The 72,089-nt window shown below is 37.1% G+C and overlaps 3 protein-coding genes across 4 annotated transcripts; 2 read left to right on the top strand and 1 right to left on the bottom strand.

The window, feature by feature from the left end:
• The first annotated feature begins 22,364 nt into the window (after positions 1-22,364).
• On the top strand, positions 22,365-48,878 carry LOC131536681 (interferon-induced very large GTPase 1-like). The gene is given in 5 exon segments (XM_058769717.1): positions 22,365-24,923; positions 25,043-26,136; positions 29,671-29,854; positions 43,484-45,215; positions 45,217-48,878. Coding segments are annotated over 5 exon segments (6,003 nt in total). The 5' UTR covers positions 22,365-24,811; the 3' UTR covers positions 48,098-48,878.
• Positions 48,879-58,398: 9,520 nt separating this feature from the next.
• Positions 58,399-64,565, top strand: LOC131536702 (gastrula zinc finger protein XlCGF8.2DB-like). 2 transcript variants are annotated; one of them, XM_058769759.1, is made up of 4 exons: positions 58,399-58,464; positions 59,151-59,864; positions 61,466-61,701; positions 63,665-64,565. In XM_058769759.1, exons 3-4 carry the CDS (start codon positions 61,644-61,646, stop codon positions 64,558-64,560), a joined length of 954 nt encoding a protein of 317 aa, XP_058625742.1. In that variant the 5' UTR covers positions 58,399-58,464; positions 59,151-59,864; positions 61,466-61,643; the 3' UTR covers positions 64,561-64,565. The 2 variants fall into 2 exon arrangements, with proteins under 2 accessions (XP_058625742.1, XP_058625741.1); XM_058769758.1 differs by lacking the exons at positions 58,399-58,464; positions 59,151-59,864 and having other exon boundaries at positions 60,530-61,701.
• A 3,459-nt stretch (positions 64,566-68,024) lies between these two features.
• On the bottom strand, positions 68,025-69,022 carry LOC131536708 (uncharacterized). Its single transcript, XM_058769767.1, has 3 exons — positions 68,713-69,022; positions 68,317-68,462; positions 68,025-68,204 (listed from the first exon to the last, which is right to left on the bottom strand). The coding sequence occupies exons 1-3, from the start codon at positions 69,020-69,022 to the stop codon at positions 68,025-68,027; spliced, it is 636 nt and encodes a 211-aa protein (XP_058625750.1).
• Positions 69,023-72,089: the final 3,067 nt, after the last annotated feature.

Raw genomic sequence — 72,089 nt, 5'->3', positions numbered from 1 at the left:
AAGGTGCATCCTTGCGCGTATTTTTCCTCACCGTTTGTCTTCCGCTGAACGTAACTATGATATTGGTAATAGAGAGCTGCTGGCGGTCAAGCTTGCCTTGGAGGAATGGCGTCATTGGTTAGAAGGTTCGGGGGTTCCTTTTATCGTCTGGACTGATCATAAGAATCTTGAGTACATCAAGTCCGCCAAAAGATTGAACTCTAGGCAGGCCCGGTGGGCTTTATTTTTCGGTCGTTTCGATTTCTCTATTTCTTATCGGCCAGGCTCCAAAAACATCAAGCCCGATGCATTGTCCCGTATTTTTGACTATTCGGAGCACCCGTCTTCTGAGCCCATTGTGCCGCAGAAGATTGTTGTTTCTGTTGTCACATGGGACATCGAATCGAGGGTCCGCACGGTTTCTCAAGGGGTAACGCCTCCGCCCGGATGCCCACCAGGTTGTTTGTTTGTGCCAGAGACGTTACGGTCCGATGTCATTCGATGGGGTCATTGTTCCAAGGTGGCTTGCCATCCTGGGGTGAGTCGTACTATGTTTCTTGTTAAACAGCGGTTCTGGTGGCCGTCTATGGCTCGCGACATACGGTGTTTTGTTTTGGCTTGCTCTGTTTGTGCCATTTCTAAGACTTCCAATCGACCCCCGCTGGACTCCTTCAGCCGCTGTCAGTTCCTTCGAGACCCTGGTCCCACATTTCATTAGATTTCGTTACAGGTCTCCCGCCCTCTGATGAAAACACGGTAGTTTTGACTGTGGTGGACCGGTTTTCAAGACTACTCATTTTATTGCTCTGCCTAAATTACCTTCTGCCAGAGAGACGGCGGTTGCTGTCATTGACCACGTTTTCGCATTCATGGCCTCCCGACAGGCGTGGTCTCTGACAGGGGCCTCAGTTTGTCTCTAAATTTTGGAGAGTTTTGTCATTTGTTGGGGCGACTGTTAGTCTTTCTTCTGGGTTTCATCCCCAGAGTAATGGTCAGACAGAGAGAGCCAACCAAGATCTAGAACGTATGTTGCGATGTTTGGTCTCCCAGAATCCGTCCTCTTGGAGCCAGCAGCTCTCATGGGTTGAGTACGCACATAACTCATTACCAGTGTCTGCCACGGGCCTATCTCCGTTTGAGTGTAGTTTAGGGTACCAGCCACCTATTTTTCCCAGTCTGGAATCCGAAGTTGCGGTTCCCTCTGCCCACGCATTTGTCCAGAGGTGTCGTCGCACCTGGAGCAGGGCCAGACAGACCCTCCTCCAGGTGGGGGCACGCACCAAGGCCAAGGCTGATCGCCACCGGTTAAGGCCTCCTGTCTATGTCGTCGGTCAAAAAGTGTGGCTTTCATCTAAGAACATTCCTCTCCGTACCGTTTGTAATAAACTTGCTCCTAAATTCATTGGCCCGTTTACTGTCACCAAGATCATTAGTCCGGTGGCAGTCCGTCTTAAACTTCCTCCGGCGTACAGGAGGATTCATCCCGTTTTTCATGTTTCCAAATTAAAGCCCGTTTTTCATGCTACCATTAATCCGCAAACCCCGGTTCCTCCACCGCCGCGACTCGTAGATGGGGAACCTGTTTATTCGGTAAATCGTATTCTGGACTCTAGGCGGAGGGGACGTGGATTCCAGTACTTGGTGGACTGGGAGGGTTACGGTCCTGAGGAGAGGAGTTGGGTGCCTGCTAGAGACATATTGGATCATTCCCTTATCGATGATTACAATCGTCAGGTAAGTTCCTCTGGGAGCGCCAGGAGGCGCTCTTAGAGGAAGGGGTACTGTCATGGTTCATGGGTCTGTGTGCTCATTCTGTGTGTGTGTGTGGCTCTGCTCGTTGTGCTTGTCAGCGTTGCCTTGTTACCGTGCACCTGACGAGGTAATCAGAGCAGTACAGGTGTTGCTCGTCTGCACTGCCTATATCTGGCTGGCGTGTTTGTGGGGTATTGTTGGATCGTTGTTGTTCATGTCCTGTCTCGCTCTCTGTCAGTCCTTCTAGTTCCCGAGTTTTCTTCGCCTGGTTGCTGTTCCTTTCCCCCTGGAAAGTGTGGGCTATTGGAGCGTTTGCGCTGCCTGAGCTGGAGATTCTGCTTCACCGGATTATCAGCACTTCCTCTGTGGCTGTATTATTGGAGTTGTCTAATAAAGACTTATTATTGACTCGCAATTGGATCTTGAGTTTCTGTACCGTGACAGGATCGGCAGGCCACGGATCAGCACTAAATTGGGATTTTATATGCAAATGACTATAATTTACTGTATTTTAGAGATGGACAAACAAGAACATAAGCGGCTGATTTTACGTTTTGACGCACAACCGTTTTTTGTTGTTGTTTAAAGAGATGAGTTATAGCCTACTTTGCTCAATCGTCACAAACTTGTAGGTTATAAAGTGCTAATAAAATGTTTTTATGGCAAGCTCAATGTTAACTTGTTTATATCTTAAACAGATAATAAAATATTTGAGCCTACATTGATTCTCTTACAGTTTTTAAAGGTTCCTATCTTATAGTAAATAAGTGAATAATAAGTAAATAAGTACACTTACTCTCCCTTTGTCATTTGCTTTACAGTTTACACACAATATCTGAAACTATGGCTCCTTTTCTCTAAATTCTACACCCAAAACCACAAAACACCCACAACATGCAAAAGATTACTCTTCTCTTGCAAAAGCAAACACTTCTTTCAAAACTATTTTAACTCTTATAAAAAAAGGTGTTTTGTATAGCAACTCTATACACACATCAGGGGCCGGTTGCACCAGTTGAACGTGAGTTAAAACTTAGCCTAGTTTTGACGTAAATGGGCACTAAGTTACAACTTACGCATGTAATGTAAGGTTTTATCCTTCATTTATAAATTTTAGCTTTAGGGAACCAAATCGTAGAAATTCGGTTTTGATCTGATTAATTGATATTAATCAGAATGGTATAATTTATACCTTATTAACGACTCGACCAGCGAGTATTAATACAGTATATTTTAGCAATTCGGCTTATTGTTGATAATAATAATACAGAATTGATTGGGAAATTTTGCTTGAGCAACAGGTAACACGATCTATGGCAAATAATTTAAGATTTGAAAATCACGGCACCACACTCTTCATTAAAAATGAATCGAGAGTTTATTTACTATTCTAGGGTACAAAACACAACAAAACACATACATGCACAAGTTATGGCAAGATAAAAGCAGTTTGAAGAAAGTTAAGCTATTCTCTTTTCCTGAGAATAAAGACGACCTTGGGACGTCACAAACAGAAGACTCGACTTATCGTTATCTTTTAAGATTCTTTCAATTCAACTCAGCGAATTAAAGATTTGTTTGTTTTACTTGCTTTGAGTTGTTGAAGGCTGTTCTTCTTGAGGTTGGTTGTTGCTGGAGGGAAGTCCTGGACTTTCTCGCTGATGTGTTGTTGCGTGACGTCACTCGGGATTCCTCCTTTGGATTTGATGGCTTCTTGAGCAGCGCGAATGGCAAGTTTGAAGTTCTTAGGCGGCAGCTTTGCGAGTTACTTTGGTCAGACGTGGACAGAGTGTTGAAGTCTTTTGAGATGATCAGCCAGATGTTTCGCAGCGCGATCAGGGGGGCAACGCCTAAACTCTCAGCCAAGTTTCCTTGCAGTTTTCACCAGTTGTTCAACCCACTTTGCAAAGTTGGGTGTCTGTTTTTATCGGACAGAATTAAGTCCATCCTATTCACTGTCTGATCCAATCACATTGTCTCTGTAGGGCGGAGCCCCGCCCAGCACGACTTCTTTTTCATGCATACATTATCTGCTAATAAATATGTCACATGGAGGAAATATCCTAGCAGATTTCTATGAAGTGTTATAACCTTATGATGCTAAAAGTCAACATTAATCCTTTTCACCATATTGCAATTAAAATAACGTTTAAATCAATATCAAACATGAGGTACTTGTCATATTGAACACCTATAATTTTACCTACTAAACGGGTTAAGTCATAGATTAAAATATCCTAAATTCTAATAACCACAGCAAGCTAAACAAAACATAAAATACCACATTCATATATATATTGTCTCTTGAGTATATTGCTTTAATAGCAGCAGTCTTTTCTTAATTGTCCTTTTGAACGAAACTGTGTAAATAGAGTTTCTTTTGTTGTACGAGCAAAAGAGGCGGCATCCTCTTGGAAGGCAGTGAAGAAAAGGGGTTTGTTATGAGGTCACCAGGATGTCTGTGCTGTAGGTTTGTTGAAGTCTGGTCAACATATATCTGTCTTTCCTTGTTGATACCATCATTGAAATATGGTCAAAAGCAGTCAGGGGACTCAGGGAGGGTCTGTGCTGGAGCATGTCCAGATCCCACGTGCTTTGTACTGTCTGTTTATTCGACTTTATTTATGGTAACCTGGTCAGGAACAACATTGAAGATTCTGTTCTTCAAAGGATGGCCAGATGTTCTCCTCCCAGCTTCATGAGATGATAAGGAGAACAGGCAGGAAGCTTAGTCAGATACTTTGGCGTTGTGTCAGTCATTTGTAACTTTTACAACACAGTATGGAGGAAGGATTCAGGAATGTTCTTGAGTTAAGATTATGCATGTGCGTTCTTTTCGACCAGGTTCTACACGCACTACTAAATATTTTTTCGTTGCACCATTACACTTAGTTGAAGTGTAACTCTACGTATAAACTAAATATTTACGGACGGGTCTGGTCAGGAGTAACGGTTGGAATAAAATAGCAGACTGAGTGAACTGCATCAATATGCTCTTCTTTTACCTGACAACCTTCAATCCTTTAGGCATATATGATGCTGCTGACATTTACACTCACGTACATATTAAGAGAGAGAACAATATGTGAATAAACAAACTTTGTTTCTTTTTTAGCGCGTTCCATCTACACCCCATCTACAGCATCAGGGATGTGCAGAGAGTTCCTCATGGGGCAGGGGCTCAAATGTAAAAGAGGGGCAATATGAGAGAAAAAAAAAAAAAAAAAAAAAAATATATATATATATATATATATATATATATATATATATATATATATATATATATAGGTCAAAAGATTGGATACATTACTATTATATATTTTTGCAAGAAGTCACTTAGTCATCAAGCCTGCATTTATTTGATCAAAATTTTAATATACTTTATTAATTTACTTGATTTATTAGCAATGTTTTTCAGGATTCTTCGATGATTTAAAAGTTAAATAAGAAAAGCATTTATTTATAATAAAATTTTTGTAACAATATACACTACCGTTCAAAAGCTTGAGGTCAGTATTTTTTATTTTTTTAAAGAAATGAGTTTTTATTCAGCAAGGATTTGTTAAATTGATAGAAACAGTGATAGTAAAGATTGATATTGTTAGAAAACATCTCTATTTTGTTCTCTATCTCTATCATCTCTATTCTAACTTTTTATTTAATTTTATTTCTTTATTTGTTTTATTTACATGTGGTTTTATTTATCAAAAGTATCACAGGTTCCAATAAATAAATAAATAAAATAATAATAAAAAAAAAAAATTAAGCAGCACAACTGTTTCCAACATTGATAATAAATCGGCATATTAGAATGATTTCTGAAGGACCATGCATTGAAGAATGAAGTAACGATGCTGAAAATTCAGCTTTGAATCACATAAATAAATTAGATTTTATTAAAATAGTATAAATGTATATTAAAATAGAAAAAAATTATTTTAAATTGTAATAATATTTCACAATATTAGGCTATGTTTTTTTTTCTGTATTTTTAATCAAATAAATGCAGGAAGACTCTTTCATAATGCTGCATAATTATCAAAAATGGTAATATAATAAAATCCTTTCACGTCACCATTTCGGCAGCCTACACTTCAGATAATAGGCCTGTAGGTGGCACTTGGGCTTCATTAACTATGATAGTTTCATGAAATACTTATACTTTTGAAAGTAGTGTTTGCTTTTGCAAGAGATGTGTAATGTTTTGCATGTTGTGGGTGTTTTGTGGTTTTGGGGGTAGAGTTCAGAGAAAAGGAGCCATATTTTCAGAAATTGTAAGTAATTTAAAAAAAAAGAACTGTAAAAAGTATTTATTTCTCAAAACTGAGTTTTGAGTTTTTATATGATTTATAAAAAGAAATGTTAATAATTTATTTAAACGACTGCCAAAATGCACACCGCTCACCTGGGTACTACGAGTCATCTGGACCTTTACTGCTTAAATGTAGCTTAAATATAAATGAACCATAAAGACCCGAAAGATCCATGTATAACAAAACAAGGATTTATTGAATGAAAGAACAGTGTGGTACTTTAAAGAGCTGATGGGACATAACTACCTTGGCATCATGATGTCTGCAATTAGTAATGCTTAATAATACTTAAGTGATACTTTGTGTTCTGATTCCTGCAAATCACATGACTGAGAGGATAACTGACATGACAGGAAACTGAAACTATGAAAAAAAAATCTAATATAAAAATAATTTTATGGAGAAAGCCATTAATGCATTTTTATTATTCACCTTAATAATAGGATTCTACCTGATATTATCAAACCTCATTTTTTTGTAACTAAAATCATATAATCATCCTCCCCTCTATTATTTGGTACGGTCTGCTGAGATAAAAGACACGGGCAGGTCTTCACACACTTCTGACAACGGAAAAACATTTCAAGTTCAGAGTAAGTATTTTGTCATTTATTTTCATGTATATATAGATAGATATATATGAATAGAATGTGCTGCTTCATATTGTTTTTGAACCTGTGATATATATATATATTGTTTCAGGATTCTTTTTGATAAATAAAAAAGGTAAAAATAACAGCATTTATTCGAGATATAAATATTTTCTAATAATATGTCTTTACTATCACTTTTGATCAATTTGACACATTTTTGGTGAATAAAAGTATTAATTTCTTTCCAAAAAAAAAAAAAGAAAAGAAAGAAAACAGTGGTAATTTTCTGTAAATCTACGTGAGTGACGGAAGCTTCCGGGTAAGCGGATTCTCCGCAGCTTTGGCGCCTCCGCTCTGTGGCTGTGACTCTCAGGATTGTAGCGCGTTCTCAGTGTTTAGCTGGTATGTATGGAATTAGATTTGTGCCAAATAAAATGAATGTAATTTTTCAAGAAACGTATGAAAATATAAATTGAAACTGAATAAAATGTCTTTGAAACAAAAAAATAAATAAATTACAGGCAAAATCTTTGACCTCGTTTTTAATATACTGCATGTTTTACAACTGTTTTCTCATCTTTCATTCGCTGATCTGTACTCACAAATGCACTTCCAGAGTTTTCATTTACGCTTCTGAAGTTTTCGTTCGCCATTCTTGCACAAATCTCTCATGGGGGCAGGGCTAACAGTGGTGTGTTCTCATTGGCTACTGAGTTTTTGATTGACAGCTTCTTGACCTGGAAGCGTCTGTTAGCGGCTTCCTATTGCATTTTAATGATATAAAGTTAGGAGTTTTGTTTTTGAATTAACCCTTTCACACGTGAGTTTAAAATATTCTATCTGAGCCCCAGGCGTGAGTTTTTTTTAGGCGACCGTTATTTTAGAACTTATAGCCTTATTGTTTCCATGGCGACGCGTCATGCTTGTCATGTGACACACCGCAGCCGTAATAGCGCTGTATGACACATGGATTGCTTTTATTTCGTTTTTCCTTTTTTTATTATTAATATTCACAAACATACTCGCTATATTATTAAATATCTGATATTCCGATTCTGAAATATGTGCAAGTAAATGTGTTTGGTTGTTTAAACACGTTTATAATGATCGTGTTAGTTGATCTATACCGGGTGATGGGCGCCGCCATGTTTGCTCGCTGAATCCAGCTGTGGGATTTACAACACGTAAATTCATCCTCTCCTCCCGAAACACGTTAAAATAAGTCTCCAGTAAACTGGGAGAAGAGCAGAGTAAACTTTATTGTTACCTACACTATGTGTATATGATATCAATAAAACATGTCGTCAGATTATATTTGTAAGGATCATTATGCTGCTTCCATAGACATCAGCGCATATTTTACAAACTATAAATGTATGGCTTTGCTAGTACTTATGTGTATTTAAATGTCTGAAATCTTAAATAAGCATTATATGGTTGAAAACACTGAATAAGTGATAATATTACAAGCGCTCGTGCGTTTGATCTGGCTCCGCGCCAGAAAGCAGATTTGAATTTCAGCAGTTGATGACGTGACTCACTGAAAGTTCTAATCACACCGGTGTGATCGTACGCTCCAGGGACCAGCCAAGACTGATCACACCGGTGTGATCGTACGCGTTAAAGGGTTAAATCTGTATTTATCTGTTGCTACTACTCTGTCAACATAAGCTTTTAGGAGCACGAGAAAACGCCATATTGGTCATATTGAGGTTTAATTATTAAAGTACTGTAATACTGGAAATATTGTATAATGTCCAGTGTTCTCTTATGATATTTGTTTATTGCTCTTGATTCTTTTGCATTGTAGGGTCTAATTAGGTTGAGCTGTTACATTTGAAATATAATACTATCCTGTTATATATTTAGACGTCAATAAAGTCTCACTCCAACCAGGCAATCAAGCTTATTTTATTACATATTCCACACAAAGAATGTTCTTGCTGCCAATTGTTTTTATCATGCTGATCATTTTGTTTAGTTATTTTATTTAGTTAACATCATCATCTAACATTTAAAATTGGAAATACATTTTTAACAATCATCAACTCTTTCAAGTGTGACTTTTATAAACCAGTTGAATGAATGTAAATGAAAATATGAATTAATTCAAATAAATTGACATTCTTTATTGTCACTATAGCATATACACAAGTATCAAAGTGAAAGTCTTGGATGCAATTATGTTGTGAGCGGGAAGACCAGAATCCACAAAACACTAACTGCATAGTATACATAATGCACAGTATTATTATAATTTACATTACCACACAAAATGCACAAGAACATAACATACAGAATGTTTAAAATTCATATGTTTTAAACACTGCAATGATCCTTTCAACAGTTCCTGTTACAGTATAAGTTACAAAACAGTGAATGAGTATGTAATGTACTGGAGTGCAATATCAGTCTTTACAGGGATAGTCCACCCCAAAAAAAGAAAATTCTTTCATTTACTCACCTTCATGCTATTCCAGATGTATATAACTTTCTTTCTTGACACAAAGATTTAAAAAAAATAATCCATCTTTGAGAATCCACATCACACAAGTGAACTGTAACCCATGCACATTTGACAGTTGAGTGGAAGCGATTATTAATAGTCAAAAGTTTATATTATTAGTGTTTTTCTTATCTGTTGTTTCACTTCAAAAGATACTGATTTAACCACTAAGGTCAGATGGATTACTGTCACGGTCACTAGGCCCTTTCGCACCGCAGGAACCTTTTCATAGTACCCAAACTAGCTGTGGAACTACCCACTTTTTGGCGTGTTCGCACCACGGGAACTAGGAACTGTTTTAGTTCCCGGAACTCTGTTTGGAGGAACTAATTAGCTCCTACTTCAGAGTAGGGTCTAAAACAGTTCCATTGGAACTATCGCGACGTAAGTGTACGCTGATTGGCTAAACGCGTAAAACGCCCTCACCTGCCATGATTTACTGTGTAAACATCGCATCAACTTATATTTCGCAAGAATGGAGAACAGCGATAGATGGATGGACGCTGAAGTGCAGGAACTTTTGTACATTTTGAACTCCTTTCCGATCTTTCAATCGCTTGTTGTATAAGTTACGTCGACATTCCATGTCCATTATTGTGAACCCCGCAAGACACAACAAAAACACAGCTCCGATCACAGTGTCCTCCATCCTCCTGTTGTTAACGTTGTTCTTCTTTGTTTTCGTTGTTGAACACAGCGCACAAATGACGTCGCTGTTGACTGGCTTACGTCACTTCTTAGTACCCACTGTCGGTGCGAATGCAACCCTTTAAATGGTACTGGGAAATAGTTTGCGCAAAATCGTCCCAGTACTTTAGTACTGTACTTTTAGTTCTGGAACTAAAGCGGTGCGAAAGGGGCTACTGTGTGTGGTTTTTAAAGCATCTTTAGGACTCACAGAGATTAATTATTTGCCCCCCACGAGAGATTTGTGCCAGAATGGCGAACGAAAACTTCAGAAGCGTAAATGAAAACTCTGGAAGTGCATTTGTAAGTACAGATCAACGAATGAAAGATGAGAAAACAGTTGCAAAACATGCAGTATATTAAAAACGAGGTCAAAGATTTTGCCTGTAATTTATTTATTTTTTAGTTTCAAAGACATTTTATTCAGTTTCAATTTATATTTTCATACGTTTCTTGAAAAAATACATTCATTACACAAATCTAATTCCATAGTATGCGGCTGATTTCATGCGCGAGGTAAGCTGTCCACAAAGAGCTCGCCCAAGCAGAAAAATGCGCTGTTGCTGCCAGATCTTGATTGCCGAAAATTACATTGTGTTTGATGCAAAACTAACACGATGAAATCATATGAAAAAAACATTATAACTATATTTTCATGCTTTCTCAAGCAAAGCCAATTTTGAAAGTCCACTAAAAATATATCTGGTCATAGACAATGTTGAAGACGTTATTGTCAACATGCCTAAGCAGTAAATTAAAAAAATAAAGTTTGTAAAAATGTATATAAAATTTGAAATAATAACAAACATCAGGAAAAAAATAGGAAACAATACCTTTGTTTTCCGTATACTTGTGTCGCTTACAGCTAAAGTCCTTCTGTGATTTTATTGTTGTTTGCAACGTTACTTTGCAATATTTTAAAGATATTATTATTTTTTTATTTATTTATTTTATTTTTGGTATTTTGCATGGTCTATTATTGTCATCCGGGTGGGAGTTTTAACTCCTATTCACTGGGAATAAAAAATAAATAAATAAATAAATTCATTCAGTTGATGCAGAGAGCCAGAGACCTATAGATATATTACACATCATAGCATAACCACGTAAATGTTATTTGGCGAGTTTACTTGGAAAATCAGCTGTTGGGGGGGGTCTTAATCTTAGCACTCAGCATACCCGGTTAAAAAAAGTCACCGCTCGCCACTGAATATATATATATATATATATACACACACATATATACACTTTGATGTCATACACTGATCATTTTGCGCAGTGCCGCTTCAAGTCGAACACTATTGACTTGAAATGGGCATGTCAGACAAAGGAGACATGTGAAATGTACAGTGTTGGGGGTCCTCCAGGAATGTGGTTGAGAACCACTGTACTAAGCTACTGAGCTATGCTTTGATACAACCTCCCAGCTTTCTCTTTTTTAACAAAAGGTGCTTTTTTACCTTGGACTGTGTAATATAATTTCAGCTTTATCTTTAACAGCATTCATGATGTTTTTAACATTTCAAAACACATTCTCTTGTTAGCAAACAGATTACACTTTCACATGAGACCAACAATTCCACAACAAATATAAAATCTAATCAAATATTATCAAAATATTCAACTGACTTTGACACATCTGACGGTGGTGACGAAAACCTGAATTTGTAGTCTTTTTAACAATCAAATACATTGGATCAATCAATTACTGTATTAAAACAAACACAATTTTATTGTTTATAAAGCTTTTATTCAAGAATCACATATTTTGATATATCATTGAAACACAAAATCTTTTGGTGGTGACATCTGACAGTGTTAACAAATTTGGCATTTCTTTCACAAAACAAATAGAGTTCATGTAGTAGCCATTTAGTTTTTTCTGTTGATGCTAGGTGCTAATGGAACCTGCTTCAGGAGGATAAAATGATCTGAATATTTCAAATAATTTCCTCAGAAATTGTAAGATGGTATTGACATATCATGGTTGTGAGACAGGAAATATTAACATTGGGATTTAAAATATTCTAAAATAAATGAATATTGTAGGGGTAAACCCAGTTAATTTTTAGCTCAAAAGGAATTATTTGAATTTAAAGGGGAATTTTGAAAGAATCGGCTCTTTATGCCTGAACAAATGAATCGTCCAGCGCTCAATTGAACAGGCCGTAACTGTGGACTCTGCAGTGGATATTAATATCCAAAATATAGTGAAAACACTCAATATTAAGCAAAGTAACAAGATCTAGTTTAAGGCAGTAAATAGATAAATATACACAGGCCACTTTTCTTTAAATACAAACAAGACTTTATTCACTATTCTAATACCGAAACTAACGCCTAACACAAACCTTCACACGAGTTGCAGAAAGGAAAAATGTGAGGAAATGAATTTAAGAGAGTGAAATGATGAAAATCCCAAGTTTTGTAAGATCTCACTGAGTGAATCATCAATCATTAATTTAACCCTTCTATCATTTCTTGGACAGGGTCATTAAATTTCATATCAATGCACCAGTTCAGCATGAATCTGGAGGCGTTTACTTGCGTTTGTTGCGTCTTTGAGTGGAGATTCCTCCGGTGGCATCTTTTGTTGCACGGGGTTCCCACGTGGGTTCGTTGGTGGTCTGTTCGTTGCTGGAGTGACGTCTTGGGAATCCAGTCACGTTGAGGTGTTGTCCGATGTAGCGGAGTCTCTTGGCCTTAAGTACGCTGCACGATTTTCGGCTGTCCCAGACAAAGGATTGGCATCGTGAAGCAATCGTGGCAATTTCTGTGATCGTGGCTCGTAATCAGTGCTCTTATGTCGTACAGTGAGAGAGGTTCAAAGACGGCCATTTTCACGATCTTGCGACCAAATATAGCCTACGATCATCATCGCACAGTGTGTTTGCTGCTACGATCCACATTTACTGATCAACCAATAAAAATGCAACATGAAATCAATGTTGCCACCTTCAGTGAAGCAAAATAAGGGACACCCATTCACCCATTTAACTAAATAGTTTTGCACTTTTTAAACATTTTAAAATGCCAAATTATATATGATATATATGATTATTTACTATGTATATTTATGATTAATATGATAAATTAATAAATAGGGTTTAACAATAATTATAATCTATTAATTAATCTGTCTAATCAAGTCTAAAAATATAATAATTATATTTACCAAGCTCTGATAATGTGTGGAATATTATATTAACAGACTATCCAAATTTTAATAAAACAACAGGCCTATACCTTTAGAAGCACAGATGTGTCTGCCACTTTAAAGGCATTGCTCATCCAAAAATGAAAATTCTGTCATAATTGACCAGGTTGTTCTAAACCTGCATAAAGTTCTTTTCTTTGGAATGTTTTGTTATATGTTTTATCTGGAGTTTATTATGACTCTGTGTTGAGCCTTCCATTCCAAATTCCTTTTGTATACTAATTAATGCCAGTTTGTTGTATTAAGATTTTGTATTTAATAAAAAAAAAAAAAAAAAAAAAAAAAAGGATTTGATAAAACAGTAAAAAAAAAATCATAGCGTACGAGTCAATAGGTGTCTTCATCGTGTCAGGGATCGGTCGAGAGATGAGGCGAGGACTCAAGTGCAGGAGAAAAGTGGGTCTTTTATTAAAAAGAAACAAAAGATGAACAAAACCACCCGAGGGGAAAACAGGCAGGCAGGCAGAGAGCTACAGCACACATAGACAAACCCACACACGATACCAAACATCCAACATTAACAACGAAACAGCACAGGACTGCAGACACCAGGAGACTATATGGGGAGCCAAACGAGGAGGACACAGGTGAAGTAACTGAAACAATAATGAGATAACAAGGAGGGTGGGGTCAGACAATAGACAGGAAAGCACATGGCACAAACAACAAACAATAAGCCATGTGCTAACACACACAGTGACATCTGGTGGCCAACCAGGGCACACCAGCAGGGCCGTGACACATCGTACAGTCTACACACATCGTAGCCAAGTTTATTAGATCCAATACTCAGTGTGTGACAATCTCGACATGGAAGAGTCTGTTCGGGTCTCAGTCTGTCTGTGTGTCTCCTGGAGAGTTTGTGTGTTGGGGGTTTTAAACTCAGGTGATTGTTTCAGCCCCTAGTAGAGTTTGGACCAATTAGGCATTAGCTGCGTTTCCACTGTCGGCCAAAAGCAGGCGTGCTAGTGCGTGCCAGGGCCAGTCGCATTTCCACTGCCACTTCCAGGGCTTGATTGTGCCTTGCCGGTGCTTCCTCAGGGCCAACGGCCCGGGTTTTTTGGCCCGACAAAAACCTTGGGCCAAAAGCGGGCCAACTGAGGCTAGAGGAGTGGTTATGAACAAAGGTGGAGTTTCTCCACATCTGGATAGAATTAAAGACTTCTAAAATTATTTTAGTTTAAAAACTCACTTTCAGACAGCAGCAAGTGTTTGAAATAACTAATGTTTGAGATCCAATGTGGATTATGATCACCATACAAAGCAGAAATATTTATAAGCGATGCAAAAGACTATGCACGCTAGCCATTAACGTTACCATAGTAAACATGGTAAATACGACCGCTTGAAGAAATCAGACGTCAGCTTCTCATTCTCTTAACACAATCGTGTAACGTTATTTATTTAGTAACATATTTTATCTGTCGTAAGTCTCGCCTCGCTCACGATCCATGTATGTCACAAAAATGTGTTTTTGTTCGGGAGCTCATATTTTTGATGGACCAAATATAGCCTACGATCATCATCGCACAGTGTGTTTGCTGCCACGATCCACATTTACTGATCAACCAATAAAATGCAACATGAAATCAATGTTGCCACCTTCAGTGAAGCAAAATAAGGGACACCCATTCACCCATTTAACTAAATAGTTTTGCACTTTTTAAACATTTTAAAATGCCAAATTATATATGATATATATGATTATTTACTATGTATATTTATGATTAATATGATAAATTAATAAATAGGGTTTAACAATAATTATAATCTATTAATTAATCTGTCTAATCAAGTCTAAAAATATAATAATTATATTTACCAAGCTCTGATAATGTGTGGAATATTATATTAACAGACTATCCAAATTTTAATAAAACAACAGGCCTATACCTTTAGAAGCACAGATGTGTCTGCCACTTTAAAGGCATTGCTCATCCAAAAATGAAAATTCTGTCATAATTGACCAGGTTGTTCTAAACCTGCATAAAGTTCTTTTCTTTGGAATGTTTTGTTATATGTTTTATCTGGAGTTTATTATGACTCTGTGTTGAGCCTTCCATTCCAAATTCCTTTTGTATACTAATTAATGCCAGTTTGTTGTATTAAGATTTTGTATTTAATAAAAAAAAAAAAAAAAAAAAAAAAAAAAAAAGGATTTGATAAAACAGTAAAAAAAAAATCATAGCGTACGAGTCAATAGGTGTCTTCATCGTGTCAGGGATCGGTCGAGAGATGAGGCGAGGACTCAAGTGCAGGAGAAAAGTGGGTCTTTTATTAAAAAAAGAAACAAAAGATGAACAAAAACCACCCCGAGGGGGAAAACAGGCAGGCAGGCAGAGAGCTACAGCACACATAGACAAACCCACACACGATACCAAACATCCAACATTAACAACGAAACAGCACAGGACTGCAGACACCAGGAGACTATATGGGGAGCCAAACGAGGAGGACACAGGTGAAGTAACTGAAACAATAATGAGATAACAAGGAGGGTGGGGTCAGACAATAGACAGGAAAGCACATGGCACAAACAACAAACAATAAGCCATGTGCTAACACACACAGTGACATCTGGTGGCCAACCAGGGCACACCAGCAGGGCCGTGACACATCGTACAGTCTACACACATCGTAGCCAAGTTTATTAGATCCAATACTCAGTGTGTGACAATCTCGACATGGAAGAGTCTGTTCGGGTCTCAGTCTGTCTGTGTGTCTCCTGGAGAGTTTGTGTGTTGGGGGTTTTAAACTCAGGTGATTGTTTCAGCCCCTAGTAGAGTTTGGACCAATTAGGCATTAGCTGCGTTTCCACTGTCGGCCAAAAGCAGGCGTGCTAGTGCGTGCCAGGGCCAGTCGCATTTCCACTGCCACTTCCAGGGCTTGATTGTGCCTTGCCGGTGCTTCCTCAGGGCCAACGGCCCGGGTTTTTGGCCCGACAAAACCTTGGGCCAAAAGCGGCCAACTGAGGCTAGAGGAGTGGTTATGAACAAAGGTGGAGTTTCTCCACATCTGGATAGAATTAAAGACTTCTAAAATTATTTTAGTTTAAAAACTCACTTTCAGACAGCAGCAAGTGTTTGAAATAACTAATGTTTGAGATCCAATGTGGATTATGATCACCATACAAAGCAGAAATATTTATAAGCGATGCAAAAGACTATGCACGCTAGCCATTAACGTTACCATAGTAAACATGGTAAATACGACCGCTTGAAGAAATCAGACGTCAGCTTCTCATTCTCTTAACACAATCGTGTAACGTTATTTATTTAGTAACATATTTTATCTGTCGTAAGTCTCGTCTCGTCTACGATCCATGTATGTCACAAAAATGTGTTTTTTGTTCGGGAGCTCATATTTTTGATGGAAAAAAATATAGAAATTATCATTCTTTCTAAATGTGATATATACTGTGACTACAACAGACTCAACTGAATAAGTAGGGTATGTGTCCTCTTTCTTTGTGAAATAATGGTTCATACCACTTTATTTCTGTGTGACCAAATTATCAAGCCCGATAAATTAACAATGTATCACTTATTATTGTAAAACATTGATGCTTTTGGATTTAAATCTTTAACAAAACATGCAAACAAATGTCTGCTCTTATCATGTTCGTTTTCTAATCGTGCTAGTTTACATTTACATTTACATTTATGCATTTAGCAGACGCTTTTATCCAAAGCGACTTACATTGCATTCAAGTTACAGTTTTTACATTTTATCAGCTCTTGCTTTCCCTGGGAATCGAACCCATGATCTCGGCGTTGCTAGCGCCATGCTCTACTATTTGAGCTACAGGAAAGCCAGTGTTCCAGTTCCAGTGACTTATTTCTTATTAGTTTTCTGATAACTTCTCTTTGTTTGTGAAATGATGAGGGTGTAATTTGCCCACTTTTGGTTGTAAACCAGAGTCTGGAAGCATCAAATTTTTCCTTACAAAAAATAAAAAATAGGGTGAATAGAAGTATTTAAAATATGAGAGCAAAATACATCCCAACAACACAAATTTCTAATAAAAAGCAGTGTATATGACTTACATCAGTCTGAAGAATGAGTGCTTCAGGATTCTCTTTGAACTGTGACAGAAGCAGAAGGACCACACATCAGATGAAACCGGTTTATTAGTATGTCACTCACTTAGCAATAAAATACGTCTTGAGAGTCCAAAATCATTTACTACATGATGAAGTCTACTGAAATGCAGTGAAAATGCTTAAATAATTCAAGTTATGAAAGCAAAAAATATCACTGTATAGGGTTTTTGCTTTTTTGTAATATCACACAAGCAAGAGTGTCGTTTTCATAAATATCAGCGTGTAATTTTCAGTTCAACAGATTTTAGAGACAATATTGTCTGGTTCTCTTTTCTATTTCGCAAATGAAAATAGTTCCAAACAAAGATGGAGCAGAACATTTATGTGTCTCTGAGCAACAGAGCAGTGTTTCTTTCCTGAATTAATCTGTTTTTGAATGAGTCAGTGATTCAATAATTCATTCATAAAGACAGCCACATGTTATATTACTAAATCAATCAGCCATTTTAAACAAATAATTTGAATAAACAATTCAATGAATTGAGGGACTTGCAAGCAACCTGCTGTCAGTTTTAGAGTCATATTTATTTATCAAGGATAAATCAGCAAGGTACCAGCATAAAAACACACTAAAATACACACTAAAACACAAGCAAAATACTATAAAAAATATTGAGCTATAATTTTTTTTCAGTATTGCAGTAAATCTTTTCAAAAGATACATCCCTATATAATTTTTTGCAGCAAATTGGTTTACATTCAATTTAGTTACAATGCAGGCCTTTGTTACAAAATCCATACTGGTTAAATAAATGACATAAATAACAAAAACAGCTGTACAGTGAGATGTTTACAAATCCCAATAATCTATAGACCCTTTTTGTGCTGATGTCATGATTACGTCACTGCGCTAGCTGGAGGCAAAACAAAGGCGGCCCATTCAAAGCAGCACAGATTCAGCTACATAAGGAGCTTAAAATATCATCTTGTTGTGATGTTGGGTGCCAGAATCGTCATAGTACAGGCTCCAATTTGAAATTTTATCGCATAAGTTACCTGCTGCCACTCCCAGACAAAAAAAAACGACGACAGTTGTGGTTAAACATGATAAAACGAGCGGACTGGACAGAAACAATCGCCAAAAATGCTCTTGTTTGCAGCGCACACTTCTTATCAGAAAAGGTTAAATAAAGTATTGTCTTTTGTTGTTATGGATTATGGTTTGTGTCTAAAGATTTCTTATGCATCTCACGACTATGTCGAGGAACGTGAGCGGAAACCGCCGCTGAAGTTTTGTGAGCGACACCGCCGCTGAGTTTTGTGAGCGACACCGCCGCTGAGTTTTGTGAGCGACACCGCCGCTGGGAGCCTTTTGTGAGCGGACACCGCCGCTGAGGAACGTGTGCGAAACCGCCGCTGAAGCCTTGTGAGCGGACACCACCGCTGGAGTTTTGTGAGCGACACCGCCGCTGGAGTTTTGTGAGCGGACACCACCGCTGGAGTTTTGTGAGCGGACACCACCGCTGGAGTTTTGTGAGCGGACACCACCGCTGGAGTTTTGTGAGCGACACCGCCGCTGGGAGCCTTTTGTGAGCGGACACCGCCGCTGAGTTTTGTGAGCGACACCGCCGCTGAGTTTTGTGAGCGGACACCGCCGCTGAGTTTTGTGAGCGACACCGCCGCTGGAGTTTTGTGAGCGACACCGCCGCTGGAGTTTTGTGAGCGGACACCGCCGCTGAGGAACGTGAGCGGGTACCGCAGCCTCGAGGAACGTGAGCGGAAACCGCCGCTGAAGTTTTGTGAGCGACACCGCCGCTGAGGAACGTGAGCGGAAACCGCCGCTGAAGTTTTGTGAGCGACACCGCCGCTGGAGTTTTGTGAGCGGACACCGCCGCTGAGTTTTGTGAGCGACACCGCCGCTGGAGTTTTGTGAGCGGACACCGCCGCTGAGTTTTGTGAGCGACACCGCCGCTGAGTTTTGTGAGCGACACCGCCGCTGGGAGCCTTTGTGAGCGGACACCACCGCTGGAGTTTTGTGAGCGACACCGCCGCTGAGGAACGTGAGCGGAAACCGCCGCTGAAGCCTTGTGAGCGGACACCGCCGCTGAGGAACGTGTGCGAAACCGCCGCTGAAGTTTTGTGAGCGACACCGCCGCTGGGAGCCTTTTGTGAGCGGACACCGCCGCTGAGTTTTGTGAGCGACACCGCCGCTGGAGGAACGTGTGCGAAACCGCCGCTGAAGTTTTGTGAGCGGCACCGCCGCTGAGTTTTGTGAGCGACACCGCCGCTGAGGAACGTGAGCGGAAACCGCCGCTGGAGTTTTGTGAGCGGGCACCGCCGCTGAGGAACGTGAGCGGGTACCGCAGCCTCGGGAGGAACGTGTGCGAAACCGCCGCTGAAGTTTTGTGAGCGACACCGCCGCTGAGGAACGTGTGCAGACACCGCCGCTGAGGAACGTGCGGAAACCGCCGCTGGAGTTTTGTGAGCGGACACCGCCGCTGAGGAACGTGAGCGGAAACCGCCGCTGGAGGAACGTGTGCGAAACCGCCGCTGAAGCCTTGTGAGCGGACACCGCCGCTGAGGAACGTGTGCGAAACCGCCGCTGAAGTTTTGTGAGCGACACCGCCGCTGGAGTTTTGTGAGCGGACACCACCGCTGGAGTTTTGTGAGCGACACCGCCGCTGGAGTTTTGTGAGCGGACACCGCCGCCTGAGGAACGTGTGCGAAACCGCCGCTGGAGTTTTGTGAGCGACACCGCCGCTGAGGAACGTGTGCGAAACCGCCGCTGGAGGAACGTGTGCGAAACCGCCGCTGAAGTTTTGTGAGCGGACACCACCGCTGGAGTTTTGTGAGCGACACCGCCGCTGAGTTTTGTGAGCGACACCGCCGCTGGAGCGCGAGCAGACCACGCCGCATTGACATCAGTGGGGGTTCCTGCACGCCTGTATCAGCCCGGGACGCCTGGAAGCGGGCTGGAGGTATTGGGTGCGGCAGACGAGGCCTCTGACACCCTTTTGATTGCCGCTGGGGCCCTGCAGCTTCTGCAGCTTTGTCGGCCACCACTGGAGGTGCTGCAGCTCGGGCGAGCACTGCCTGAGGCACTCCAGCTACCCTAGCTGGGGAACGTGCCAGGAACTCCACAAATTCCCCAAACGCCAGGTGGTCCAGCCCCTCATCCTCCACCATTTGAGGGGCTCCTCAAGGGCACTATTGAAAGGTCCTTGAGGGCCGCATCATTGTACCCCAAACCCTCTGCTGCACCACAGAACCTCAGGGCAAACTTCCTCACCTCAGTGCCCTGCTGACGGAGGGAGCTCAGGGCCTGGAACTGGAGGATGCGTTGGTAGAGGGGGCTGCTGACGTTAGAGGCTGGTGGATGGTGTGAGCCCATTCTCCGCTGAGTCCTCATTTGGCTGTTTCGTTCTGTCAGGGATCGGTCGAGAGATGAGGCGAGGACTCAAGTGCAGGAGAAAAGTGGGTCTTTTATTAAAAAAAGAAACAAAAGATGAACAAAAACCACCCCGAGGGGGAAAACAGGCAGGCAGGCAGAGAGCTACAGCACACATAGACAAACCCACACACGATACCAAACATCCAACATTAACAACGAAACAGCACAGGACTGCAGACACCAGGAGACTATATGGGGAGCCAAACGAGGAGGACACAGGTGAAGTAACTGAAACAATAATGAGATAACAAGGAGGGTGGGGTCAGACAATAGACAGGAAAGCACATGGCACAAACAACAAACAATAAGCCATGTGCTAACACACACAGTGACATCTGGTGGCCAACCAGGGCACACCAGCAGGGCCGTGACACATCGTACAGTCTACACACATCGTAGCCAAGTTTATTAGATCCAATACTCAGTGTGTGACAATCTCGACATGGAAGAGTCTGTTCGGTCTCAGTCTGTCTGTGTGTCTCCTGGAGAGTTTGTGTGTTGGGGTTTTAAACTCAGGTGATTGTTTCAGCCCCTAGTAGAGTTTGGACCAATTAGGCATTAGCTGCGTTTCCACTGTCGGCCAAAAGCAGGCGTGCTAGTGCGTGCCAGGGCCAGTCGCATTTCCACTGCCACTTCCAGGGCTTGATTGTGCCTTGCCGGTGCTTCCTCAGGGCCAACGGCCCGGGTTTTTGGCCCGACAAAACCTTGGGCCAAAAGCGGCCAACTGAGGCTAGAGGAGTGGTTATGAACAAAGGTGGAGTTTCTCCACATCTGGATAGAATTAAAGACTTCTAAAATTATTTTAGTTTAAAACTCACTTTCAGACAGCAGCAAGTGTTTGAAATAACTAATGTTTGAGATCCAATGTGGATTATGATCACCATACAAAGCAGAAATATTTATAAGCGATGCAAAAGACTATGCACGCTAGCCATTAACGTTACCATAGTAAACATGGTAAATACGACCGCTTGAAGAAATCAGACGTCAGCTTCTCATTCTCTTAACACAATCGTAACGTTATTTATTTAGTAACATATTTTATCTGTCGTAAGTCTCGCCTCGCTCACGATCCATGTATGTCACAAAAATGTGTTTTTGTTCGGGAGCTCATATTTTTGATGGAAAAAAATATAGAAATTATCATTCTTTCTAAATGTGATATATACTGTGACTACAACAGACTCAACTGAATAAGTAGGGTATGTGTCCTCTTTCTTTGTGAAATAATGGTTCATACCACTTTATTTCTGTGTGACCAAATTATCAAGCCCGATAAATTAACAATGTATCACTTATTATTGTAAAACATTGATGCTTTTGGATTTAAATCTTTAACAAAACATGCAAACAAATGTCTGCTCTTATCATGTTCGTTTTCTAATCGTGCTAGTTTACATTTACATTTATGCATTTAGCAGACGCTTTTATCCAAAGCGACTTACATTGCATTCAAGTTACAGTTTTTACATTTTATCAGCTCTTGCTTTCCCTGGGAATCGAACCCATGATCTCGGCGTTGCTAGCGCCATGCTCTACTATTTGAGCTACAGGAAAGCCAGTGTTCCAGTAATTTGCCCACTTTTGGTTGTAAACCAGAGTCTGGAAGCATCAAATTTTTCCTTACAAAAAATAAAAAATAGGGTGAATAGAAGTATTTAAAATATGAGAGCAAAATACATCCCAACAACACAAATTTCTAATAAAAAGCAGACTTACATCAGTCTGAAGAATGAGTGCTTCAGGATTCTCTTTGAACTGTGACAGAAGCAGAAGGACCACACATCAGATGAAACCGGTTTATTAGTATGTCACTCACTTAGCAATAAAATACGTCTTGAGAGTCCAAAATCATTTACTACATGATGAAGTCTACTGAAATGCAGTGAAAATGCTTAAATAATTCAAGTTATGAAAGCAAAAAATATCACTGTATAGGGTTTTTGCTTTTTTGTAATATCACACAAGCAAGAGTGTCGTTTTCATAAATATCAGCGTGTAATTTTCAGTTCAACAGATTTTAGAGACAATATTGTCTGGTTCTCTTTTCTATTTCGCAAATGAAAATAGTTCCAAACAAAGATGGAGCAGAACATTTATGTGTCTCTGAGCAACAGAGCAGTGTTTCTTTCCTGAATTAATCTGTTTTTGAATGAGTCAGTGATTCAATAATTCATTCATAAAGACAGCCACATGTTATATTACTAAATCAATCAGCCATTTTAAACAAATAATTTGAATAAACAATTCAATGAATTGAGGGACTTGCAAGCAACCTGCTGTCAGTTTTAGAGTCATATTTATTTATCAAGGATAAATCAGCAAGGTACCAGCATAAAAACACACTAAAATACACACTAAAACACAAGCAAAATACTATAAAAAATATTGAGCTATAATTTTTTTTCAGTATTGCAGTAAATCTTTTCAAAAGATACATCCCTATATAATTTTTTGCAGCAAATTGGTTTACATTCAATTTAGTTACAATGCAGGCCTTTGTTACAAAATCCATACTGGTTAAATAAATGACATAAATAACAAAAACAGCTGTACAGTGAGATGTTTACAAATCCCAATAATCTATAGACCCTTTTTGTGCTGATGTCATGATTACGTCACTGCGCTAGCTGGAGGCAAAACAAAGGCGGCCCATTCAAAGCAGCACAGATTCAGCTACATAAGGAGCTTAAAATATCATCTTGTTGTGATGTTGGGTGCCAGAATCGTCATAGTACAGGCTCCAATTTGAAATTTTATCGCATAAGTTACCTGCTGCCACTCCCAGACAAAAAAAAACGACGACAGTTGTGGTTAAACATGATAAAACGAGCGGACTGGACAGAAACAATCGCCAAAAATGCTCTTGTTTGCAGCGCACACTTCTTATCAGAAAAGGTTAAATAAAGTATTGTCTTTTGTTGTTATGGATTATGGTTTGTGTCTAAAGATTTCTTATGCATCTCACGACTATGTCGTGTATGAAATGTCTGTGTGCATGTGTGTAAAACAACAAACTGACGATTTATATGCTTAATCATCTGTAATATACATTGTTGTGATAGACAGTGGCTGGAATTTCTAAGAACTTGGTAAGAAAGAATAATCAAACACAGAAAGTTCAAAATCAGTTTCTATGTCTACAAAATATTCACATTTTACTTTACAGTACCTTTCCAATACTTTACATGCAGTACACTTAAGGTTACCATAAACTTAACTTACATCATTTACAGGATATATACTTTAAAATAACTATTTGGCCATACATACATCTTCAAATAATATATCCATCACATTGAATGTTTAACTTACTTTTTGTATTTTGGCCCAGTTCACTCTCATGTAGCTGTAAAAATAGTTGCCTGCTGAAATTGAAATATATATATATATACACACACACACATGTTCGTGACTAGATAGACACAGGTGAGTTTCTCTTTACTACACGTTAGGTTTCTCTATAGATGTGAGTCACTCAACCTGAGGTAATCCTGTCAGATCGTCCATTGAGTGAGTACAGGTCGGACAATTTGGTTTCGTCCGTTAAAGTTAACTTATTTAAATAAAAGTCACGGTCCTGATCTTACATTTGCAGGTAAAATCGGATTTTCTCAAGCTAAGTTTTTTCTTAAAAAAAAAACAAGCTAACAAACTTCATAGCTAGTGAAGCAGTCAGTGGAATCTTTCTGCCTCCACCTAAGCTCCACCCACAAAAAAACGTCACATTGTTTACTAACAGAAAAAGGGTCTATACAACTACTAATGCTGCCTTCTCGTGCTATCGGAATTATCGTAAATACGAGTTTCCTAATCGGAAATTGGACGTGAACAGCCTCTCAAGTCGTATTTACTACTGGGAAATTCGGAAATAATTTTGATAACCGAGTTTCCGAGTTGGGCGGGTCATAAACTTTAAACATGGTGGAGGGGACAACCATTGCTGCTGTCAATGCTGTTCTCACAACAACTACATCCCTTTGTCTTGTCGCTAAAGTAGTGTATTTATAGGCTAGATATGAACGATCATGCAAAGCATATTGTATGTTTTATAATCAGTGAAATAAGCATGTATTTGACCGAAATTCCAGAATTGTCAGCAAACTGCATGTATAGCGCGGTGAATGTTTATATGATTGTCAACCAATGGGATGCTACATTTTATTCTTTCCGACATTAAAGCACTTGAATACGACAAGCTCGTAATCACGACTTCATAAGTGGGAAATAGGAAATTTCCGATAGCACGTGAAGGCAACAGGATGTTGTAATGTTGTCTCTCTGCAGGAAGTTAAATTGCACAGGAGCTGTGACCCTGACCAGGCTGATTATGAGAAGAACTGAGCCATCATACTCTTGTGATTTAAAATCAAGCAACATGGGTAATTACGACCAGAAAATGATTATTGGATAACATGAATATTCTATATATACTAATAAATATGTGTTAATATGTTTGTGATGACAATAGCTCATGATAAATTTCTTATTCTTCTAATAGTTGCAGTGGAAGGAGATAAAAGACGAAAAAGTCTAACATCAGCACTGCAATCAAAAACATGGAAACAGACATCACTAACAGCAACAATAACACTGACAGTAGTGGCGGTTGCTGTAGTAGTACATATGGCAGGAATGGCAGAAGTAGAGGATGCCATAGCAAGAGCAGTTGCAGCAGCAATTGTAGGAGCAGCAGCAGGATCGGTAGTAGCCATTTTACGATCATCATGGAAAGCAGAACCAAGAGCAGTAGTAGCAGTAGCAGGTGCAGTTGTGGGTTCAGTACCGGGGGGCATTGCAGGAATAGCAGCAACAATTTTGGGATCATTGGTAGGAGCACAGTCACAAACCGGATTAGCAGTAGCTGGAGCAATGTCAGGAGCCACAACAGTAATTTCAGCAAGAGCACAATTACAATGGGCAATAAACAAAACATGGTGGGCAACAGATAAACTACAATGGGTAAGAAATTGGGTAAAAGATAAATTACAATGGGTAAGAGATAAACTACAATGGGTAAAAGATAAATTACAATGGGTAAGAGATAAACTACAATGGGTAAAAGATAAACTACAATGGGTAAAAGATAAATTACAATGGGTAAGAGATAAACTACAATGGGTAAAAGATAAATTACAATGGGTAAAAGACAAACTACAATGGGTAAAAGATAAATTACAATGGGTAAAAGACAAACTACAATGGGTAAGAGATAAATTACAATGGGTAAAAGATAAATTACAATGGGTAAAAGATAAACTACAATGGGTAAAAGATAAACTACAATGGGTAAAAGATAAACTACAATGGGTAAAAGATAAACTACAATGGGTAAGAGATAAATTACAATGGGTAAAAGATAAACTACCATGGATAGCAGAGAGGCTTATAGATGTAATAGAACAAGCATCATTTATGCAATTAGGATCAGCAGCAATAGCAGCAGCATTATCAGGATTGGTTGCAGCTGGAGCAGGAGGAGCAGCATTAATCGTTGGTTTACCGCTATTATTTGGAGGGTTATTAGGAGGAGTAGTAGGGCTTGCGGCAGGAGCAACATCACAATGGAGAGGACAGAAACAAGCAGCAAGAACGGTAAGAGTGCAGATTTTACCAGAATAACTGACATTTATAATAATCTTTAGAATGATTACTAAAGTAGATCCTGAGGTTTAAAAACATTTTTGATAGACATTTCAAATAGAAAACATCTCACATGAACACCTTCCTAATACAGTTTCCTTACCATAGCCTTCATTAGTGATTTATCAAAGAGTGTCTCAGTAGCCAATGATGGTATCAGAGCCAGGTGGTTGGAATACTACTAATATAATGCTATAATCTATTATAATCACTTTAATAAAAAATAATTAAGTAATCAGTCAATCAATATGTATTGCGGGTGTGTATTGGACAGATGTTTGAATTTAATAAAATGTGTCATCTTGAACTACAGAGTGGGACAGAAAAACATGCGGGTATTTTAGACATCATGTGCTTGTGCACTTGCATTGAGCCATGGTTTTAACAAATGCATTGCTGTTTGAATGAACCTAAATGGGATCTGTGGACTCTGCCCTTTACATATTAATCAGACAGCCCCTTCACTTGTAGGCTTCGTGTTTATTCTGGAAGCAACAGGCACTATAGAATTTTGAATATTGAACTATTGTATATTGAATTTCAATTCTAAACTGAAAACATCTGCTCTGTTCCATACAACCAGAGTTGCGGGGTCTGCGTAGTGCAGCCCAAAGTAATGCAATGACCATATACCAGATATTATAACTTAGGATATGTCATTTCCATACCTAAAATATTTTACTGTCACTGTTATGCATAGTGATCATTTCAGTCAAATGTAGCTTATGCAATATTTCAAACATTTAACACAGGGTTTTAAAGTAGGCCTGCAGCAACAGTTTAAGAGTAGCCCAATTCTGTGTAAAAAAAAAAAAAAGGACGTGGCAACCCTGCATCCAACACGAGCTGCAGGAGTCAGATTTCACTGATCTCTAGTCAAGAGTAAGGAGAAATGACTGACAAGACCATGGTGGATGATTTGCTGCTCAACAGATCCTGACCTCACTGACAAATATTTTATCTTGTAAAATGTGCTTCCTTTACACTAGAGGTCTGTGCGGGACTGTTTTTTTTAGTCCCGCTCCCGCAAGTTTATATTCTGCACCCACCCGCTCCCACTGTATATTCACTCTTTGTTCACCCACTGTCCACTTGGACTAATTTTCTTCCCAACCCGACCGTTCCCGCTAAATTTAGATCTCTCTCACATTTACTGTAAATGTCCGCTACTCAAAGAAAGAGAAATGGGCTAACAAATAAAAGTGTAGTCTGCACAAAATTGTGTGTATTTTATTTGTCTTGTCAAGAGTCTTGAATTCATTGACTAACAGAAAAAAATAAAAAATCTCAAACGAATTTTGAGTCAAAGTAGGAAAAGTGTCACAGAGAAAAATAAGTAAATGCGACATCTGTCATTTAAAATTATAGGCCAAGCAAAATATAAACAAAACCAAGTTGAACGTCCTTCAAAGACACTCACATCCTTTGCTCCATCCGTATTCTGCTCTGTCACTCATCGACAACCTGCCTGTTCTGTCTGAGGGCCGTATATTTACCGCCGGTACTGCCTGCTCTGAGCATTGTTATGCACATGCGGTCACAAAATTGAAAAGCGATTTCAATACCCTGAATATTGATAGCGGTGCCTTGATGCATGAAAATTACATACAATATTAGAATGTTTGCGGATGCAGGCAGGAGTGGAAACAAAAATTCCGGGAGTGGAACACATGTTGCGGGAGCAGGCAATAACAGTCAAAAATTCAGCGAGAGCAGGCAGGAGTGTGTAGCAAATCAGCTCAAAAGGGAAATGTATATAAATAATTACAATTAATTATGATTTAATTACAATGATTTATATTGGCTGACAGTAATAACTGTAGCAGAATTAAATTGCCATCAACTGATCTGTTTGTCCAGCAAACATTCAGTGTAAGTTCATATCAACTCTAAGAAAGGATATTTCCGTGGCCACAGAAAATACTTTAAGTATTAATGCATTAGAGCATGTAGCGAGGGTCAAAATCGTAAAGAGACATTAATTTGCAAGGCAGAACCAGAAACTCATGTAATTCGTGCACACAACTTATTAACTAAACGCTAACACACATAACTAATCTAAACAAACAAACGAATAAACATACATTCATGCGTACATGCAAAGGGGAGCTAAAGTGGATGAATGAAGCCATTAGAGAAACCAGAGAATGCAGTTAACCACCTGGGTAAAACCATCAGCGCCGTTTATAATGGGGTCCTTAACTTATACTAAACCTCTGTTTCGTTTAGTTAAATGTACGATACTTGCACTGCGCCTTGGTCATTGGCGAGTGTCCGGAATGCGGTCTCGGATTAAAAGTATTGATGGTTTCAAGGTTTTGAACTTGTGATCACGTTCTTCCGGGTTGAAGAGTGATGAATTCCAAAAGATGTTATTCTGGCTCGGTGGTGATTGTGAGTTCCTTCCCAGGTAGAAAGTGAAAAGAGTTAAGACCGAGATCTGCTGAGGTCCGAGGACCTTTTGTTGAATGGAAAGTCAAGGCTGCGAGGCCTGGCACAAAAACGTAAGGGTCCAGAAGAGTTCTAGCTCACATCCTCATCTTCTCAGAATCTAAAATATTCGCAGACTGGAGGGGCGTCACTGATTTGAGAGCTTTATCTGCTATAGAGGTCACACCTCTAAGGTGTCAGAGCCAATGGTGTCTTGAACTTTTGGAGGGAAAGTTTTACGACTCTGAACATGGTAATTTGCATAGGTAATTCGCCTGGGTTAATGCACAAACTACTAAAGATTCTTAGGTATCAACATGTAATATTCACTATCAATTAGATCATCCGAAGACGAATTGATCGAGATCAAACATGGTATGAGTGAGGTGATCTCAACTAGTGATCTATCGTAAGCATGCATAAAACAGTATACAATACACAAGAACATATACAAGAACAATAATACTATACACAATGACCTAATGATATGTGTGTTTTTCTATTAATTAATTAATTAGGTTTTTCTATTAATTAATTGGAGAAGAGTTCATTTTTATGGCATAATGTCTCTCCTATAGGAAAAAGGTAGTGGGAGTTGCTCTGCCTGCATTCCTTTGAGCAATAAAACTAGTGTTATCTGATGGGTTGCCATGGAACCAGAGGCCGGTTCTGCCTTGGTGTTAGATGCATTTCGGGGGAAGGGTCTACAGACCCTCATAGTTGGCCCTTTGGTTGGTTGAGGGGGCATAAGAGATTATTTGTTAAATATAACAAATAGTTGTGTGTCTGATCGGTCCAAACGCTACAAGTGGAATTAAGAAAACCGTCCTGTGCAGGTCTCTAATGTGCTGCTTGAATTGTCTCATTTCCTGGTAGCCAACTATGGCAAGTTTCATTGATTACTCTATTGGTAATGACGAAACTTGCAACAATAGTTGCTTTTGGGAAGTACACCCCAGATCAGATTAAAATAAACATGGATATTTTTTTCAAAATACATTTGTGCTTCTTATTTCTAATATTATAAAATCACACCATTATCCATTATCTGTACAGACAGACAACTCTCCAAAGACCAATGAACCTCCACAGACAGACAACGTTCCACAGACCAATGAACCTCCACAGACAGACAACGTTCCACAGACCAATGAACCTCCACAGACAGACAACGTTCCACAGACAGGCGAATCATGGACCAAGGAGAAAATCCAAACAGAGCACTCCCCATTAATGCCAGGTAAAAACAATTTTAGTTAATTTAAAAAACTTTATGCAATATTTACTCTTTGTATTTCACAGCCCATATGCATAAAACATCATATAAAAGCTCTTAAGAATGGTCTTAAGTTTTGACTTATGAGTCAAATTTCTTATTAAAAAGTAAGACTTGTCTTCGAATAAAAGCTTTTTTATAAATAAACTAAAGGCAATTTTCATGCCTAAGTGTTGTGGGATAAGAACACTCTGGTTACTAACGTAACCTCGGTTCCCTGAGATATGGGAACGAGCATTGCAACAATCTTGCAATGGGGAAAACTCTGTTTTTCCTCCAAATACTGAAGACCGATTCATTCACGTTTGTGCAGGTGCACAAAGAAATGCCATTTCTGCCCGCCAAAATGGGCGGGGCCGACTGCCTATATAAGTCGCCGCTGAATACCATCTCATTCAAATCTTTCAACGGATAGCAACAGCGTCAACTCGCACAGTGTTATAGTATGGTAACGTTCCTGTATCTCAGGGAACCGAGGTTATGTTAGTAAACAGAGCGTTCCCTTTCAATATGTTCACTCGCACTGCAACAATATTGCATTGTGATGAGCTATTCAATCACGGTGTGCTATAACCGCAGAATGAAGAAACATCCCGTAAGCCTATTCTAGGGCGCCCAGTATGAGGACCCTAAGGGAACATAGGCTAATAATGGCTCAAAGCCCAGGAGACAATGGGACCAGGGCCTAGAGGTCAGGGTTCATGGACAAAGCTTCAGTTGATACAAAAAGTAGCAGCCAGAGTATTAAAGAAGCGAGAACATATTACACTGGTTTTAATGGAATTACATTGGTTACCAGTTCATCAAAGGACTGATTTTAAGTTTTATTAGTTTATAAAACAATGCATAATCTGGCAGCTTCTTACATTTCTGACTGTTTGTCAAGATACATTTTAATTTAATGTTACAATCCTCCAAAAATTTGGAACTGTCTACCAAATGAAGTGAGAGAGTCCACTAGTTGATGTTTTTAAAAAGCAGTTTAAGACATAGCTCTTTAAAGTTGCTCATGACTGTAACAATGTGTGAAGTGTGTGTAATTTTTGCACTGTTTTATTTTACTTTTTATTAGGGGTGTCAACGTTAACGCATGCGATTAATCAAAAACATTTAACGAGTTAATATTTTTTTAATGCAAATTAATCGCTAGATAAGGTTTGACCCCAACTTCTTGCCGTCATTGCAGCGCGGAAGGTTATCTATCATTGTGTGATGAGGGTACAGCAAACTAGTGTTGCCAGAGTAACAGCACAAGTGGGCTATTTTGAAAATACAGTCGCGGGAAAAATTACAGAGCCGTTCAAAGTGTATATAGACAAATAAAAATTAAAATAGATCCTTTTACTAATGTGTATTATACTTGTAATGTATCCCTGGCAACTTAAGAACGGAGAGGCGGTTGTAACATCACAAACAACGTGAGTTTCAGCAGAGCATACATGTTAAGGCTTTTACACAGCAGAAATAAACATGACAACAGCCACTATAGATTATATAAGATAATAAACACAATTACGATCGGATATGGTCTGTATGTGATTTTTTTTTTTTTTTTTTTCAGATTAAAGTGTACATCTGAAAAAGCTATAAATAGCATATTTTAACAACAGTAAACAACCAAATTCCACACGTGATCGTAAAAGGAAGTTATTACAAACACTTGATGGTGGTTTGAAGTGAGTTCTGAGTAAAAGTGTACTATTAATCTCATAAATTGTCTTATGTAGCATGATGCTAATATTAGCTCTAATGCAGCTGCAGAACAGGTCCAATTCTTCTTCATAATACATTTTGTCACAATACTTCATGTAAGGTCGCAAGAAAATGTTTTGTTGTATTTATTTAGAAATACTTTTGATAATAGTTGGGTAAATGTATACTGGGATTGAAGCAATGTGGCTTGGTAAACGTTTTATTGCCAGTTTAAAGACTGTTAATGGCTGAATAAAAACAAAAGAATCATGATAAAAGAATAATAAGGATTATGTCTCATACCTGGCGGAAGTGTGAAAGGTTCTGTTTCCTTAATCTAGTTTGTCATGCATTTCTTTATTTCAACACATTTACAGGTAAATCCTAGTATTTTAAATTTGCGATTAATCATGATTAATCACAGTCCACGAGTGTGATTAACACGATTAAATTTTTTAATCGATTGACAGCACTACATTTTATATACTTGACGTTTGTGTGTACTTTTTTATTTATTTCTATATTTGTTTATTTTTTTTACATTTGTTGAACCATTTAGAGTTTTGTTTCTTTTATTGATGTTGTATTCTTAACATTTGTTTTATGCTTCTGAAGCACTTTGAGTTGCATTCCATGTAGGAAAAGTGCTATACAAATTTATTATTATTATTAATTGCAGTCTTCAGACAGACAGAATCTGTGCCTGAAGGGCAGGGACGTCCAGATTATAAAACCTGGCAAGGATATCGCACAGATATCTCCCATGGAGATGCCACTGGACCAGGCCCAGGAGGAGGCCATTCCTCTGGTGGAATAGGCCTTGACTCTAATTGGGCACATGCATGCCAACTGCAGCGTACGCCAGTGCTATGGCATCGACTATTCAGTGGGATTGTCTTCGCTTCATAACTGGCAGCCCCTTGAGGCAGCCTCCAGAGCACACAAAGAGCTGCTCTGACTGCCTAAACAGAGCACTCTGAAGCACTCTACATAAATTCTAAGTGCCCTGACAGGGCATAGCAGATTGGTTCCTGGCTCATCATCTGAGGCAGGAAGTGCCAGAAGGGTGATTAACTGTGCCATGAACAAGGTGTAGAGCACCTTAAGGTACCTTAAGTAAACTTCGAACTGAACTCTAGGCATGCAGCACTCACTGATAGGGCTTGCAAATCGCAAATTTGTTTGACTGACGCTAGCGCCAGTAAAAGTGCAGTCTTAAGCAACAAGGGCCATAGATCGGCCGACTGAAGCAGCTCAAATGGAGGGCCTTGAAGGGCCCTGAGGAACGTGGACAAGTCCCAGGTCAGGTTTTATTTTGGATCATTGCATGTAAAAATTATTTACTTTTTATGCATATGCAAAATGTGAAACTGCAATCTCATTCGCAGTCTATAGCATTTTATAGCCTAATTATTTGTAAAATAATAATTTAACTTAACCTGCCCTGTATCTTTATTTAATGCATAAGCGATTTATTAAAACAATATTATGAGAGTCATTAAAACAAGTTTATGACTGCGACATCTGTTTAATCTTGATCAAGAACAAAATGATCAACGTTAGATCATTTTAAAATATCTAATAGCCTTCAATTTACAGGCAGAGCTGAGTAATTACTTACAAATTGTAATCCGTTACTGATTCCAGATTACATGACAAAAATTGTAGTCCGTAACGTAATTCGTTACATTACACATTTTAGGTAATCTAATCAGATTACTTTTGATTTAACTCGTTTATCACATTGATTTAAATAGAATTATCTTGTACCATAATGATGTAAAAAACAAAAACAATGCAGAGTAAGAAAACTCGTTCCATTCATTGTGGCTCTGTCTCCTCTCCACCAGTAAGGTGGTATGTGGTGGGCGTTCTGGCGCAATATGGCTGCCGTCGCACCATCCAGGTGGATGTTGCACATTGGTGGTGGTTGAGGAGACTCCCCCTTTCATGTAAAGCGCTTTGAGTACCCAGAAAAGTGCTATATAAATGTAACGAATAATAATAATAATTATTATTATTATTGTAATTTACAACATGAAGTGCATTAAACATTATAGTACATCAAGGTTTCCCAATCTAGGGTTCGTAAAAGAACTGCAGGGGGGTTGTGAGTTTAATAAAAAGATGGCAATGAATTAAATCACAAAAAATTTAAATTAAAATAAATAATTTTAAAACTAACTCCCTTTCGAGGAAAGTCTCTTCACTCAGTCGGCCATATCTGCAATGCCTCCAGGCAGCTCATACAAGACCAATCTTAATGAATGGGGGAATCCTGAAATCTCAAATACTGCTTGCTGAACTCACAATTAAATTCCATATGTCACATCAGCAACAAAAATCTGAAATTAATTGCCCCATGAATGTTGTTTCTTATGCTCAAATAGCATTTAAAAAGCTTATTTTTCAGGCTAGACCAGCCCATGTGCATGCGGAGTCATAACGTGCTTATAACTGCACATGTGCATTGACTGGCTACGTTCAGCCCGACAAAACATTGCAAAACATTTTTTAAACGAAAACGGTGGTGCATTGAACACCTTGTTCTGATGACACAAGAGTTGTAACTATGGCAGCTGAGAAGGCCATTCTTTGTGTTCTTTTGAAGAATTTTCGGAGCCTGATGAAATCAATTTAAATACATGTTTAATACTGCAAAATACGCTCGATGTTACAGTCACTGCCCTTGCCGTCCATTCTTATGTAAAGCACTTAATTACCATTGTGTATGAAGTTTGGCATATAAATAAACTTGCCTTGCAATGAAGCTAAAAATATAAACCACTACATCATCTTGTTGATATGCTATATTGTTACTATAAAACTCTTACGACAAACATGTCTTCTGATATCTTCAATTGTTGCGTATACCGAGCTGCAGTGACACATTTGTAAACGACTTTACTTGGACCCATTGTGCAAGCCGTCTCTTTAGTACCATGTGGTTTATATACATGTTGCTGCTGATGAGAAAACATCTCAAACCCTGTTGCAAACCGTTTCCAGGAAACATGTTGTTCAAACCATAGCAAAACGTTGTGCACCGGTTTGGGCTTGAATGTGCCCCATGTTTCTATGGGAAATATGGCTCTTTCATTTAGAAGGTGGGAATATTCCTCCACAGTTTCACAGTTTTTTTTTTTTTTTTTTTACAGTTTCTCCCATTCATAAGTATAGGAGTGAACCGTCTTTGTATTTCTGCAGACTTTGTTTTAAATAAAACGCTTACTAAAGAAGATGAAATATTTGTATTTACCTGCATGCCATGTGATCATTAATCAACATCAAAGAAACCGTGAACATGCAAATATGATACTTAATTATTGAAATATTTATTTTAAAATCTCAGGGGTACTTAAAGCAAATATATTTGGTGAATAAGGTTTAGATGACAAAAAGTTTTGTAATGCCCGCATTACATGTAACTAAAAAAATAACGGGAATATGTGCATTTTAATTAGTTACAATTAATAATACATGGTTAAAAAAACCTACAGAGTAATAATTCAAATAAAAATTAATGTGTTCATCAGTAGTTGATGCAATGTTGAAACCCTTCAAAACCTGGAATGATTTTTGTAAATCCAGTGTTCAAATGCTGTCGCCACCTGACTAATGACTGATCTTTGTGTGAATGTCCACAAAACTGGACTGTATATACATATTATACAGGTGCTGGTCATATAATTAGAATATCATCAAAAAGTTGATTTATTTCACTAATTCCATTCAAAAAGTGAAACTTGTGTATTATATTCATTCATTACACACAGACTGATATATTTCAAATGTTTATTTCTTTTAATTTTGATGATTAGAGCTTACAGCTCATGAAAATCAAAAATCAGTATCTCAAAATATTAGAATATTTACATTTGAGTTTGAATAAATGACCATCCCTACAGTATAAATTCTGGGTATCTCTTGTTCTTTGAAACCACAATAATGGAGAAGACTGCTGACTTGGCAATGATCCAGAAGACGTACATTGACGCCCTCCACAAAGAGGATAAGTCACAGAAGGTCATTACTGAAAGGTGTGGCTGTTTTCAGAGTGCTGTATCAAGGCATATTAAATGCAAAGTTGACTGGAAGGAATAATTTGGGTAGGAAAAGGTGCACAAGCAACAGGGATGACCGCAAGCTTGAGAATACAGTCAAGCAAAGCCGATTCAAACACTTGGGAGAGCTTCACAAGGAGAGAACTGAAGCTGGAGTCAGTGCATCAAGAGTCACCACGCTCAGACGTCTTCAGGAAAAGGGCTACCAAGCCACTTCTGATCCAGAGACAATATCAGAAGCATCTTACCTGGGCTGTGGAGAAAAAGAACTGACTGTTGCTCAGTGGTCCAAAGTCCTCTTTTCAGATGAAAGTAAATTTTACATTTCATTTGGAAATCAAGGTCCCAGAGTCTGCAGGAAGAGTGGAGAGGCACAGAATCCATGTTGCTTGAAGTCCAGTGTGAAGTTTCCACAGTCAGTGATGATTTGGGCTGCCATGTCATCTGCTGGTGTTGGTCCACTGTGTTTTCTGAAGTCCACAGTCAACGCAGCCATCTACCAGGAAATTTTAGAGCACTTCATGCTTCCTTCTGTTGACAAGCTTTATGGAGATGCTGATTTCATTTTCCAGCAGGACTTGGCACCTGCCCACACTGCCAAAGGTACCAAAAGCTGGTTCAATGACCATAGTGTTACTGTGCTTGATTGGCCAGCAAACTCGCTTGACCTGAACCCCATAGAGAATCTATGGGGTATTGTCAAGAGGAAGATGAGAGACACCAGACCCAACAATGCAGATGAGCTGAAGGCCACTATCAGAGCAACCTGGGCTCTCATAACACCTGAGCAGTGCCACAGACTGATCGACTCCATGCCACGCCGCATTGCTGCAGTAATTCAGGCAAAAGGAGCTCCAACTAAGTATTGAGTGCTGTACATGCTCATACTTTTCATTTTCATACTTTTCAGTTGGCCAAGATTTCTAAAAATCCTTTCTTTGTATTGGTCTTAAGTAATATTCTAATATTTTGAGATACTGATTTTTGACTTTCATGAGCTGTAAGCTCTAATCATCAAAATTAAAAGAAATAAACATTTGAAATATATCAGTCTGTGTGTAATGAATGAATATAATATACACGTTTCACTTTTTGAATGGAATTAGTGAAATAAATCAACTTTTTGATGATATTCTAATTATATGACCAGCACCTGTATATGTATATAATCGGAAGGCTATTTTAGAAAGGAAAATTTAAAAGATGAAAAAGAGAAATTAGGGAGAATCAATGAATTATGAATAATTTATTGCTATTGTGCGAATATGTAATCCATAAAGTAACTGTAGTCTGATTACGAGTATTTTAAAATGCAATTTACTGTAATTACAAGTACTTAATTTTTTTAATCTGATTACGTAATCCAGATTACATGTAATCAGTTACTACCCAGCTCTGTTTACAGGTTATATCTGCATCTGTTTTGGATGTAGACTTGTGGATATTTATTTTAATGCGGATCACATACTGTAGCATTAACCTAAAATAAATGTGCTCTATTACTATTAATATTCAAGGATTTGTGCGGAAAAGTATTAATGTGCATGCATGACAGAGAGGCGCCCGCGTGATCACTTGAATTTTTTCCTGATAATGAATAACGTAAATTTGGGGTGCTTCACATACATGAGAAATATACAGAAAGCTTAAAATGTCTACTTTTAAATGAACCATTTCAAAACGAAAGCAAATACTCCCTGATTAGGCATGTTAATGAAGGTCAGTGGACCGAAACCCTGTTTATGATAAATTTCAACATTTAGCAAGTATAGATAGTGTGCGGTATTGCATGGTTTTTATATCCTCTGAAACACAAAAACGAAAATTGAAATAAAATTGATATTTTATGTTTTGTGAATGTTAACCCTTCTCTATTCTGCAGATATTGTTGCTTTTGGTTTGTGCTTTGTAAATCACAGAACGTCTACAAAATATCTCCCAAAAACTATAAAACACGTTCATAGATGGATACTTTTCTGATGTCTGGACTCTATTTGGGATTTAGAAAAACAAAGAGATGATTCAATATATTGGTAATGAATACATTCTGTGAGAATTTATATTTTAAGTTTTGACTGCGGATGTCAGTCTTTAACGCTGGAGTTGCCCAATAATGAAACTAAAAATGATTAGGCCTATATGACGTCTCGGGACAGTGTTTTTACTGCAATATATTTTTACATTTGTATTCCCAAAACGACTGCAGCGTTGCAGTGTACAATTTAAAAAAAAAAAAAAAAAACTGAAAATAGTAGGCTACAAAGCAGCATTTTTGTCTCTCTGGCAGACACCGTCTTTTTCGGCTAGTTTCTTTGTCTCTCTCTCAGAGGCCGCGTTGTTAGTTACAACTTCAACACGTGACTGACTTGCAGTTAAATCCGTTGCCCTGTGGCGGCAGTACACGCGACGGTTGTAGGCAATTTGGTTGGCCACCTACTGTAAGGTGGATACTTGCAGCAAGTGCACAGCAGACACACCCACCTTAACAACTTCCATATATTGCTTATCCTGCCCGAAAAGACCATAAACATTGCAGATAACCTGAAGTAACAATAATATAAAATAATAACATAATATAAAAACTCATTTGTCTTCGGAACACAATTTAAGATATTTTAATGAAAACCGGGAGGCTTGTGACTGTCCCATTGACTGCATGGTAAATTGCACTGTCAAGGTCCATAAAAGTATGAAAGATGTCGTCAAAACAGTCCATCTGCCATCAGATGTGCAATCTGAATTTTATGATATGACTAGAACACTGTGCACAAAAAAACAAAATATCGACTTTATTAAACTTCTTCTGCTCCTCCGTGACAGTTCCTGCAAGCATGTTCATGAGTTCACTAGCAGAGCACGTCGCAAGCACGCCTCAGATGATGCAGCATGTAAACGCCGTTTACTGTGTACGCTGGCCTTGACGTCAGTAGGTCACAGCGTTTACGTCATGCGCATTGGTGGTGCGCTGGTCTAGCCTGAAAAATAAGCTTTTTAAACGCTATTTGAGCATAAGAAACAACATTCATGGGGCAGCTCATTGCAGATTTTGTTGCTGATTTGAAATATGTAATTTTATCGCGAGTTCAGTGAGCTGTTTTTGAGATTTCAGGATTCCCCCATTCATTTAGATAGCACTTGGTCTTGTTTGAGCTGCCCAGAGGCTTTGCAAATATGGCGGCCGAGTGAACAGACTTTCCTTGAAAGGGTTTGGATTAAAGGTAAACACAATTAGCTTTTCCGCATATACATACTGGTCCTGATAATCATAACTTCTGTGTGCCACTTGTTCCATTTCTGCAAATCAGTTTTTGTGAATGAATGACTTACTCTACCTGTTGCTTTGGTCTTCATCAATACCTGCTTGCACCACCTGCTGGTGAGCGACTAACAGCAGATAGAGATCGGTACTCTACTGCTATTCCTGCAGTTCCCGGATGTTAGGGGTGGGCGATACTGCAAATTTTGGTATCGATCCGATACCAAGTAAATACAGGGCCAGTATTGCCAATACTGGTACTGATACTTTTTCCTTTTAAAAACATTTACTTAAATGACCAATTACTCTTTGAAAATGAACAATAACTAATGTTGATATGACTAAAATAGTACATTCACCTTAAAGCTATGTGGATATTCTTTGCCTTTTTGAAAAAAGGTTTGTGTAATGTTTGATGTTAAGCATTTTTCTCCCATAGAAAAAGAGTTATAAAGAAAAAAAAAAAAACTTAACGTGGCTTAATGCGTTAAGAAAGTAATATTGAAAGGCCAAACTCAGTATACTGATGATGCAAATATATACAGCCCAGGATATGAACGCAAAGTGCATGCATGTTGTTAAAATGTTTTCCTCTGATAGAAAACCATTATAAAAAAACGCTTCCCATGGCTTAATGGTTGAAGACAGTGATATTGTATAAAAAGGCCAAATTCTGTCAATTTAATGGGTCTTAGCAATTTTTAGCTGTACGAAACAGCTCTTTTTGCTGTTTGATATTGCAGACTGGTGTTTCTTAACACATTATTTTAATGTATTGTCTTAATTATAAACACACAGGGTTGATAGCACAAACAATTTTACCATTTTTTGCACTGTTATTTTCCTCGTTATTTCCCTACCATGCCTAATGAAGCAGAAGTCTCGCACATTCACAGAAAAAGCTTACTTCCGCATTGAAAATAAGGTGGATAAGTTGGTGCTGTTGTTACTACAGCAGCGAATTTCTATCATTCCATCTCTTGCTGTAACCAAAAATATCCACTTGAGATTGGAGCCACTGAGATGTGATGGCATGACAACAAAACAGCATAGCAGGGGAGGAGCAGCAATGTTTGCATACAAGATGTGAAAAAATGTCAGATATACAAGAACACAGACATGTCTACTCTTTGTTGAATGTATTAAGCAATGTATTAAATGTAGAGGAGAGAAAATTAACCTATAGTATCGATCTCATAAGTCTAGTATCGATCCGATACGATACCAACGTTGGTATCGATTATTATCAATATTAGGATCGATCCACCCACCCCTAGCAGATGTGCAATGCTGAATTTTCTGCCGAATTTTAACAACTGAATTTGTGGAAGCGAATTTGTAAACTGAAATAAAATGGACCGAAAATTGCCTGTCGACATCGTATATTATACATCGTATTTTTACGATTAACTGATTGAATATTTTGGAAGTGAATTCTGGAAGGTTAATATGAATTATTTAATTTTTAATTATGAAAATGTGTGTGAAATGTTTTGAATTGAAATATTCACATTTTAAATAAACAACTGTTGAATGTCAGACCCTAAAAATGCAAGTCCTGAAAATACAAGGCAATAAAATGCAAGCATTGTTAATGCAATGCATTATTTTTTTCAGTTAGTGCAATTTAACATGCTTTTTTGTGTCAAAGATATGTCATTATTTTTCTTCCATAACAACAACAAAATTTATTTGCATGTTCACACACACACACACACACACACACACGTTTACTAAGCTATCTAAATGTGGACATTCCATAGACTTTTTCTATTTCTATACTAAGCTAATTAAAAATACTACAATGTATAAATCTAACCCTCAGAAAATTTTCTGTACTTTTAGATTTATTTATTTATGTGTGTATATATATATATAAAAAATTATAGAGGTGGCACAGTTCATGTATTCGTACCGAACCGTCACGGTACGGGCGTCTCGGTTCGGTGCACGAGGCCTTATGACGAATACAGGCAATTCACCCCCAATCCAGAAGGGGGCGCCCGCAAGAAATGCAACGCTGTTTGATAACCGCCAGCAGAAGAACAGCGAATGCCATGAGTTGCGCACTTGAAAACAAAGCCCCCAGACAGTGACCATGTGCTGATTCTGAATGCGTCTCTCACATAGACTGACAAAGGAGTATACTTTAAAGACTTGCACACTCAACTGTTTGCGAAATGGGGCTTTGTGCTTGTGTATCCTACATCTCTCATTCGGCACAAATCCAAATATTCCATATTTGCGATGTAACGTATCTGAATGCTAAACTATTATTTATTATGTAAATGATAGGCTTTGTACTTCCAACGGTGACACAGGTGCGCTGATGTTTGGCTCACTGTCTTTTATTTTGATAAAGTACCAACTGCGCCAGGGTGTCTACAGATATGATCATCTTCCGTCTGTCCAATGATTGTAAACAGTCACTGGGTCCGTCAGACTGGTGAAACTTTTGCAGTAATGAGACCGAAGATATTTAAGACCCACTGAATCTGAATTTAAGACTTTTTAAGGACCCGCGGCCACCCTGTGCGCTGTCAAGTTAGCAATGCTGGAACTGGTGTGTGTGTGTGTGTGTGTTTGCGCGCGCGCTTTCCAGTGCGATCACTTCAACTGTTTCCTTACACCAGCAGAATCAACTTTAAACACTTATTATCTTATTAATAATCACTGTATAAAGGTCTGCTTTTATTTGTGTACACTCACAATGAGAACAAAACAGATTTTATATAACATGTAATAATATTTAACATCTAGATGGAAAATTTTTTTAATTTGAACTACTGTCTGTTCAAAATGAAAAGAAACTGAGCATAGTAGATTTCTTTTTTTTTTTTTTTTTTTTTTTCTGTTGTACCGAAATCGTATCGAACCATGACCCCCGAACCGAGGTACGTACCGCAGAGTCCTGCACAGGTCCTGTTTGATAAACCCGCACCCGCAGTAGTTAACCGAATACCCGACCCGTTATCCGACAGCAATACTAATTTAATTGCGAATCCGACCCGACCCGTTTGACATAAAAACCGCGACCCGAACCGCACCCGCATTAAATCTACATAAGGCAGACAAAACACCTTTATTTGATTTTTAATGTAACAAGCAATTAACAAGTCATTCTGAGTTAATGCGTTTAAAAATTAATAATAACATTTAACACACGCAGCCCAACAAGTTAACAGAGAAAGAAAGCAACATTCAATGTGTAAACAATATAAAACTATTGCGTACATGTGAACAATCTATTGTAAACAGGTCTAAAGGGCTTAGATTAATAAGCCAACTATGAGCTTTTCCTTCATAACCTATAAAACAATTAACTTTATAGGCTGCATAAAAATATGTAGGACTGGCAGCAGTGTCGAGAGAGACTGAGAGAGAGAGTGCGCATAACATCCAACGTGTAAAAACAATATAAAACTATTGCGTACATGTGACCAATCTATTTTAAACAGGTCTAAAAGGCTTAGATTAGCCTATAGGAGCCCTCCAAGTTCATATTTGACTAATCACAGACACAGAGGCAACATAATAAATATGATGCATAATAAATATGAAACGCTAAAGAGTTTTATTTAAAAAAAAAAAAATAATAATAATAATAAATAAATAAATAAATAAATAAAAATAACAGCCATGATTCCGAAATTTCAGTAGCCAGCTTTACGTTTCTAATTATTAATTTCGAAATCATAGCAAAAACTATTGGAACACACCCCTCTATTTTAACAATTTTAACAATTTGACAAAAATATAAAATAATTGTTAGCGTTTTTATTAGCGCACATTAAGAAGCCTTAAGCATTTTTCAGATGAATGCAAAGAACAGAACAGTGTTAGGCCTATTTTAGAATGAGAAATAGACTAAAGCTTTTATTCAAACTGTGAATAGATTAACTACAGAAAAGCGAGCAAAGAGCGCTTCCTTTAATACAATCACTAGACCTACAGCTGTCGATTGGCTACAGTGCTCAGTGTTTGAAAATCCCGCTGTAGAAGCCCGGTCTTCAGACAGAGCGCGCGAACACAAGAACGGGACAATTTGAAAGGAGCTGCCTATCAGCGTGTACTGGATTAAGTCGAAATGGTCTTGGTTATAATTGTCAGCCCACCCGTGGCCCCGTGCCTGTCACCAGTCCGACCCGCACCGTCATATATTATTCCACCCGTTTCGTCAATTTTTGTGGTTCACCCATCGGGTATCCGCCCGCGTGCAGGACTCTGACGTACCGAACCGTGACATCTGTGTACTGTGCCACCCCTAATATATATAGTCGTGGCCAAAGGTTGTGGGTTCGAGTCTCAGGTCCGGCGCATCTATCTATCTATCTATCTATCTATATATATATCTATATATATATATATATATCTATATCTATATATATATATATATATATATATATATATATATAGAGAGAGAGAGAGAGAACTGCTGATCAATGTAGATGCATTTTAGAAGTGCAGTAAGAATCGGTTTTAAAAAATTTGTTATTTTGAGGGTTATGGCATTGCTAATGAAATCACAGTGCTGATCGGGCAATGGACAATAAATGTGACTAATTTTGTTCTCATTTACAGAGAACATCATGAAGGAACTCCTGGAAAATTTGGGTTTAGCAGATTACTATGATAAGAAGCTCACTCTACACACAGTGCTGCAGATCAACAAGACCAGTGTCACAGACGTCCCTGTTCAGTCCCTTTCAGATCTGCCATGGCTGTTTTTGAAGAGACTGATGATGCTACAAAGGACAGCGAGGAGCGTTAAGTGTTCCTCATTAAATGCTGCAGAAGATTCAGAGAGTGATGATGATCAGGAAGCGGAATCAGACTGTCCTCAGTCAGTAAATCCTTTAGACGTTTTGACTGCTGTGTTTCTTTGTTCTGACAGTTTTCTTCAGCAGGAAATGATCATGAAGATGTCCATGTGTCAGTATGCGGTTCCTCTGCTGCTTCCAAACAGTGATAAAAATCAGATCACTCTTATGCTTTGGGCAATGAGAGATATTGTGAAAAAATACAGACCACAGTCATTATCAGATACAAGTGGATTTGTGGAAGAAAGGATTGCTTTGTCAGAAATGCCTTTAGTGTCTTTTGTTAGACTTGGTAGGTGCAACATTTCCAAATCAGAAATTCTTAATAAGTTGTTCAGCAATCCACAGCAGTACACTGATACCTTTGTGCACTTCAACATGGATTGTGGAAACATCAACAAGAAAATATCAAATGGCTTGGTTGAAATATCCTGGTATCTTCCTTGTGGAAACAAGAACATTGACGTCTTTCCTGAGCCTGTAGCGATTGCCAACTTGAGAGGTGACATCCAGAATTTTAAAACACAGTACGCTTTTCTTTGTGAGGCTTCAACTGCTGTGTATGTATTCTTTGAATCACAACTTTTAGATACACAGATAATTTCAGTCCCCAATCAGAAATCTATGCCTCAGCTATTTTTTGTGGGGGACTCCATCAATGATAGCATAAAAGCTACAATCAGCAAGCTCAATCTGAACAAAAGCAATTTAATTTTTAAAGCTAAGCAAAATGATGCAGACTTTGTTAACAAAATCCTGAGCAAGCTGCAAGATGCAATTAAGTACAATAATCAAAAAACCTCTGTTGCTCATTTAGCTGAGATTGCAAGAAATCTGGCAATCTTGGTGGATGAGGATGCTGAAGAATGTCAGCGTGCCAAAGCAAGCGCAGATGAAATCACATCAAAAATTAATGATATAGTACAGTTTAAGAAGGAGGAGCTGCCCTTGCAAGGGGAAATCTTGATGAAATTGGCCAAGTTAGAGAAAGAGAAAATTCGGATGAAGAAAGTTGGAGATAAGAGTGTTGAGGGCTACAAAAATGAAATTGAGATCGAGAAAAAGAAGCTCAGAGAAGAGCAAATCAGAAGAGGCATGTCTGCTACTATGAGCTGCTTCATCAATGCAATATCATCACCAGAAAGGGGCTACTTCTTAAAATGTTTGAGAATCAATTTGGAGAATCTCTCACATGAAGTACTGCCTCAACTCAGAGAACTGTACAAACAGAAATGTCAAGATGTGTGTGGGAACAAGACCGAAATAGCTGCGCTTGATAAAAAGATTTCAAACAGTTCTTTAGGAGTGGAGCACTTCATTCGAGAGATGAGCCAGCTTTATGAAGCTGCAGTCTCACTCACAGAAGATACACTTTCCCGAAAACAGCTGGAACATTTACCTAAACTCTGTGCTCAACTACTGCTGGAGGGCTTTTCACTTGAACTTGTGGATGGAGATTCTTCAAATATTCCTGTAACGTGGATGACTAGTGTTTTCTGAATTAAACACACTGGTGGAGCCCAGAAACAAGATTGTAGTTGTCACCGTTTTAGGTGTTCAGAGTTCAGGAAAGTCAACGCTGCTGAACACCATGTTTGGAGTTCAGTTTGCTGTGAGCAGTGGAAGATGCACAAGAGGAGCCTTTATGCAGCTCATTAAAGTAACAGAAGACTGTGACGCAAAACTCAATTGTGATTATATAGTGATAATTGACACTGAAGGACTGAAATCCCCTGAACTCGCACAACTGGACAACAGCTATGAACATGACAATGAGTTGGCAACACTTGTTGTTGGACTGAGTGATGTAGCAATTGTAAACATCGCCATGGAGAATTCAACAGAGATGAAAGACATTTTACAGATCATTGTCCATGCGTTTCTCAGAATGAAGGAAATAGGTAAGAAACACACATGTTTGTTTGTACACCAGAATGTGGCTGATGTCTCAGCTCATGATTCAAACATGAGGGACCGTAAATTTCTGTTGGAGCAACTGAATGAAATGACACAAGCTGCAGCCAAAATGGAGAACAAACTGGAGTTCAAGAAATTTACAGATGTGATGAACTATGACACTGAGACGGGTGACCGCTACATCCCTGGACTATGGCATGGAAACCCCCCGATGGCACCAGTGAGTATTGGCTATAGTGAGTCTGTGTATGATCTCAAAAAGCATATAATGAAGATCTTCAGAGGTTACAAGCCCAGTGACATGAATGAATTTCTTAGATGGACCAAAGACTTGTGGACTGCTGTAAAATTTGAGAAATTCATCTTCAGCTTCAGAAACAGCCTAGTGGCTGATGCATACATCAAACTGTGCACAGAGTACAACACATGGGACTGGACACTGAGAAAGCAAATGCACACATGGACATTAGAGGCTGAAACAAAGATCTTAAACTATGGAAAATTTAAAAACTCTAAGGAGTGCACAGTTGAAGACGTCTATTGTAATTTACAACGAGAAGCAGAATCTGAGCTTTCAAAAGGACAAGATGAAATTATTGACCAGATCCAATCATACTATGAACAAGGAGAAGGTCACGTTGAACTTGTGGAAAGTTATCAACAAGACTTTATAAACTCTGCCAAGTCTTTAAAGACAGAGCTTTCAAATTCTATCACTAGAAAACTGGATGCAGCTCTTTCATGTCGAAATGGAATGATGATGGTGGAAGGAATCAAAAAGACATACATGGACACAATGGAGAAAAAAGTGCTGAACTTGCTGAAAGACTGTCATGAGAAAAAGTCAGCCATGTCAGACTCAATGCTGGATGAAGCATTTGAAAAGATGTGGCAGGAGACTGTCAGCACACTGTCATACGCAGGGTTCCAACAACAAGATATCAAGGCAAAAGTTTTTCTTCATTTGATGAGAAATCTTGAATCTAGAGGAAGTTCAATCGCTCAAAGATTACACAAAGTGAATAATCTGGATAATCACGGCCATGGAAATTTTGTTGTCCACAAAGGTAACATTATATCGAAGAAGTGGTACTCTCAGTGGATCAAGACTGTTCAAGAGATGTCAGACAACCTTATCAGGGACTGTCACAAATTTGTTAAAGCAAAAAGGGAAAGAAAGGATGATTATGATGACACATACATCCGGGAAATTCTCAACATGATTGATGATAAACTTAAGTCTCGTGAAGATCTTGAGCTAAAGGAAGAATTTGAACTGTCCCTTAAATTGCACATCTGTGGCTTTGCAAGCAGAGAACTTCAAAATATTCACAATCAATTTATCCAGGACAATAACCCACGAACAGCCATGGAGAACTTCAAAAAATCATACCATTCTGACTTTATTGACCTTTACCGTGAACGAGACCAGTGTCAGAAGAAAGCTGATGAATTCATGAGTAACTGCCTAAAACCTGCCTTGGAAAGAAACATGTCTGAGAAGATGGGCATGGAAATGGCAGATGAGATGGTGACTGGTGAAAACTCTGCAGTTTTTGGAACAAGGATGTCATTTCAGAAATCAGTCTTGAGAAATCTTCTTGATGAATCTAAATTTAACACATATTTGTGTTTCATTACGTCATATGAAACATTTGTTAAAAAGTTCATTTTTGACAAAGTTGAAAAGCACTTTACAGCAGAGAACAGAATGATCAAATTAGAGGAAAAGCTCCTTAGTGAAGTCATCCGTGACATTACTAAGGCAATCGAAAAAGCAGAACAAGACTCAAAGAAAAACGACATCAAGGGATTCATTGAAAACATCTGCAAGGAACTTGAAGGCAAGCTTGTTTTTCCCAGGGACGTAGTGGACAAAATCAGCACACTGAACAATGCAAATCAGAAAAAATTCACTGAATCTCTTCAATGTTCTGTGAAGAACATGAATAAATCACTGAAATCTGGTTTTCAAGAAAGAGATTTTCAAAGCAAAATAGATCGTCTTCAAACCAAACCACAGGATGTGCTGTTCAAACGAGTGTGGGGCTGTGGGAAACAGTGTCCATTCTGTGAAGCACCATGTGAGGCAGGAGGAGAAGCCCACACTAAACACATGGTCTCAGTCCACAGACCAAAAGGTCTTGGTCGCTACAGATTTGATGAATCTAAAAAACTAGTGACCGATATCTGTACATCATCGGTGCACAGTGACAAAAAATTCAAGTGCCGTGACACCAATGATCAGTGGCATCCATATAAGGAGTACAGTAAAATCTATCCAGACTGGCATATCGATCCAGACCCCAGCATAGAAGCCTCAACATACTGGAAATATGTGATGGCAAAATTCAATACACAGTTTGCTGAGAAGTACAATGCAGAGCCTGCAGATATACCCTCATGCTGGGAAAAGATCAAAGAAGACCAAGTAAAGGAAAGCCTAGAGAAAACATGAAACACCAACTCTCTGGCCTCTGCTTAAATTAGTTTGGTATGTGATGGTAAAAATATTAAAACTGTCTTCTTAATATTTAGGTATCTGTAGGGGGAAAAAAATTATATCTAACAATGGAAGAACAAAAATCTGCATTGGTTAAGTAGGTAATGATTTCATATCATGATTACTCCATGAAATAAAAAACAATTGAGTGCCATTAGACAAAATTCTTCACAATATTCTTCAGCAATAGACAGACTACAGAGCTTGCAGTTGTTCTTGCATTGAAAGAAACCATGAAAAGTTGTGATTTTAGTTTTCTTACAATAAATCCATCATTCAAAAGTTGTGTATATAAGATCTACTCTTTACTATTTGCTATTATTTCATCTATACATTCATGGATACATTTGTTCTCTTGACACAAATTACGAGTTATTGAAAATGTTATTGGAATGATTTTTTTAGACATTTTGTTTAATGATTGTTTTCTTTCTTTCTTTGACTGTTGAGAACAGTTTTTATTTAACATGCTCTAAACATTACTCTCTGATTTTTAGTCATATTCTCACAGGCTGTGTTTTTGAGTTTCATTATATTTGAGTTTAATTTCAATAAATTTAATCTGATCTATTGTACCTGTATTGAGAGCTGTTGTTCTGTGTGTTATATGTATACAGGCATGTCTGTATGATTGAAGTCACAACACTGCTGACATCTGCAACACGTTAATTAATTCTGGAGACCTCATTTGCCAATCACATGTAAACAATGTTACCTGAATAAATTCTGATAATCATATTGTTAAATGTGTTTGTCTGTTGTGCATCTACAATTCAACATGGTCACCACCATCAAATAACTAGCAATCATATTATGATATATAAACACATAAAACATCATGGCATATCACATTTACTGGGTCTCCCATTACACCATCAAATGGGCTTTGAATGTCTTCTGTACACAGCAAATTGTAAAATACCAGCAACAGTGTGTGAAAACCTTGTGAAGACTTACAGAAAACGTTTGACCTCTGTCATTGCCAACAAAGGGTATATAACAAAGTATTGAGATGAAATTTTGTTATTGACCAAATACTTATTTTCCACCATAATTTGCAAATAAATTCTTTAAAAATCCTACAATGTGATTTTCTGGATTTTTTTTCTCATTTTGTCTCTCATAGTTGAGGTATACCTATGATGAAAATTACAGGCCTCTCTCATCTTTTAAAGTGGGAGAACTTGCACAATTGGTGGCTGACTAAATACTTTTTTTGCCCCACTGTAAGTTGAATCAAATTGATAGTTTAAGTTGAAAACTTTCACAGACTTAGGAAGTCATTTGTTGCCATGGCTTTTGATCATATTATTACCTGTAACATGTTTGTGCCGTACCCAAATCAAGAATTAACAACCCTATTGGACCATTTCTACAGCCACTGCAAAGATATAGCAGAGAAAGATCGAGAGCGTCTATTTACCTCGCATCTGCAGTGCTTATTTTGATCTTTAACGTTAGATCTTTCCTATTCTTGAAACTAAATTTAATGCTGAAGGTTGATTCAGTATTACTCTTAACGGAAAAAAAAAAAATCCCACACACAGCATCAGCAATACTACAATGACAAGTAACTTATATTAAACATATATCTTTTATTAACTGAACGAATAAGACATACCCGCATTGTAACAAATAAAATAAAAGGGTTTTGGATTTTCCCCTTACTTCAAACGGATGCTTAGTTTGGCTCATTATTATTATTATTATTATTATTATTATTATTAATAATGGTTATACAATAAAACAGTACAATGACAAATTCACTTATATTAAACATTGAACTTTTATTAACAATATGAATAAGGGAAATATGTTTTACCCACATTGTAACACAAATAAATAAACAGTCTTTGGATTTCCCCTTTCTTTAAAACGGTCGTATAGTTTGTGGTCCATTATTAGCCTATTAATTAAAACACATCAGCCATAAAATAGTAAAATGGCAAATTGACATAGGCTTCTATTATATCTAACTTTTATTAACAAAATGAATAAGACGTATAGCCTTGCGTTGTAACCCAAATAAGGTATTTTCCCTCTTTTAAAACAAATGCTTCGTTTGTGGTGCATTGTTTTATTTATTATTTTTTTTAATGAAAGCACAGCAACAATAAAGACAAACTCGCTTATATCACACGAAGAAATGAAACTTTTATTAACAAAAGTTGCACTTTTGGATCATAGTGTCTCGCATCACTCTTAACGTGAGTGTGACCATAAAAAGTATTACATTGAATTATGTAACTGGCCAGCGTATAGGTGCTGCTGAAGAAAGTCCCTGGCTGCTGGAGATGCCACCGTAAGTGCCGTTGTGACTCGATAGTAGATACTTTCACAGTGAATTTGGAAGCATCTGGTTTTTGTTTTGTGCAAATGTTTGATGGTGTGTGTGTGTGTCTGCATGACTGACTTTATCCTTTTTGATTAAAAACTGCTCCATCTTTGCTGTGCTTGAACTACAACACTCAGATTACCGTACAAGTGACAGCTCACAGACAGATATCACGTGCAGACAAAAAAAAAAAAAAAATTCTCAAACGTAGTGTAAATTAACTTGGATTGGGCTTTATAATTAAAATATATTGTAGATATTCTTTATAAAAACAGGAATAACTATGAGGGCTTTCTTTGCCTTTACAATGTAAATTTATGTGGCATTTTAGGCATTTTCAGGGGCATTTTTGCCTCGAGCACCCATTAATTTCCGACCCTGCTCTGTGGTTTCATAAACAATACCATCAGGAGAGGTGCCAAGCCAAGGTGCATATGGGTGAATTAAGAATCCACAAGTGTAGAAGTTCACTCCACGCAACAGACAGTGTTCCTCCACCGCTGCAGATTCCAGTTCAAGGCCTCTCTTCATGTCTGCTGTCTGGCGAGTTCCCTTGTGGATTCTTTCAGCCAAGTGTGGGTCTGTGTGGGTCCTAATGCCCCAGTATAGTGACGGGGACACTATATTGTTGTAATGGAATTTGATATTCAATCTCCTGGCCAATCCCCACATATTAGAAATCTGAATAAAACACGTGAACTGGAAATTCCTTTTGATGATCTGCTTGTAGAATCCTTACAGCGGAGACACCACAAGGCCGTCAAAAAGAAGAATAAAATGGAGAAATGAAACAGGAGACGACAGAGACCGGGAGAAGGAACTCATCTCCACAGCTAAAGATTGGTTAATTTGTCAACATGAGCGTATAAATAAACGATTAATGAAATGGGTGAAACAATTAATTGAAGCTAATGATTTTAATTTAGAAATGAGGACTTTGGCAAACTAGATTGACCTTCTGAAACTTCAGAAAGTCAGTGCCGTTTCCACAGACTAAAAGAAACGACAGTTAACTGACATCCTGTTAAGGCGTCAGATGGAGCATCCTGTCAAAGCAACAACATAACAGGTGTCACCATCTTGGTTAACACAACTGATGGAAAATGCTGATATGTGTGTGTGCTTTGCTTACGTCTTCAAAAGGTGTTGCTATTATAACCTGAAGAAATGTGCAGCTGTAAGTAGGATAAAGGTTAGGCTTCCTGTGTTTGTGTTTAGGTATTCATAACAATGAAGACCTCCCCCTATCGTTGGCAAGTAGGTATCTGTGTGTGTGTGTGTGTGTGTGTGTGTGTGTGTGTGATAGTTCTGCTTAGTTTAAGTAACCATGACAACCAAAACCCGCTGCAGAGCTGCAGGGGAAAAAAAAGTTTAAGCCTTAACTTTTGTTTATCCAATAAGGGAATGATTTGATGAATGCTTTACTAAAGAGAAATTTTGCAAAACCATTTCAAATGGTGATGCATTTAAACCTCTCTTAAAAGCAAGACTGAGTGATTTATTACTAGTAACCTATTATCTGAACCTGAAAAAGACTTCTGTCGAGCCCTAAGCAGCCCGGACCTTAAACCGCTGAGGACATCTCCTAATCTAAGAGGTTAGGGAAATCTACAGATTTGGAATTAGTTTTTGGATGATAGAGATGTTAATTAGAGGATTCAGATGTCCAAACGGTATATTAAATACAACAAGTTAATAGAACAAGGGAAATTTGTTCTGATTCAGGCTCGTATTCTAGCTTCTTCATCGCTTACTTAGTAACCAGATGTTACTATTAAGTGATGTAATACTGTTAATTCAGCTGAATTAGTTCCTTTGGCTATTGAAGGACAGCCAATTTGAAATATAATATGCAAAATGGCAATGCATTTTCCCATTCAAATGTGCAACATTTAGTGCAAAATGAAAATTGAATTATATCATTTAAATTTGCCATTTTCTACACTAGTTTTAATATGCAAATTAAAAGCATATTTTAAAGCTTTATAAGTTTGAAAATGAAAATGTATTACCCAAATTGATTAGATATGTTTAACATGTCCAAGCAAAAACTGTAGCAAAATTATAATTTAAATGCTGTTTTCCTAAATGCATTTAGATTTAGGGGTAGGACACTTGAGATTGCATTTTCATTGTGAAAATGGAATGAGAGTTTCAAAATGCATTCTGAGCCAAAGGTGCAGCAAAAGGGTCTTTTAGGTCTTTTATTTTTCTTAAATGCATTGACACTTACATATATGATGTTTCAATTGCATTTTCATTAAATACCCCGCAATGAATATAGTTTAAGTCATTGAGGATTTGAAAATGCATTCCGAGCTGTCAATCATTACATCAAGGCGGGGCTCGGCAGCAGGACGCACGATAGGTCAATATTCACCTTTAACCAAACGCTTTTCACCTGCCTGAACATTTCTCACCGTTTACACTCAGATTGATGCACATAAGCAAACAGACAGTGCTATTCTACACTTATTTACTACCTTATCTTATATTTTATTGCTCTTTTATTTTTAATCTGTAAAATAGCACGTGTTCCGTGACACCTGAACAGGGACATGCAGAGAGTTCCTCAGGGGCAGGGGCTCAAATGTTAAAAAAAAAAAAAAAAAGGGCAATGTGAAAAAATAAAAAAATTATAGGTCAAAAGTTTGGATACATTACTATTAATATTTTTGCAATAAGTCACTTATGGTCATCAAGCCTGCATTTATTTGATCACAATTTGAATATACTTTAAAATACATTTTATGCAATGCTGATTTATTAGCAATATTGGGAACCAGTCATACTTTTTTCAGGATTCTTTGATGAATAAAAAGTTAAATAAGAACAGTATTTATTTAAAATATAACTTTCGTAACAATATACACTACCGTTCAAAAGCTTGCGGTCGTTTTTTTTTTTTTTTTTAAGAAATTAGTTTTTATTCAGCAAGGATTTGTTAAATTGATAGAAACAGTGATATTAAAGATATTAAAAACGATATTGTTAGAAAACATCTCTATTTTGAATAAATGCTGTTCTTTTTAACTTTTTATTTATCAATGAACCCCAAAAAAGTATCACAGGTTCCAAAATAAATAAATAAAATAAAAATAAAAAGCAAAACATTGAGCAGCACAACTGTTTCCAACACTGATAATAAATCAGCATATTAGAATGATTTATGAAGGACCATGCATTGAAGACTGGAGTAATTATGCTGAAAATTCAGCTTTGAATCACAGAAATAAATGACATTTTAAAGTATATTAAAATATAAAAACATTCTTTTAAATTGTAATATTTCACAATATTAAAGTTTTTCTGTATTTTTGATCAAATAAATGCAGGCTTAATGAGCATAAGACACTTTCATAATGCTGCATAATTATCAAAAATGGTAATATAATAAAGTCCTTTCACGTCACCATTTCGCCAGCCTACACTTCACATAATAGGCCTGTAGGTGGCACTTGGGCTTCATTAACTATGATAGTTTCATCAAATAGTAAACGGTGTAGGATATCATACATAAATATAAGTTAATTGAATAGCCTACACTGCAAAAAATGCTTTTCTTACTTAGATTTTTTTGTCTTGTTTCCAGCCAAAATATCTAAAAATTCTTAAATCAAGATGGATTTTCTAGACAAGTAAAAATTGTTGTCTTGTTTTCAGCAAAAACAAGTCACAATTAAGTGAGTTTTTGCTCGAAACAAGCAAAATAATCTGCCAATGGGGTAAGAAAAATAATCTTGTTTTCTGTTTGAAATAAGATTATTTTTCTTACCTCATTGGCAGATTATTTTGCTTGTTTCGAGCAAAATCTCACTTAATTTCCGCTTGTTTTTGCTGAAAACAAGACAATAATTTTTACTTGTCTAGAAAATCCTTCTTGATTTAAGAATTTTTAGATATTTTGGCTGGAAACAAGACAAAAAAATCTAAGTAAGAAAAGCATTTTTTGCAGTGTACTGGTTACCATTATTGCAACTTTTGTTTTGTGCAGTGCTTTTGTTCAGTTGTTGTTGTTTGTTTATTCAGCATCCATTTTCCCAGGGATGTAATTTGATTTATAAATTGAGACAAACCGCAGATCCAGATCGCTCCACAAATAAGCTCGTCTGTCCCATGTCATTTTCTACCAATTTATGAATAAGAACGAAAAATGACTGCTCCACTTGACATTATTGTCCAATGTAATTTGAACTTGTGCCAGATCATGATTGGTTGGTGTATTATACATGACAAACGGGCATTGATGAATTATGTAGCCTAATATTCTAAAATATATAATATATGGATTTTTAATTACATCGACACACTAGCTTTGATTATTGATGAAAAGTTTTTTAAAAATATTGTTTGGTTTATTTTTTTCCTTCCATCGACCCACTCACTGAAAGAACCATATACGGCTCGAGAGCCTATGGTTTCCGAACAGACTGTGGAATATCAGTCAGTCGAGCAAAACGCACTGGTTTTTGAGCGATTAGTTATCATTTTGTACATATTGTCATGTTAATTAGAATTCAAATGCATTTTGTTTTATTGACCGAAAGCCCGGCACGTTTCGTGTGATATTAACTCTATGAAATTATATAAATATATACATTTTCTGCCCCATATCTTGCATTATGTGTTAATTCTAAATGCATTTTAATAGACTGATTCATGCAGTGAAAGAACGCACTATAAATGAGCACGTGCACTAGTCTTCAGTCATCGGTAACACTTTACAATACGGTGACACTAATATGCATAAATTCATGCTTAACAAATGCACAGATAATCATGAGTTAATGTGTAGCTCATGAAGAACTAAACCATTTATTAACAATTACTGCATCAGCAACAAATGAACATTCTAAATGATTCATAGAGTAAGTAATCAATAAATTGTTATCAGTTAAATGCGTCATAATATATTAACTACCTATTAACTTAGTTTATTGCATCGCTCCTCAGCAAGGTTTTCTACTTTTGAGGCCTATGTTCTTCGACACACTGGAACATACTTATGGTCAACCACTGAGAGAAAGTGCTGAAAACGCTTCCATCTGCCATCAGTGGTTCAACCGTAACATTATGAAGCTACGAGAATACTTTTTGTATGCAAAGAAAAAAAAAAACGACTTTATTCAACAATTCGTCTCCTCTGCGTCAGCGTAGCGCCATTTTGGAGAATATCTGCTGGACGCAAACTGTACGCTGTTCTGTGTCAGCCGCACCACACGGATATGTCTTCTACGTGTATTTACAACGAAAACAGCGTATCTGGTATGTGGCTGACACAGACACGTGTGTGACAGCACGTGTCAGAACTACGCTAATTAAATGTTTAACCGGCAAGATTTTAAAGCAAATAATATGGAAGCCTGTTTCCGCCACTGAGTATAAAATTAAAAAGGTAATTGCGACTTTTTATCTCACAAATCTGACTTTTTTCTCAGAATTGTGAGATATAAACTCGCAATTGTGAGTTATAAAGTCAGAATTGCGAGTTTATCACGGAATTCACTTTAGATTGTGTTAACAATCAATCAACAATCACTTGTTGATCATGTTAATTTGATTTCAGGTGTATCTAATCAGTCCCCTTGTTTAGTCCCTTACTAAACGATGACATTGACAACTGATGGTTTATTAGGCTGCTGTCACTTTAAGAACTAATGAATGATCCAATATACTGACACATCAGATTTTCTCCACTTTTTTATATCGCTTTACCTCAAACATCCATAGAAGCCAAACTTGAAATTTAAAATAAAATAAGATAAATTGCACAGCACTTAAGTGCAAGAGAGATCTAGCATTTGGATTGCAAATAACAAAAACACATTATAAACAAATGTCTTGTGTTCTGATATTATTGCATATGCACACTGTTATAAATATATAATTAGCTTGATAACTTTTATGTAGCAGTAATACATTTTAAGTGGTTTTTCTTAATTTCTCTAGTCTCGAAAGCAGAACCGATCACATCAGAGCTTATCAATACTATGGTCTTTTGTAATTAACCCTAGGGCTCGTTTAATACTGGGTTCAGATGCCATCCCTACTTACAAGAGAAGCACAGAAGGATCAGTTACAAATCCACAATACAGTATATCTTACCTCTGCGTTTTCTAAAATACATCATAAATGGAAAATAATGATTTACTTTAAAAGTTAAAAATAAATCTCAATCTCTCTTAAAAGTGTTACAGTCTCTTCTTCAGCTTCCTGAACAAGAACGGTTTGTAAAAAGCTTCTACATTCCTTCATGAAAGAGTAAGCAAACCACAGCTGGCACATATGCATTAAGACAACTGAACATAATATGAAACTTACAAGAAAACTCAATGATATAATTTGTCACGAAGCAAAATTATATACAAGAATAAAACTTTTTGACATTGTTCTTTGGGGAGGAACTCCATCTTTGAGTTGATCTGAATCTCACAGTTGAATCTGCTGGTTTTGAAGATGAAGATTAACTTTATTCACTGTCATGTCACTTGTAATGACTGGTTAGGACAGATTTATCCAGATGATATTTTATAGCTTGATTCATTATTGTGTTGCATTTGGTGAGGACGCTCATCAGACCTGAAAGTTCTACATCTGAAGATGATCTACTTACTGTGATTGTTTTTTTGTATGCCTGTGTAGAGCAGATGAATGATTGAAACGCTTCCCACATGCAGTGCAGTGATACGGTTTCTCTCCAGTGTGAATCCTCTCGTGTGTTTTCAGCTGTCCTGTCCGACTGAATCTCTTGTCACAGTGTGAACACACATAAGGTTTTTCTCCAGTGTGAATCCTCTCGTGCTGTTTTAAATATTCAAGTAAAAGTCTTTTCTCACTCAAAGCACATGTACTCTCTCACACCAGTGTGTATTTTCTGATGTACTTTCAAATGTTCTAGACATGAAAAACTCTTACCACACAAATAACATGAATGTGGCTTCTCCTTTGTATAAACTCTCAGATGTATCTTCAGGTCTGAAGCCCTCAAAAATGTTTTGCTGCATTGATCACATGCGTGCAGTTTCTCTCTAATGTGGATGTTCATGTGTTCTTTAATTGTGAGAAACTCTTTCCACATTGATCACAAGTGTACAAACTCTCATGGGAACATCAAGACTTTTTTTTGCATGTCAAACTCTTTCCACACTGAGTGCAGGTGAATGATTTCTTGTTTTTTTTTTCTTCTTTAAATCCTTCTGTTCGGTTTGAGAGCAACTCAAGGGTTTTTCTCCAATTTTGACATGACTTTTCTCCTCAACTTCACTCAATTCTTCATTCTCCTTGTTTTCTTCAATCAACTCTGAAATTAAAGTAAAAGTTGTTCATTTTCAGAAACTCGTAAAAAAGCAGAGAAATGTGGACATAAAATGACAGTGTATATAACAGTGTTTTGTTACACAAAATTTTGGCCATTTTGATAAATGATTTGTCTCCGAATTTTTGTCATGAATGAGGTACATTGATCTTCAAATTATTGTTTTTAAAACATCATAAACATTAGAGGCAAAATCCAAATTTCTATAGGAAGAACTATTAAATATGTTTGATCCACTACAAAATTATCTAACATAATGTTATTGATAAATCTCCCCAGTTCATAGAAAGTGTCCCTTTCAGGGCTCCAGACTCATTTGTTAGCAGTGGCACCAGCAAGCAGGTTTGGTATCGAAGGGGGTATTGAAAATAAAGATAATTTAATCATAAAATTACTATTGTTTCGCATTAAAAAGTGTAGCTACTAATAATATTACACATTTATTTCTTGGTAATACACATTTGACAGTAAAGCACTGAGCTTGAGTTGGGAAGCATGGGTCACCTGCACCTGAATGACCTGACAATGTGTCTGATTCTGCAGGGTTCTGGATCTCTCATCTTCTCTCTGTCCTCTTTAATAAACTCAGTCTTTGCAGATTTCAGCTCTTCCTGATGCTTTGATGCTCATCTTCACTTGTAAACTGATGAGAATTTTCCAGCATGTGAAGAGGTAATCTGCCAAAACTAAAAAATACATCACTAAGTTAGATAGTTTTCACAACACCATAACTAATGCAATGTTTTTAAAATATAAATAATGGTAAAAAAAAAACAGTTGAAAACACACAGAAATACATCTACAGATTTGTAACCAACAAATACCCTGAGTATTGACACCAGATCTCCTGTAAATTGCCACTTAAAGCTCATTTCATTGAAGACATCTGCATAATAAATGAGATGAAAACAGGAACTATTGACATGAAATAAAGAGTCTTTTCAGCAGCTCTATTTACGAGCCTCAGACTATCAACACTCATTCAACAAGACATTCAGGATCATCAACAGATAATCTCACTTTATTCTCAGTTTTTGCTGCTAGAAACACATTATTTGAGTCGGGATATATGATAAAAGTCTAAGTTTTTGAATGAAAGATGGTACTGTTATTTCTCACAATGTGACATGGATAAAACATCAATAATACAAAAACGCTAATAACACTCAGGTAAATACCTATCCAACAACACCATAGTGTCACAACACAAGCCAGAGACAAGAGGTAAGAGATCAAACAGGTTTGTTTGTTGACGGAGATGTGGGAGAGGATCGTGGAAGCAGTCAGGAGTATGAAACACAGATAACAGTTCTTGGGTTCTTAGCTGGGATGACTGAAGTTTTGTCTTTTGCATGTAGATCGGAGCCAGGCAGGAACGAAGGAGAACTGGATCGAAGGAGCGTCGGAGAATCTAGAGGAAAGTACATGTATCAAATTTGTTACTTTACATTGTTAGAATATACTGGAACAGAAACTAGCTACTAAATACTTTACGCTGACACTATAATGAGCCACGTGAAACTTTTCTTTTTTTTTCTTTTTTTTCTTTGTTTACTTTCCTCTCCTCAAACAATAATACACTTCCATCAGATGCACATCACATATTATAGATCCGAACACACTCATATATAAGCACACATATATCTACACTCACATTCACATGTATGTATATATATCTAAATGTGCCCACATATATGCATCTTTACATATGTTGTGTACATATTGAGGAGAGGAAAAAATATATATATATATAAAAGGTGGGCGGGGGGCAAGAAAGAAAACTATGTACATATAGGGATTGATCTTTCTTTATCAAAATTTAGATTAAAAAATAAAATCAGGTCTATGAGATGTTGCATGCTCGATCCATTTTTCCCAGTGCGAAGCAGATTGTTCCATTTTGTGATTTACAAATGCTGTTATTTGCTCCATTTTATAAATGTCCATTGTGATTTCCATCCATGCATTTAGGGTAGGACTCTCCTGTGACAACCATTTTTTCGTGAAACTCTTTTTAACAGCCACCAATAATATATTAATTAGATATTTATCTCTTTTTAACCATTCATGGGGTATGTATCCAAAAAATAAAATTTTACTGTTAAAGGGTATCACACATTTAAAGATATCTTGTAATGCAGTATGTATTCCTCTCCAATAGCCCTTAATAATAGAGCAGTCCCAGAAAATATGGTAATGGTTTGCGTTTTGGTTTCCACATTTTCTCCAACATACCGACAGATTACGTGAGACTTTTCAAATCTATGTTATAGATAAATATGAGTAAAGTTTGACAATTGAAACAGTAAATATTCCTTGTGCTGCTTTATTTTAAAAGGTTTATGATCTTTGTCTTCTTTGATCTAAGTTCATTATTGAAATGAATGTAGTCAGACTATTATTGATTTTTCATGTCAAATTGTGAGAAATAACTTTATTGTCTTTCCGTAGAGCAGTTTAATAGGCTTTTATCATATAATCTGACTCATATATTCAGTTTCTAACAGCAAACACTCAAAAAAAGTGAGATGATCTGCTGATGATCCTGAATGTCTTGTTGAATGAGTGTTGATAGTCAGTCTGAGTCTCATCAATATTAACACATCTGCTGAAAAGACTCTTTATTTCATGTCAATAGTTCCTGTTTTCACCTCATTTATTATGCAGATGTCTTCAGATCTCCTGTAAATGGCCACTTAAAGCTCATTTCATTGGTGTCAACAGACTGAGGGTTATTTTTTACAAACATGCATTTTTTTCTGACTTCATACTTTCAATGTTTTCTGTTTCTATACATCTACAGTTATTTTAATGAAGAAACAGAATAATGTTAGAATTAGAAATAAAAATGTGGTAATTTGCATCAGTTGTTTACAATAGATAGCCTAGATATGGATGCTTAAATGTGCCAATTAGTATATGAGTCAAAGACAAAAAAATAAGGGGTTTATATAGCAATAAATAAATAATTTTATGACATATTCAAAGACTATATTTAAGGATCATATATAGTGTAGCCCCAAAATATTCATTAATTTACATTTTAAATCTTTATACTTTACCACTACTTTCACACCACTAGGTTTTACCCAATTGTTAGCAAGAAGTTTTCAATCATATAAAATATAATAAAATAATAATTTTGTCTTTTACATATCGCTACCTTGGAATTATAAGGCTCTATCTGCATTCTGAGCAGTTCTGAGATATTGAGCTTCAACGTATTTACGTTCCATAGACTTCTGTAGATAGAACCCTTTTTGTTTTCTAAAAAAATGGCCCAAAATGTACACTGCTTACAAATGAAACATCACAGAATGTGAAATATTTTGTCACAGAATAACCCAATTTTGACAAAAATGTCAGATAGACCCTTATAATTCCAAGGTGACAATATTTTAATAATTACATGTCAGGATAACTATGTTGTTTCATTTTTATATATCTGTTATGCTGAATGACGATGCAACATTATTTCACCTATATTTTGACATTTTGCTTTTACAAAAGTTATTTGAAACATTAAAATATAGACACTTGCATTTAATTGGTTTTCTAAGTATATAAAATCACTTTTGTAAATTGTAATTTGTTGCAGACACTAAAATTTGACATTTGGACTTTGAACCAGTAACTGATAAATTGAAAACCTATATATTTTTGCTTTTGGCAGATCAGCTCCTCCCACAGTAATTACATCATCATCAGTGAAGATCCGCCCACAGTAATTCACCAATAAATGTTGAAAGATTCCCATCAGTTTACAAGTGAAGACTAGCATCAGAGCATCAGAGCAACAGGAAGAGCTGAAATCTGCAAAGACTGAGTTTATTAAAGAGGACAGAGAGAAGATGAGAGATCCAGAACCCTGCAGAATCAAACACACTGAAGATACTGAAGAACAAACAGGTTGGTGTTTATTCCTTTTTTTTTTAGTTCATTTGTTTACAGGGGCAATCCACATTAATCAACAGGGCTGTAAATGTGCCAGAATCAGCCAAAGAGGATATTTTTTATCTGTAGACCTTTGACAGAATGTTAAAAAGTCACCCTAAAAACGAAACAGAGATAGAGATGAACAAACAAAGAAGATTAACAAGAGAAGAGATCTTTTTTTTTTTGAATACTAAAAAATACAAATATATGAATGCACATAAAAATCAAATTAAAACACAATAAATTATCTAAATAAAATACAAAGAGAAAGAGATGGCAACAGGAGAAACCTAATAATCAAGAGCAATTAGTACAGAGAAGTCTAAAATTAGGAATACAGTACTAATGTTGACAGTGCTGAGTTGTCAGTAACCATGCATTTTTTAAGATGAAACTTGATTTGTATGATTCTTTTCAGTCTTCTAATTGTTGATGGGATAGAGTTCCATTCCCTTGCAGTGGACCCAGAATAGATCCTTGGGGAACACCTTTGGATATACTTTGGGGGATGACTTTTAATAATTCTGTATTCTGACATACTGGGTGCAACCTGACAAATATGACTCAATCCATTTTAAAGTCTCTGGAGAAAAATTAAAACCTAATAATTTAGACATAAGAATTCTGTCGAGAACCATATCCTATCTTTTTTATATCCTTTTAATTTGTTCAGCTGGTTCTAGATTATTTTAGAATTACCTCTTGCCTGTTCAATTATCCTCAGGGGGGAAAAAAACTGCCTTAGCTTTTCTCTGTGTCTTTACCACCTTTTTCCTTAACATAATGAAATGTTGTCTATCGTGACTTAACTTTGATCTATTTGCGGGTTTTAATGCAAGATCCCAATTTTAAAATATTTAAATTCATCCAATGGACTAAATTTACAACTAACGTCTTTTAAAGGGATAGTTCACCCAAAAATGAAAATTAGCCAAAGATTTAATCACCCTCAAGGCATCCTAGGCGTGTCTGACATTCCTCTTTCAGATGAACACATTCAGTTATATTCAACATTGTTTCTTTTTTCTGAAAAAAAGTATCCATCCATCATAAATCTACTCCACATGGCTCCGGGGTGTTAATAAAGGCCTTCTGAAGTGAAACAATGTGTCAGTTTAAGAAAAATGTTGATTTTTAAACTTTATAAACCGTAATGTCCAGCTTCCAGTCACTCAAGGAGGCGCGTTCACAACAAGGCGGTCGAGCGTATGACATAGGCGTAATGTAAAATCCAGAAAGAAGACTGTAGTCTCATGAGAGTAAGTTTTGTGTACAGCACAGGGAAACCATGTGAACAAGTACATTTTATCTGTTTTGATTAAAATGGTGCATTCGTGTCATACCCTGGATGTTTAAATAAGTTCGTGACCGGTGTTTTGTTTTGCTTTCTCCGCTGTGCATCACTTTCTCCCCAGATCTTACATTGCACCTTTCGTTTCATTTTGTTTTGTTTCATTTCAAGTCCAACTTCATACGCTCGACTGCCTTGTTGAGAACGGGCCTGCTTGAGCGACCAGAAATTACAGTTTATAAAGTTTTAAGAATCAACATTTTTCTTATGATGGATGGATACTTTTTTTCGGATTCAGAAACAGGAGCACCATTCACTGTAATTATACAGATTGGAACAGACAGGACAATGTGGAATATAACTCTGAATGTGTTCATCTGAAAGAGGAATGTCAGACATGCCTAGCTAGGATGCCTTGAGGTTAAGTAAATCTTTGGCTAATTTTCATTTTTGGGTGAACTATCCCTTTAATAGTGCTCTCTAATTTTTTTGGAGAATATTCAGCCGTCTTCCTTCTGTTCCTTCCTTCTTGTTTTTTATTTTTATTTTATTACGAAAGAATTGAACGGTTTTAACTTTCATGTCATTTCACATTTCTCTTTTTTACAAGTTAGTGAAAATGAACTATTTTTACTTTTATTTTAGAGCTGATTAAAGAAAAGGAGAATGAAGAATTGAGTGAAGTTGAAGGAAGAAAAAGCTTCAAAATTGGAGAAAAACCGAGTTTCACACAGTCATCAAACATTAAAGATCACATGAACATCCACACCGGAGAGAAACCATACAAGTGTTCACAATGTAGCAAGAGATTCAGTCATTCAGGAGACTTGAAAAGACATGAGAGGATCCACACTGGAGAGAAACCGTTCACATGTGATCAGTGTGGGAAGAGTTTCACAATCAAAGGAAACCTTAAGGATCACATGAACATCCACACTAGAGAAAAGCTGTACACATGTGATCAATGTGACAAAACATTTTTGTGGGCTTCATACCTGAAGAAACACCTGAGAGTTCATACAAAGGAGAAGCCACATTCGTGTTATTTGTGTGGAAAGAGTTTTTCATGTCTACAATATTTGGAAGTACATCAGAAAACACATACTGGTGTGAGAGAGTACATGTGCTTTGAGTGTGAAAAGACTTTTACTTCAGCAAACTGTTTAAAACAGCACCAGAGGATTCACACTGGAGAAAAACCCTACAAGTGTTCACACTGTGACAAGAGATTCAGTCAGTCAGCAAATCTGAAAACACACACTAGGATCCACACTAGAGAGAAACAGTACACATGTGATCAGTGCGGGAAGAGTTTCTCACTAAAAGGAAACCTTAAGGGGCATATGAGAGTTCATACTGGAGAGAAACCTTTCACTTGTGATCAGTGTGGGAGGAGTTTCACACAGTCAGCAAACCTTAAGGCACACATGAAAATCCACACTGGAGAGAAACTGTACTCATGTGATCAGTGCGGGAAGAGTTTCACAGTAAAAGGAAGCCTTAAGGAGTTCATTATCTTTAACCTTTATTTAATTGATTAAAGTACAAAGAAAAAACAAGAATTTTTTACTGGCCAACTTATTTTTATTTTGTAAATATAAACAAATTTTGATTTTGATGGCTACAACATACTCCAAAAAAGGTGGGACGGAGGCATGTTTACCTCAAATCACCTTTCCTTTTAATTGCACATTTTAATCATCTGGGAATTAAGGATACTGATTTTTTAAGTTTTGAAAGCAACGTTTTTGGCCTGTCACACTTGATACAAGACTTCAGCTGCTCATCAGTCCATAGTCGTTTTTGTGAATCTCCTTTTTCATGATGGGCCATTCATTTTCAGTAGGAGACAGATCTGCTGGCCAGACAGTCACATCCACATGTGTCTACGAAACAGTCATTTACATTGGATAGATAAATACATAATGAGTCCCAAAATACTCTTTAGTAAACATGGTAAAAAGTTTAACTTCAATAATTTAGCAGTAGCATAAAAAAAGTTACAAAAATGTCGTCATGAACTCAACTTACCTTTTAGAGCAATGATTACAATATAAGGATAATATATGGCAGCTTTGTATATCCATCTATACAATAGTTGTGTCATCTCAAGTCTTTATGAATGTTGGTTTCTCCTGAACTCTTCACAAGTGAGGTTGGATCTGAACTGGAACTGATATTACCTCTTAGAACTTTGAGATTAACATTCTGATATAAAAACAGTAAACAAAAGAACAAAGATTAGCATTGTTTTTGTTCAGTTTATTTCAGACAAACAATAATTCATTTCATCACATTTAAATGGAGTGCAAACTCATGAGGTGCATTGTGTGAATACTTGGCTAAAAATGTATATTGTAATCTAATTTAAACGAAAAAAGTAGAATAAACAATTCCTCAAAAATAAGTTAAAATCTTTATCAGCAAAGTTGGCATTTTCTATAATAAGTTTATGCATATTTTTAGAATTATCATTGAATGTTTCACTTGATCCTTAACTAATTTACTAGGGGTTTGATTTTGATTAAATGTCAATTCATATGTATATAACTACATATATGGGGATAAAAATCTTTTGTTGAATGCAGTTCAATGCCTTTTTAGCACCATTTTAAACATTTCTTGGGTTAAATTCAGTATGGGATTCATTAATATCCACTTGTGTGAACTTATACGAGTATCATTAAAAATTGAAAAAGGATTCAATTTATTAACTTTTTAAATTTCACATATAAAAAACCTAGTGTTTAATCATGTCTAAATATTTTTCCAAATGCAAAACTTAAAAATAAGTAAGCAGTTATGACCTGCAATACTTTTTTTGAGAAACTAGTAGATACATTAAAATTATTATTAAATCTACACTAGTAGATTTATTAAAGAGCCATACAGGTACCTAGTGGGTAAATCATGGCATTACAAATGAAAATGATTTCCCCCCCCCCCAACCACAATTTGCCTCTGCATTGGAATTTAAAACCCTTTTCTCTGTTTTAACCTTAAATACTACAATAATTGTAATATAGGTAATGGAAATATTAGAAAAAAAATAGGTGGTCATTAATGGACCATGATTATTGCACAAATAGTATTTAGTACCAAAAATGTCCTTAAAAAAAATTGAACTAAAATATAGAACATTGCCTCTCCCATAACACTCCAGAATAAAATGACGCTGTAGATGTCATCAGTTGCTGCAAATACATGTACAGTGAAGCTGTCGTCTATCCCATTCAAACCCATTCAAATGTATTGACGGCGCTGGTTAGTTTGCAAATATTGATGAACCACGTAACCATGTGACCGCGTGGCGGCGACGGCAACAAGATGACAACTTCATCTTCTGGTTTTATGGCGTGTTGCGAAAGGTACGACCAACTTCGATCACACATGTGCATTAATAACCAATCACAGCCTTGACGTCATTGAACTGCCGTAAGCTGAATTCCACCTATCGCAGAAAGTCAGTGACTTCTTTTATAAAACGCCATTCTTTCGGTCTAAATTCCCAAAATTATTCAATCCAAAAATACCGTTTAGTGTAAAACATGTTGAAAATTAGCAGATAGGTTGTGGATTCATTAAAGCTATTTTCTATTAAAAAAACTTGCACCGTTACGCTAAAGCTTGCAGAGTGCAGTTCAGATGGTGACAAGTGAAGCCATGTCTGAAAGCGTGCAAGGTGTTCAGCGTATGTAAGACCCAGTTCAATATTTTAACCTCCGCTCTGTTTTCATAAATTCATGAAACAAATAAAATAAGTAAAATGGATATCTGTAAACACATAAACCCAATAGGCCTTACACCCTCATGCTACTACATTTAGCCATGTAGCCAACCTTGATTTCAATCGGAAAAATACAAAACTTTATTATACCAAGTTTATTTTCAATTTATATTTTCAATTAGGTCTACTTTAATTGCTGTACCATACTTTACATAGCAAAAATACCACATTTAACGAAATCATTGGCATAATATTAAGTTTCTGCGGCCCTTTAACTAATTTTGTATTTAAATTGTCTACCTATTAAGTTACCGTGAATATTTTTTTATAAAATTCATAAACATAACCTCTGTCAAATTAAACTGAAAACCTATAAGTCTAGAGAACAATAAAGAAACAACGTTAGATGAAACCTCATTTATTACAAACTTCGATAAGTTCACACACACAGCTTTTTAATAAATCGAATGACTAGTACCAATAAACACAGTTAATCACTTGGCTAATAGGTTGCCGTTAAACAAATGGAATGCAGAATAGCTAAAGAAGAAAAATAAATAAATAAAAATATCGAAAAACACACTTAGCTAAATTACAAAAGAACACACACTACAATATAACAATATTAATATGCAAATCAGCAACTTAAGCTAATTGGCAAATTAGCAATTCACAAAAAGAGATCAAAAATTCTGTGAAAACCATTAACGTATCAGTACGCTAGCATTTCAACAACAACTCAGTGCGTACACATGCAGAATAATACAAAACGGAGAACAGAGTTAAGGTAACAGTATATAATGCACTATGCCATAACAATTTGAGCTAGAAACATACTATTTTTTTTAACATATTACCTACTCAACTTAAGTTGCCGGTTCATCAACCAAACTGCCTCGCTAAACGTCCTGATTAAGGGCAGCAGTTTCCCCAGCTTCGGCAGCTTCGATAACTTGCCCAGCTTCACCATCCGTCGCTGTGTTGCCATCGTTAGCAGCAACCAATCCTTGGTCCCCACGATTTTGTGAAGGTGGCTGAATTATCGTAGTGATCAAGGAATTATTATTAATGCACATTTCCAACTTTGGCCTATTAAGGAAATGTTCCCCAATGGTTTCCACGTCGTTTGGTGAATAGACGACAGGATATCTGGCCAAGTAAGCGGTTAGGCAGGAATTGGTCACAATCAGTGAATGATCTCTCTGGTCAACTGTGAGAACGATTGTTCCTCCGTAGGTTGAGCTGTAGACCGATGACCGCTGCAGCAGATTGCAGACATCACATCTGTGGGTAATGGAGTTGGCAGAAATGTCGTTTTGAACACAATGAGATGCCTGGCTCTGATTTGAACCCCGGAGACCAAACCGTGCAAAGTCGTGGAAGAAGCGCCGTTGTCGGGATCATCGGTACCCCCCTGACAGCAGCACGGGGCAGGACCTTACCTTCCAGCTCGTCTACCTGTAAGCATTAAAAAAAAAATTCTAATTTAGCTGCTGAGTAGATCTAATAACGTAGGCCTCTTTGCCAATTTTTTTTTTTTCGAATAGAAGATATGATATAGCATACTCACATTTTGTCTCGGTCCCAGCGCTTTCATGGCAGCTACATCCGTCCTTGCGCTGCCTGAAGGTGCGATGCAGGAGAACGGTACAGTCACAACATCAAGGGTTGTCGTTTTAGAGCAGATTACATCGAATCCATCGGGATCAGAGAAGCCTGCAGGACGAAAGAAATATCTAGGTTAGTTCATAATTAAATTTAATATGACTTAAACATCCAAATTGAAAGGCACCAACATTTTTACTGTGCATTACTTTTACAGACATTTCCGTGAAGTCTAAACTTCACTTGAAGTCTACGCAACAACTATAAAATAGATACGAAAAATTCCTTAAAATTAATACAGTAGCCTACAGTGTGCCGTATTTTTTTTTGACTCTGTAGTTTTGTAGGCTGTGACACTTACTGAGACTGCGGCGTAAGTTCTTCAGCTTCACTGCTGTCCCGTTCTTAGAAGCTTGCGAAAACGCGGTTAGTTTGTCCAGCGAAAAACTTACAACTTGATGATATTCGTGTCTTCCCCTCTGTATCACAGCAGTGAAGTACTTGTTGTTCTTTTTAGAGTTTCTTGCTGGAGACACGCTATGTAGGTATCCTTCTACGGCGCAATCCTCCACTTTCTGCGCTTTTACAGGGCTGGCCATGGTTAGCTTGCTTCTCCGATGTCTGTGCGGCAATGGTAGAAAATACTGAGCCAGCGAAGTGTAAATGACCATTTATTATTGGTAAATTACTTTGAACCTGTATGATATCAAAGCAATGTTTTTATTTTACCTGAACTACAAAGGTCCGACCAAGTCCCAAACACTATCTTGACACCTGTGAATGTTGAAGTATTTGGCATTAAATTTAGGCTCTTATTGCAGAACATGCAGAATTGTTATGTCTAGTTCCAGTCGCTTTGATGTCACATTTTAAATTGATAGTCTATAATCTGTCCTTATAAAACTGCAAACTTATATAGGCTAAGTGTCTTTCTAATAAAATTACAATTACAAATCTAATGCTTAAATGTTCAAATAAATACGTAGAAAACTGCTGCTTAAATGGGAAATCAAATGGATCTACTTAGGCCAGGGGTCTGCAACCTTCAATGTCAAAAGAGCCATTTTGGCCCCTTTCCCACCGAATAAAATTCACGTGGAGCCACAAAATATTTGATGCCCAGATAAAGATAACACGGCATATAGCTAAAGTTTTATATTCAGTTGTTACAGGGCAGGGGAGTAGCAATCATTTCAGAAGTGAGGGGGACAGAAATGTCAAATGTAGTAATAATAATAATAATAATAATTATTATTATTATTATTATTATTGTTAAATTTATTTATGTATGTATAGCCTAATTGACAAAAAATATATTATCTCTTACTTTTAATTGCCTAGGAAATAAAATACACTGCTGGACAATAACCAATAATTTGTCTTCTATAATATTTTTGATAAATATTGTACTAATGACAATTTTATGGTTATGATTGTACAATCAGTAGGCCTATATATATATATATATACACACACTACAAACACTTTTTCTATTTTTATCACAGAACAAGGCAGAAAATATATTTTACAGCTTCTGTACTGTAATTAATGCTGTCAATTACCAATGTATCATTCATATTTATTACCTGGATAAGACTTGAAAAACACACAAACCATATTCTCTTCACGATTACTCAGTTAAGTTGTATGCTTGTTATTCAGCTTAGCTACAGCTATAGCTGTATATATGATGGCTGTCAAAAGTTATTATTACTTCTCATACGAGTCTGTTTTGGATTTTCTGCGTGAGAGCGCCCTCTAGCTTAGAGTATGAATTAAACATTCAGCGCATAAGAGTGTTCAGCGCTCCGTGTTCACATCGTTTTGGATACGAATAAAACGTATCCAAAACGACCTGACTATCTTTTCTCTTTTAATTTAAATCTAGATTTATTCACATTGGCCTTTGAAAACTTCGACTTTAACACACTTGACCGAGAAAAAGTACAGGGGAAGAGTTTAGGTTGTATTAAAAGTCGGGGGGACACCTCCTCCGCGTATTGTACACCACGCTACAGGGAGCCACCACAGAGGGATGAAAGAGCCGCGGGTTGCCGACCCCTGACTTAGGCTAACTGCTGAAATCACACTCAAAACAGCTGCTAAAATCATAGAAAATCAAATTCATTAAAAAAAAAATTTAAGAAAAGAAAAACAAGAATTAGCAACAAATAAAAAAGAGAGAGAGAATTTTACGTTTAGGGGTATAAAATTAATTAACATTGATTATTCAATAGTCATAGCCTACATGTTGGTTGATTCATCAACCAAACATCAAAACGTGCAGTCATCAATTGTTTTTCATTTCATGCAACACAATAGTTAACCGCTTTCAGCTGTGTACGCATTCTTAAAGCGTAAACTGTCTGCTTCTCATGAACCAATCTCATATTCATCGTTGAAAGCCAGTGGTTTTCAGTCCTGTTCCTCGGGATTTAATGCAATAAACACAGCCAGTATTACTCGTTGGAAGATTTATTAGTGATAAAATAGATTCTTTATAATTGTATTTGACTCTTACACACATGCTATACAGTTCATCTGAGTCGTCCATTAATTTCAGTGAGCGCAGGAGTTGCAGATAACTTGATCTCGACCCTTAATAAACTTTTTTTATTAATGCTGGCAAATAACAAATTAAAAAAATTAAATGAATTGCTAATTACAATTTAAAAATACGTAGTTTGTACAAATTCTAGAAATCGTTAATATAAATACTTATACTAAATAGATAAAATAAAAACACTGCACATTTTATTTAGGTTAGTTTGTTTAAGTTAATTTGTCAAGTTTTTCGTAAAGGTTTTTTTTTTTTTGTAGTTTTTTTTCATAGTGCTCGACTATGTTTGAGATGAGCAAAATCTGCGTAGAACTGATCACCGGTGATCACCGCGAGTGTAAAATGTGTGTGTGTATATATATATATATATTTATTATTTTTTATTTATTTTTTTTTATGCTGGTGTCTATCTCCTGTCACGGGAACATCCCAGCTGAAGATGATGATGAAAAAACAGGACACACACACACACACACACACACACACACACACACATAGCCTACATACAGTGGGGAAAAAAAGTATTTAGTCAGCCACCAATTGTGCAAGTTCTCCCACTTAAAAAGATGAGAGAGGCCTGTAATTTTCATCATAGGTATACCTCAACTACGAGAGAGAAAAAAATCCAGAAAATCACATTGTAGGATTTTTAAAGAATTAATTGGTAAATTCCTTGGTAAAATAAGTATTTGGTCACCTACAAACAAGCAAGATTTCTGGCTCACAGACCTGTAACTTCTTCTTTAAGAGGCTCCTCTGTCCTCCACTCGTTACCTGTATTAATGGCATCTGTTTGAATTCGTTATCAGTATAAAAGACACCTGTCCACAACCTCAAACAGTCCAACTCCAAACTCCACCATGGCCAAGACCAAAGAGCTGTCAAAGGACACCAGAAACAAAATTGTAGACCTGCACCAGGCTGGGAAGACTGAATCTGCAATAGGTAAGCAGCTTGGTGTGAAGAAATCAACTGTGGGAGCAATTATTAGAAAATGGAAGACATACAAGATCACTGATAATCTCCCTCAATCTGGGGCTCCACTCCACTCCGCTCTGCTTTTTGAAACACGTCACTAAAATGAACTGTAACTCAGCAAATACTTCACACAGAGACATGAGAAATATATCTATAGAAAGCTTGACATGTCTACTGTTAAATGAAGTAAGTCTTACCGA

Source organism: Onychostoma macrolepis, chromosome 03, assembly GCF_012432095.1.
Source record: "Onychostoma macrolepis isolate SWU-2019 chromosome 03, ASM1243209v1, whole genome shotgun sequence".
Taxonomy (NCBI): Eukaryota; Metazoa; Chordata; class Actinopteri; order Cypriniformes; family Cyprinidae; genus Onychostoma; species Onychostoma macrolepis.
This window is presented reverse-complemented; position numbering and strand designations above follow the sequence as displayed.

What these genes read in the sequence shown, in the direction of transcription:
- LOC131536702 (XM_058769759.1), top strand. Translation starts at nt 61,644, where the DNA reads ATGAGAGATCCAGAACCCTGCAGAATCAAACACACTGAAGATACTGAA. An exon ending in AGATACTGAAGAACAAACAG is followed by an intron (nt 61,702 to 63,664) that starts GTTGGTGTTTAT and finishes CTTTTATTTTAG; the next exon opens with AGCTGATTAAAGAAAAGGAG.
- LOC131536708 (XM_058769767.1), bottom strand. Translation starts at nt 69,022, where the DNA reads ATGGTCATTTACACTTCGCTGGCTCAGTATTTTCTACCATTGCCGCAC. An exon ending in GAACTTACGCCGCAGTCTCA is followed by an intron (nt 68,463 to 68,712) that starts GTAAGTGTCACA and finishes TTCGTCCTGCAG; the next exon opens with GCTTCTCTGATCCCGATGGA. An exon ending in CGCTGGGACCGAGACAAAAT is followed by an intron (nt 68,205 to 68,316) that starts GTGAGTATGCTA and finishes TAATGCTTACAG; the next exon opens with GTAGACGAGCTGGAAGGTAA.